The sequence below is a fragment of the Pelobates fuscus genome, chromosome 3 (assembly GCF_036172605.1).
Source record: "Pelobates fuscus isolate aPelFus1 chromosome 3, aPelFus1.pri, whole genome shotgun sequence".
NCBI classification, from domain to species: Eukaryota; Metazoa; Chordata; class Amphibia; order Anura; family Pelobatidae; genus Pelobates; species Pelobates fuscus.
The window spans coordinates 353,412,682-353,484,770 of record NC_086319.1 but is presented as its reverse complement, the minus strand read 5'-3'; the positions used below and the strand labels follow the sequence as shown (position 1 = coordinate 353,484,770).

General features: G+C 43.1%; 1 protein-coding gene and 1 non-coding gene across 2 annotated transcripts; one reads left to right on the top strand and one right to left on the bottom strand.

The window, feature by feature from the left end:
• Positions 1-13,774: 13,774 nt before the first annotated feature.
• On the bottom strand, positions 13,775-39,175 carry PIN1 (peptidylprolyl cis/trans isomerase, NIMA-interacting 1). Its single transcript, XM_063445733.1, has 4 exons — positions 39,067-39,175; positions 22,594-22,794; positions 20,189-20,299; positions 13,775-15,374 (listed from the first exon to the last, which is right to left on the bottom strand). The coding sequence occupies exons 1-4, from the start codon at positions 39,122-39,124 to the stop codon at positions 15,265-15,267; spliced, it is 480 nt and encodes a 159-aa protein (XP_063301803.1). The 5' UTR covers positions 39,125-39,175; the 3' UTR covers positions 13,775-15,264.
• A 302-nt stretch (positions 39,176-39,477) lies between these two features.
• On the top strand, positions 39,478-39,549 carry TRNAE-CUC (transfer RNA glutamic acid (anticodon CUC)). Its single transcript has one exon. It is a non-coding gene; the product is annotated as a tRNA-Glu (tRNA).
• The last annotated feature ends 32,540 nt before the right edge of the window (positions 39,550-72,089 follow it).

The following is a 72,089-nucleotide window of genomic DNA, read 5'->3' as shown; positions in this document are numbered from 1 at the left end:
CACACTGCATCCACTGCACAAACGGTATCTAATACACACAAACACTACATCCAATACACACATTCTAATTCACTTGCACTATACACACCACATTCAGTCCTGCATCATTGTCAGCGGACTAGGTAGGGCGTGGGCGGGCCCAGACCTTCTGCTTTGTCAGGGGCCCCAAAATTTCTGATGGCAGCCCTGCATACAAATATAAATTGAAAACAGATTTAAATATTTAAATATGGGGGATTAGCTTAGAACTTGAAGTAAGAAGTTGCACGTTGTATGAACTCTGGAGATATAACCAACACATAACTGTTTACTCACCGATCTACCGCCCAAACAGAGCTGCAGTTTTGGTTGACATGGGGTGAAAGACTAAAAAACAAAAGTCAGATAAACCCAGACTAGGACTGAATATAGGATAATTTATGAGGCTGGGCCCAAGATGGCCGACTACCCTGATAACTTTTCTGACTCCTCGGAGGAGTTGCTTCTAGTCCGGATGCACACTGAATGACCTGCTGCAGCACCAGTTCAACTAGCCCGATGGAGCACCGATGCCCAGTCAGTGAAGGCGGCAACCCTGAAGGAGCTACTGGCTGATCTTCAGAAGACCATCCAGTCTGATGAGGCCTTGCTCTACCCAGATCTCACTGGCCTTGTAAGCAGACTGAGCTCGCTTGAGGCCTCAGACGGCCAAGCACAGAAAATAGCTGCACTGGAGGGCCCAATACAAAACATCTGATAGCAGCAATCACAATTTGTACAACAGTTTGCTATTCTGGAAAATGGGAGGTGCTGCAACAATCTCAAGATATGGGGCATATCAGAGGATATACCGGTGGTTGATCGCCCACGTCCTAAGGCAAAGAATATCACCCTTGATGGATCCTTGTGCCTAAAACACAGACAGCACCTAGAAACAAGTCGTTATAAACATATTATGCACTGAAAGTAGGTAAGAGGTTATTTATTAAAAAAAACATGCTACAGTTTAAAGAAATACTATTGAGCAATGTCTATTATATCTGCAATTTCCCATCACAGTGGTGCATTTCGAGGGAAGCAAAGACAAGGCTGCTGTGCAGACTGCTCATAGGGGGACCTTCCCTTACATCTTTGTGAATATGGCACTTACCTTCTATGCCGATGTCTTGGGTGACACACTGTCATGGAGAAGAGTACTGCAGATTACGCTCATCCCAGACTCTAATAGTTAACCAGGATGAATGCTCCTACCCAGTACGACTTACAGGAGGCAACTGCTCTCTTCAAGATCCTTGGCATATCACGGGATGCTCTACAACCAACTCAGTGGACTACTACACCGGCCCACAGATGGGACCCAGTGACATCACTCCATTTACTTCACAGAGAGCCTTCTTGGATGCTTATGCCACGGCCACTACATTAGATATCATGGGCCACTTTCTCCATCACACATCCCAAATGTAGTGGATCACTGCTATACTACTGTTGTGCCACTTCCAGATATTCCCTTTCGCTCAGTGTTATAGATCTGCAGAGTAGCTGTAGTGTTTATAGCAGTGTTATAGCTTTTCCCCCTCCTCATACATTAGCTGAGACTTAATTCTGGGAGTAGCATGGTCATTTATACACGGATCCCCAGCATGGGGTCACTATTCAACAACAAATGATCCTGCAATGGTGTCTCTGAGAGATAATTGGGTAGTTGGGATAATTGGGTCTCCCGCTAAACAATTACCTCCCAGATACAGAGGGTACAATACAAAATATCCTCAAAAACAGGGCCGGCGCTACCTGTAAGGGGGACTAGGCAGCCAGGAGCGCCGGTCCTCCTCATGCTGCAGCCGCCCGAGCGCTCTGTAGAGAGCCTCAGGCGGCTGCAGCTTTGCCCGGGCTGGTGCGTCCATGAGGGCGCACCGCCCGGGGCGCAGCCAGAGGAGAGGGGCTGACAGGAGTGAAGCACTCAGCTTCTCTCTGGAGCTCTTTCCTTCCAGGCAGTTATTGCCCCCCTGCATATTCCTCTGGAGCTTTCCTTCCAGGCAGATATCGTCCCCTCTGCCAATTCCATGGCAGCTTTGCTAATAGTGACTATGCCTGTCTTTACAAAGACACTTGTGGCTTTCAGGCCTAATTATTTTAGGCTGGGCTAGAGGGATCCTGTAGCCAGCCAACAGGTCCAAAAACTCTGTTACATAGATCCCTAAAAATCCACACAGAACACTTTTTTTTTTTTTTACACTGGACTAGCCCATATGCTTATCACATTTAGATTGCTGTGCCAACTTCAATAAAATATAAAGAATATATAGCAAACAAGCAATAAAAATGAATGCATGAACTATATAATACAAATAACATTTGAAAACACAATAAAAAGCAACAATATATGCATTTAACCACGTTTTTCCTCCTCAGCAGCAGTTGGTGGAGACGGTCATTCTCCCTCCCCAGCGCCAGAGTGAATTACAGGAAGCAGAAACAGTCAGTTCCCCTCCCCAGCCACAGAGTGAATTACAGGGAGAGGAGATGGTTGTACTCCCTCCTCAGCAGCAGAGTAAGTTAACAGGAGTGAATACAGCCGTTCTTCCTCCTCAGCGTCAGTGTGTTATGCAGGGAGAGAAGTGTATCTGCCTCCCTCCTTAGCGGCAGCTGGCACTCTTGGGAGTGGACACTGTCAATTTCACCCTCAGCAGCAGTTGGTTCTTCAGAGAGAGGAGAGTATCGGCCTAGAGCTAAAAACACAAAAATAGGTCGCGCTAAACAGAAAAAGTAAATAGTAATCACATATATTAGAAGTATCAATATAGAATAAAAATAAACACAAATATGAACAATATAGTCCTGATATGTAATAGGCTTCTTGTGGGTTCCAATAGGCTAGTAGAGACTTGAGTATATAATGTATTCAGTGGGAAGCTGGGTCTTCTATGGCTTGGGAAATCTTGACTCAATGATGGATATGCAAATGGAAAAAACAGAGAAACTTCAATAGTGCAAACTGTGTTTGAGTAAACAAAATAGGATAAATATTAGGGAGATATTGCACTCACCTATTCGAGAGCATATACTCGCTCAAGTGTGATAAGCATTCAGTGGCGTTTTCCCCCCACTGGTGGGATATAGGTGTAGATAAATCCTCGGTATGAAAGAAAAATAAAAGCCAAATATAGTGCTCACTGTATAAGTAATAAAAATGAGTCTGTAAAGTAAATAAAGTACTCACATTTGTATGAGCAGGATATACTGCTCAATATGATGGCATGGGTGGTATAATCCCCACCTAGGATTCTTTGAACGGCTGTCAGCTCCAAAGTGACTTGTGACCAGGTTGAAAAATAGATTAAAATAGAGGTATAAAAATAAAAAGTATATGGCAAGTATATAGTGTAAGAGCCAATATTACTTTATTAATTTAGTAAAAATATATAAAAATAGCCAAAACGCGTTTCGCCACACAGGGCTTTATCAACTGGCAATATTTCCCAAGCCATAGAAGACCCAGCTTCCCACTGAATACATTATATACTCAAGTCTCTACTAGCCTATTGGAACCCACAAGAAGCCTATTACATATCAGGACTATATTGTTCATATTTGTGTTTATTTTTATTCTATATTGATACTTCTAATATATGTGATTACTATTTACTTTTTCTGTTTAGCGCGACCTATTTTTGTGTTTTTTGCTATTTCTTCTTTGGGGACATTGGAGGGAACCTCATACCCATAGGTTGCAGCTTTCAATTTGTTCCTTTCCCTTTAGATCACTCAGCGCTGATCCTCTACCCATTATCGGCCTAGAGCTACCTAGAGAAGTGATGGTCAATCTCATTCCCCAGCAACAGTATTAACCTCCCTTCCTAGCAGCAGCTGAAGGTACCAGGAGCGAAGAGTGACTGCCTCACTCCCCAGCGACAGCTTCTGTTACCTTCTGTGCAACTCCCTCCACAGAGAGAAAATGGGGTTTAGGAGGCTACCAAGTTAGCTGAATATTTTGGGGCAGGTTGCCAGACTAACTCAGGCACAGACTGATTGGAGGCCTGGTACAAGATTAGTCTTCCCTTGGGGGGTTGTAATGTGATGGTAATCACAATCACCTGGAGACACTTTATGTAACACCCTGGAATACTCCTATATCTAAGTCACCTGTGCCCATTATAGGTGCAGGGTGTGTATAAAGTGTTTGCTTCTTGTTAATTGTTTTGTTAGCCCTCCTGCTGATGCTTGTTACCAAGTAGGTGTATTTAGCAATGGAGCCTGTATAGCGCCATCTGTTGGTAGCAGCAGCTTTATCCATTACCTGAATAACAAGGCTTGTTAATTTGCAAGTAATTTGTTCAAGTAAATTTGCATATTGCTAATTCTGTAGGCTGGAGAGATATTTTGTGTTAATTGTTGTCTTCCCCACCCTTTTATAAATATGCCATTATATTATTTTACGCTCCTGTATGTTGTCTAATGTGATTTGATTGTTTGTATTTTTTCTTGAGTTGTCACCATAAGTTTTATGTAATGAGCCTATTCCGATAAAAAATAAAGATGAGTATGTTAATTTATTTTGGAACTGGGTGTGCTGTTTGGATCAGATCAGGGATCCCAGTAACAGAGTTGTTGTACCTACAGGGACAAATACGAGAGCTAAGCCTGAGAGCTACAAGTGTCTTTTCAAAGAGCAATCACAGTGCATGCAAAGGCGTAATTCCCTGTCTGGAAATAGACTTGCAGAGGCAAAAACAGAGGGGACAATACCTGCCTGGAAGAAGGGAGCTCCAGCCTAGTCCAGTGGAGGAGTTCCAGAGACACATCTAAAGAATTCCAGGGTCCCGGCAAGCGGCTAGGAAGCAGACTAGGTGGAGGTACTCATCACAGGTTACAGCATGTTATATCATACCAGTGAGTTGTCAAGAAATAAAGAAAAAAATACCTAAACCAGTGGTTCCCAAACCAGTCCTCGGTCCAGGATTTAGAGATTATCCAGTTGTGTCTAAGGTGTTTTTAGAAAAAGAAAAAACAAACACATTAGATACAACAGGGTAATCCTTAAATCCAGGACTGGTAGGTAGGGGAGCATTGAGAACTGGTTTGGAAACCCCTGACCTAAACCAATTGCCCATACTGGTCATGTGACAAAATGACAGTCACATGATCAAGCCAGTTGCTGGGGCCAGATAACCCTAGTGTATGATAAAATCTAGGCAGAAAGAATAAGCAGAATGCACAGTATCAAAATTAATAAGTAGAGCCAAAAGGAAATACATATGAAAAATAAATGAAGCATATGAAATTTCACGTTCATCACTGCATATAATAGAAGCTTTCTTGATATGCACATTTAAAAAGATACACAGAGATGCCATCAACTGGCAGCAACAGAGATTGCAGAAAGGTTAAACACTATATGAGCAAGCAGATAATTCCCAAGCTCCATTAAATTCAAGGCAAAAGCACCCTCTAGTGGAAAAAGAAAAATAAGGCTACAGCCTTTTGTAAGAGCAAGAACAATACAAGCATGGTTAATTATGTATTGGAGCAACAGTTAAAACAAATAAGTAAATCAAGCAGAGTTCAGTCTGCCGACAAAGTAGAACGAGGCCTCCAGCAACAAGTCATGTAAACCACACACCATTGATCTTTGTATAGATGAGCTTCCTGGGTTTATGTGGAAAAGTGGGCACGGGAACTGTAGTTATTCCCTGTTTTGTTTATTACCTGTTTTGTTACCCTGGTGCCAAGGTTTGTTAAGGCACAGACACCAAGGATGGTATTACAACATAAAAAGCAACAAAATAGTATATAAAATCAAAATATACTAAAAACAAAACAAAAACACACTTTACGCGTTTCACCTTGGGATTCTCTTCTTGCATAGTTACATAGTTAGCTGAAAAGAGACTCCCTCAGTTTTTAGCTGTGTGAGAATCATAGAAGATCAACAGCTGATGGTTGACCATTAATAATTTGTTTGACATAGCAATTCATGAGTTGACAATCCAATAAGTTATAAAAGCTAACCAAGAATACTACTTTGAAAAACTATACATTTAACCCCTTCAGGACAGAGTCAATAGTACACGTTCTGATCAAAACAAAATGTAAACAAAACCTGGAATTTGACTATGTCTGTTCAACCGTAATTCACCACTTTCATATTAAGTGCACCCACACTTATTATATATCATTTTGTTCAGGAGAAACAGGGCTTTAATTGTTCATGAACTATTCATGTATGAAACATAACTTATGAATAAAATAAAAATAAAAAAAACGGTGAGAAATTAAGATATGAAAAAAAAATTGTTGTTCCGCCTGACATTTTAGCTGTGAATATCATGATACTGTTTGCTTTTACTGCAATAAAATGCACATATTTGTATTCAACAATGTCTCACAAATAAAACAGTTCCCTCCCCCTCCCCCCCCCCCCCCCCCCCCCCATTGGCAGGTTTTATGGTGTTTTGGAAGGTTACAGGGTCAAATATAGCACATTCCCATTTTGCATTTTTTTTTCACATTAAAATTTGCCAGATTAGTAATGTTACCTTTGAGACCGTGTGGTAGCCCAGGAATGAGAATTACCCCCATGATGGCATACCATTTGCAAAAGTACACAACACAAGGTTTTGCAAGTAGGGTATGTCCAGTCTTTTTTAGTAGCCACTTAGTTACAAGCACTGGCAAGTTAGTGTTGATATTTACTTTTGTGTAAAAAAAAAAAAAAAAGCAAAAAACAAATATTTGGCCAGTGTTTGTGACTAAGTGGCTACTAAAAATGACTGGACATACCCCATTTGCAATACCTTGGGTTGTCTACTTTTCAAATGGTGTGCCATCATGGGGGTAATTCTCATTCCTGGGCTACCATACACTCTCAAAGGCAACATTACCAAGCTGACAAATTTAAATGTGAAAAAAATGAAATGCAAGCCTTATATTTGACTCTCTAACTTTCCGAAACACCATAAAACATGTACATAGGGGGTACTGTTATACTTGGGAGACTTCACTGAACACAAACATAAGTTTTTCAAAACAGTAAAACATATTACAACAATAATATTGTCAGTAAAAGTGCCATTTGTGTGTGAAAAATGCAAAAAAAACTTCACTTTTACTGAAAACATCATCGTTGTAATACAATGTAGCATTTTGAAACACTAATATTTGTGTTCAGCAAAGCCTCCCGAGTAAAACAGTACCCCCCATGTACAGGTTTTATGGTGTCTTGGAAAGTTACAGGGTTAAATATAGTGCTTGCGAATTACATTATCTGCACTTTCTGCGTGGGTTGTCAGGCACGTCAATCAAATTTTAATTAAATCACATAATTATGTTAAGATTTCTTAAATATACACGTAGAATTTTAATATGTGTATACTTATGTAATCATTTATGTAAATATATATATATATATATATATTCGGTTATTTGTATTTTATATATAGATAGCTATAGAATGTAATTCTAAGTGTATTTTGTTATATATATATATATATATATCACATATATGTAACTTAATTCTAAGTGTGTTTTAATACTAATATGTACTTATATGAACATTAAAATACACTACGTATGACGTTACATATATATATATATATATATATATATATATATATATATATATATATATATATATATATATATATATATATATATATATATATATATATATATATATATATATATATATATATACACACATACTTTTAATTTATTTTAATATGTTTCATTATTTTTTATTATTCTTCCCACCAACAGCTCAGACAGACCCCCTGCAGGCAGATCCACAGCCAGCTACAGGGGGTCATGTGACGTCTCTTTGAGAGCGATCACATGGCCCCCGGGGGCCTGATTTGCTGGGGAGGGCTGCCTGGGCTGTCAGGCAGTCCTCCCAAAGAGGATCGCGGCGGCGTTCTATGCCGCCGCAACGGCATTAAAGCCCATTTAAATGGGGACGGCATAGAATGCCGTAACAGCATTATGGGGTTAAACATTCCCTCCCCCCCCCACATTGAGATCATACACACAAAACCGAACACGGAAGAATTAGTAGCAAGAAACCACAATGCAGTTTTGTAAAAGAAATGGGAGGTTTGTCTGTCTACACTGGAAGTAGCCATATTCTAAGTAACCAATGGCATTTTAGTTAATCGATAAATCATGTTTACGTATGCGTTTAATTCATTATTTACACATAAAAAGAGCACACAAATTTCACTTGTACACAGACCACGATTTATTGTGATACAAGTTATTTCAACAAAACCAGTAATGAAATAAAATGAAGAACTTACCACAGTTCAACAATTATAGCCAAACCACTGAATTAGCTTAATAAATATTTTGTTGCGCACAAAAGTAATGTGGAAGAACTCGATAGGTGTTAGTAAGGACACCAGCAGTTAAGGTTACTGCAAGCTTTTTATTTATTTTTTTCAATGTAGCTACTATGCTGTGACATGCATTTGAACAATGCTAAAAATCAAAATCCTTAGCGAAGCACTGTAAAGATTTACCATGAGTGGAGCTATCCAAAAGGAGTGTTGTGTGTAAATGTGTGTGTGTGTGTATATATATATATATATACACACATACATACATATACACACACACACAGTTACACACTTATCTAAATTACTGCAAATTTGTGCTATTTCACCAATACATTGTATTAAATGCAAAAGACTGGGGAAAGTATTGGAAGAGTACATCTTAAGCAACTTTAACAGGCAATGCGATTTAACTTATTTCTGCAGTGTGGGAAAGTTACCCTAAATATTCCCTTAAGCCAACCAGACCCCTTTATTTCAATGAAGTGATCTGGATGCAGTGGCCCTGTAATTTGAACCCCTCAATGTAAACCATTGCCATTTTGTAGAATCTATAATGTTCACATTCAACGTTTAAACAGGCTTATTGTGGCTGTCTTACATACAGTCACAAGAAACATGTTTAACCCCTTAAGGACCAAACTTCTGGAATAAAAGGGAATCATGACATGTCACACATGTCATGTGTCCTTAAGGGGTTAAACCTTGAGGTGCTTCATAAAGAACCGAGTTAAACTTCGTCATGTAACATTCGAGGTCCATAAGGACGTCATATGCAGTTCATAGGAAAACACTGAATTAAGTACTTTCCTATGAGAAGCGTTTATAGGGAAATTCACGCCTTTTATCAAGTCCCTAATACTCGTCTATGAGGAGCATTTATTTAGACGAATGCCTGGGATGCAACACCTCCACAGTAATGCCATTGGAGGTAGTCTCTGTGCTGCAGTAAAGTTAAATTCAAAATGTTTTACTCATTTTATTACACGTTAGGAAGGTGATGTGCACTAATTTGAATATGGACATGGGCATTATAACATTAGGAATATGTTTGTATTCTTGATGCAATAGTAACAAAAGAAAAAAAAGAGAAAATAAGAGGATTTCTGAGTATCAAAAAAGTAATGAAACAACGGTATTAAAATAGTGATGCTTGTATATAAGTGGAACGATGTCTAATTCAGTCAGGATATGGCTGAACAAATAGTTAAAACTTAGCCTTTATTAAATACTAATTAAAAGGTGGTATATGCAAAGTGAAATAAACTTCCACCATAAATGAAAAACCACACAAACGAAAATGGATATATAAACCACAAATGAAGGGTCTACTAAATGTAGAAAAATAGCCTACCTATATTCCTAAAAAAATAAAGGAAATATAGAGTAGGTCTGCTACATGTGGTAAAGTAGCAGTACCTACAGACCTCCTAAATAGATGTAATCCAAAGAGGTTTTTGTATCTAAAACGTAAAAAAAAAAAAAAAAAAAATCTAGATCAGTGGTTCCCAAACTTTTTAGGTTTAAGGCGCCCTTAATATTTCAGTATTTTTCCAAGGCACCCCAAGTCAAAATTTCGAGGTTTCATGTCTGTACAGCGCTGTGGCATTTACTGCTATAGTGTAAAGTGCAGCGTTGGTGTTTGAAGGGGTGCTTGTATATATTTTGTGCTTTAATACAGGGGTGTATTTGTATGTAATGTTTGCGTTTTAATACAAGGGTGTGTCTGAATGTAATGTTCGCGTTTGATTGCAGGGGTGTGTCTGAATGTAATGTTCACTTTTAAATGCGTTTGTGTGAAGTATTTGTGTTTGAGTGAAGGGGTGTGTTTGTATATTTTTTTTAGTTTAAATGCAGGGGTGTGTATGTAATAGTTGAGTTAGGTTACAGGAGTGTGCTTGTATGTTGAGCTGGTGTTTGACTGCTTGGATGTATGCACATACATATATACTTACACAGATATTCATGCATGTTAACACAGATGCATATAAATACACAAAAAAATAATAGACACCGACACACACAAACATTGATACATGCCCACACCATGACACATACACAAACTGAAATACAGATGTGTGCGCAGACACAGAAGCGCACCAACATACATATATATAGATATATATATACACACACACACACACACACACAGTGATAAAGTGCAGGGTGAGATCCGTGAAGGAATCTATATTTCCCCTAGATTTATAGAGGCATAGGACATTTAACTCCAGGGGGGTACGTATTGTGTGCAAATAAAAAACAATGTTTAGTTATAGGCCCCTGGGGTGGAGCATTTGGAGAGCAGGTTGGGCCAGTGCTCCACTCTGCTGTTTATTGTTTTTTTGGGTAGACAAGTCCAGACCAGGTATTTGGCAATCAGATACAGCAGTGGGAATAAAACCCCTCCCTGCTAAGCAGGTAGGAGAGACGCTGTTCTATCCTGTGAGAAAGTTGGAAAGCAGCAGGCTGGCTTGGAGCACTGGGAGTGCAGAGAGTCAAGGTGACTGAGCACAGGGATGTAGGAAAAGTTTAGTCAATGTGACTGAGCACTGGAGTGCAGGAAAAGTGAACACGGAACAAGTTTGGTGAAACCTATATTTCTGTTAGTTAAGAACCCTTGGTAGATAGGGAATAATAACAATGTTAGTTAGTGCTCAGACAAGCTAGGATTTGATTTAATGTTATTTTGTGTTGCTGCCGCCTGAATGGACTTTTTAAAAAAAGGGCCTGAATTGAATTGCAACCAAAAGACTGCACATGTTGTTTTTACCCTTGAGGACTGTGCAACTGGCAAACAAGGATCACAATACACACATACAATTGATTATTTTTTTATATCTCCAGCCACCCTCCTGTCAGCTTACCTTATGTGCCAGGAGGGTGGCTTAGAGTCCTGCTGCTGGTGGGAGTGAGGGGTCTAGAGCTCTTCGTGCTCCTCTCCCTTCACGCTGAGGATGCCTCCTTGCAGGATGCTGGGAGGATGTGACAGGCTGTAATTTCCTTCCAACCAGCCGACATTACAGGGGACCAGTTGCGAACTTAAAGGACCGCGGCACCTGACCAGACCCCTGTTCAGCAGTAACGTTTATCCGGTGTTAGAAACATTCCATGGCACCCCTGTGTGCACGTTGTGGCGCCCCAGGGCACATCGTTTGGGAACCGCTGATCTAGATAAATGCTAGAATAAACTGATAAGCATTGGAAACCCACTGAAACTAAACTGCAGTGAGAAGTAGGACTAGAGAGTTTCAAATGCTACAATGTTTCAATAAGGAATAACATGATATAAGCCAAGAAATGTAGCAAGTGAGATGACTAATCAAATAGCTATACTGAAATAGGATAAAGCAGAAAAATTTTGCATAAATCTGCAGTAATGGCTGCTAAATATTCCCCAATGTGCCTTCGAGGGCACCCCTTAATAAAAGCCTGTCCCTAGTATGCAAGTGCTCAAAATAATATTATTTTGAGCACTTGCATACTAGGGACAGTCTTTTACTAAGGGCTGCCCTCTAATGCACATTGGGGAATATTTAGCAGACGTTTTAGGAGCAGATTTCTGCAAGATTTTTTCAGCTTTATCCTATTTCAGTATAGCCATTTGATTCAATTTTAGTTTTTTTTTATTTTATTTATGGTGGAAGTTTATTTCACTTTGCCTATCCCACCTTTTATCTAGTATTTAATAAAGGCCAAGTTTTAACTATTTGTTCAGTCATATCCTGACTGAATTGGGTATCGTTCCACTTATATACCAGCATCACTATTTTAATACCATTACTTTTTTGATACTCAGAAATGGTCTTATTTCTTTTTTTATTTATTCCATAGGGGTTACCCCCCATTTAGGAGGTTGTCTCTGTATCAGCTGCTGAGTTTCTCTTTTTTTCTTTCCTTTTCAGTCTTTTTTGCTTAATGCAATAGTGTTCATTTAATTTGTACTGCAGCTGTCAGCACTTGTGAGTTTGTCACTAAAGGAAGCACAATGTGCCAGATACCCCGGGTATGGACCTTACGAGAAAGGGATATACATTTGCACACATATGACCTATGCCTTACACAGGAAAACTCCGGACAGCCTTTAATGGTTTTAGGCTTAAAGCAACCGTAATTCACCTTTGACCCCGATGACATACATTTTCTATTAAATCAGCATCTACATGTTTATGTACACAAACATTTGTATACCAATATTTGGGTACCTCCATGTGCATCTGCCCACTCGTTGTGCTGTGAGACAGAATCCTATTAATTTGAGAGTATGGTACTTTTTATAGCAATATGCATTTACATAAATGGCCATCCTGGCTGCTGCATTATTTTACTTTGAAAACACAAGTGACCAAAGGTGGCTGCCAACAAAATAAAAACTTGATACAATCTGTTTCTGTATAGCTCTGTGTCTGAATCTATTTATTCATGAATGCTCAAGTTTTTATAAAAAACATAAAAGAAAACTAGGGACTACTTTTCCTCCTGTATAGCAGTTCTATAGGCAAAACTGGACAAATAGAGCTTAAAGCAAGATTCTGTTTCAGTTCCCAATCTATGAAGAAATTTACTCATAACATGGCCACTTGACTGGATATTCCTGCCACTGTGAAGCAATATTAGAAGAAAGGAAAAATGAAATAATGCTTAATAGACAGGCACATTGTTACACTAGCTATTTGCATTAGAGATTGCTTTACTGAGACAAAAGCCAGCAAAGGGATTCATAAATTAGAAAACCACTGATATCTAAATATAACTGGGTGACTCCTTAATTTTAAAATATTTCCGATCTAAAGTACTCGGTAGAAAGGGACCCTTACAATGTGCTGTCATCGAACGCATGCCACATCCCCATATTTAAGGTTGCCTTGTTATGTTCTGATATTCATGCATTCCATTTTTAGTCACAGATTTTACACATTAAAGCGGCTAGAATAAAATACTGTTCCCAACAACCATATTTAAAATAAATAAATAAAAATGTGCATTTACAAAAAATATATATATAAATAAATAAAATTCGGTCAATTTGTCCCCACCCCCCCTCCTTTTTTTTTTTAAATTTTTACCACGCAGGAACATCTAACGATTTTCTATAAAAAGGTAAGTCACTTAATATTATGTGATATTTCAATATTCCACATGTGTATGTATATATTACATTATTTAATATGTATACACAGGATAACCTTTTTGCTCACCACTTTACTATGGTGAATGATGAATCAATAAAAGGTTAAGAAGACAAAAAGAAGCACAGGGTAAAACCACAACTTAAAAATTGAATGAGGAGTAATACGCAACTGTGGTCTGTTCATCAGCACACAAGACTCATCTCTGAGCTCTGTTGTGTGACGTCAACTGGGGAACATGTAACTTTATTCCCACACCCCTGCTTTAATACATAATGATTCTGGAAAACAAAACGCACGTGTTTTACTCTACAAATTAAGCATATGATTGTAAATTGATTGATTGAAATGGAAGAAACTTTTTTTTTCTGCTGCCTTAATTAGCACAATGTGACATGAAAACTGTATCAGACTATTTTTCTAACTGAAAGCTTTGAAAACAAGCTACAGGTTCATGTCACCAGGAGGTCATAAAAAATAATTAAAAACTTTCCAATAGCACAAAGAAAAATGTGAGATGAATAATACCTAGAAGGAGAGGAAAATAGATACCATTTCCGGTCAGTTATTAGAGTTCTTCTAATTTAAGAGTATAAAATTGCTTATGGCAACTCGGTTTTGTGCCAACATTGTTTTGCAAATTTGCTATGTTGACCGAAAATGTTGATGTGAGCACAATGCAGTACTTAGTAAATGGCTACCTTTTTTCCGTCAAAGAGCAGTGTATGAATTGCTTCTGTTTTACCTGTGTATATGTTCACCTTAGTCTGTGGAAGAGTAGATCTGGAATATCTCACTTGACAAAATGCAAAGGAAGGGAGCCAATTAATGGATCCTTGGTCATTAAAATAGTTAGATCTGTGTTTCATAATCACAAAAAAAAAAAACCAACAGGACAGCTCCGTGAAACAGGGCCAAATTACATACACGTGTTTAGCTAGCCTCAGAGGTTAATTTATTTATGGAGAGTGAAGTTCCATTAAAAATAAAATGAAACATTGTATTAATCTAGAAAATACTCTTTCAAGCCTGCCACTTGCCCAAAAACAGGAAGGATTAAGATTTCAAAATGATAATTTTATAAAAAACAACCACAATATAAAAAAAAAAAAACTTTTCTAGGATATAAGACTAACATAATTAGTTTGAGAGGCCAGAGTCAGTTCAGACCTCATAGAAATCCCCATGTATTGGTAAATTAATTGTATATGTATACAAAACAGCAATATTTTATTTAGTTTCACAAAGAATCTGTGAAAGGCAGTGAACTCAGAGCCCTGCATTGTCCATCTGCTTTAATTACAGTTTTCCTTAGCATGCAAAATAAAAGATGCAGTTCCTCTTGGGAACACCATTTTTTATTGCAATGACTGCTTATAACGAGTTCAATCACTATCACTGGTGCTTATTATCATGTATTTAAAAGCCATGCCAGAGGACCTGGAATATGGCATCTCGTGCTATACCAGGTAAACTAAAAAGATTAACAATAGTAAACTGGTGGTGTAGGCGGAAGTGAACTCTAGTCAACTTTCAGACAATGAGGGAGTTTGACAAAATCCTAATAATTAAAACAAACTTGTCCATTTCACTCACATCCCTGCTGCAGTCAGAAGTGGTTTGTGTTGATTATGTGTGGTATGTCAATGAATGATTTAACTCATTGTACATAACACTGCAAAACTCCGTAATGTGGACCAAAATCATTACCAAGTGTATTTTACTGCTTAATCTACCCCAACCCAGCTCTCCTCCTTCCTAAACTCTACTCCATTCCCTTTGCCACCTCCTTTAAAAGAGGTGTTGGGGAAAACACTAGGAAAAATAATTCACTCTGTACGAAGTATAATGTGGATGCCAGAATCTGTGAATACGGGGCCACTCATTTCTCCAGGACGCAGGGCAAAAGATGCATCCTCAAAGGGTTTTTGCATGTCACCTGTAGAAGAGAAAAAATAATTAGTTGAAAAGGAAGTGGAGGAAAAGAGTGTCAAAGAAACAAACAAACAAAAAAAAAAAAAAAAGACAGGCTTTTAAATTGCTAGACTATTCAAATTGCAAATAAAAGAAAAAACATTCTAGAATTAAAATAGAATATAAAACATGGCCCACAGGTATAATATTAGTATTTAGTTTATTAGCAGGGCTTTTGACTTTAGTTAATCTGGAAATCATTGAGAATTAAAAAAAAAAGAAAAAAAAAAAAGTTTTTCAAATTTAAATCCAAAGTAGCTAGACTGGAAACACAGTTGTATTGGAGATTTTCCCAGTTTGACTAGTTTGGCTTTAAAATTTGAAATTCACTTTAGTGTATAACCCTGAAAGTCTGACTATCATCCATTTGCTAGACCAGGGGTAGGTATCGTTTGGCACAGATGTTGTGGACTACAATTCCCTTGATGCTTTGCCAGTATTATGGCTGTAAGAGCATTATGGGAGATGCAGTGCACAAGGTTGCCTACTCCTGGCCTAAACAATTACCGTATTTATCGGCGTATAACACGCACTTTTTCCCCCTGAAAATAGGGGAAAAATCGTGGGTGCGTGTTATACGCCGATATCCCATAATTACTTACCTGTCCTGAAGCGTGGGCCGGCTTCACAGCGCGCACCGCGGTACAGGAACTTTAATTTCAGGTTCCGGTTTCCGGCGGGACTGAAAGGAAGTGTGCACAATAGTGTGCACACTTCCTTTCAGTCCTGCCGGAAACCGGAACCTGAAATTAAAGTTCCTGTACCGCGGTGCGCGCTGTGAAGCCGGCCCACGCTTCAGGACAGGTAAGTAATTATGGGAGGGGAGGGGAGGGGGAGGAAAGTACACTATGGGAGGGGAGGGGGAGGAAAGTACACTATGGGAGGGGAGGGGGAGGAAAGTACACTATGGGAGGGGAGGGGGAGGAAAGTACACTATGGGAGGGGAGGGGGAGGAAAGTACACTATGGGAGGGGAGGGGGAGGAAAGTACACTATGGGAGGGGAGGGGGAGGAAAGTACACTATGGGAGGGGAGGGGGAGGAAAGTACACTATGGGAGGGGAGGGGGAGGAAAGTACACTATGGGAGGGGAGGGGAGGGGGAGGAAAGTACACTATGGGAGGGGAGGGGAGGGGGAGGAAAGTACACTATGGGAGGGGAGGGGGAGGGGGAGGAAAGTACACTAGGGGAGGGGAGGGGGAGGGGGAGGGGGAGGAAAGTACACTATGGGAGGGGAGGGGGAGGGGGAGGGGGGAGGAAAGTACACTATGGGAGGGGAGGGGGGGAAGTACACTATGGGAGGGGAGGGGGGGAAGTACACTATGGGAGGGGAGGGGGGAGTACACTATGGGAGGGGAGGGGGAGGAAAGTACACTATGGGAGGGGAGGGGGAGGAAAGTACACTATGGGAGGGGAGGGGGGGGAAGTACACTATGGGAGGGGGGAAAGTACACTATGGGAGGGGAGGGGGGGAAATACTATGGGAGGGGAGGGGGAGGAAATACTAGGGGGGAATACTATGGGAGGGAATACTATGGGAGGGGAGGGGGGGAATACTATGGGAGGGGAGGGGGGGGAATACTATGGGAGGGGAGGGGGGAGAATGCTATGGGAGGGGAGGGGGGGGAGAATGCTATGGGAGGGGAGGGGGGGGAGAATGCTATGGGAGGGGAGGGGAGGGGGGGAGAATGCTATGGGAGGGGAGGGGGGGGGATACTATGGGAGGGGAGGGGGGGAATACTATGGGAGGGGAGGGGGGAGAATACTATGGGGGGGAGAATACTATGGGAGGGGAGGGGGGAGAATACTATGGGAGGGGAGGGGGGGAGAATACTATGGGAGGGGAGGGGGGAGAATACTATGGGAGGGGAGGGGGGGAGAATACTATGGGAGGGGAGGGGGGGAGAATACTATGGGAGGGGAGGGGGGGAGAATACTATGGGAGGGGAGGGGGGAGAATACTATGGGAGGGGAGGGGGGAGAATACTATGGGAGGGGAGGGGGGAGAATACTATGGGAGGGGAGGGGGGAGAATACTATGGGAGGGGAGGGGGGAGAATACTATGGGAGTGGAGGGGGAGAATACTATGGGAGTGGAGGGGGGAGAATACTATGGGAGTGGAGGGGGGAGAATACTATGGGAGTGGAGGGGGGAGAATACTATGGGAGGGGGGAATACTATGGGAGGGGGGAATACTATGGGAGGGGGGAGAATACTATGGGAGGGGGGAATACTATGGGAGGGGGGGAATACTATGGGAGGGGGGAGAATACTATGGGAGGGGGGAGAATACTATGGAAAGGGGGGGAGAATACTATGGGAGGGAAGGGGGGGAGAATACTATGGGAGGGGAGGGGGGGAGAATACTATGGGAGGGGAGGGGGCGAGAATACTATGGGAGGGGAGGGGGCGAGAATACTATGGGAGGGGAGGGGGCGAGAATACTATGGGAGGGGAGGGGGGGAGAATACTATGGGAGGGGAGGGGGGAGAATACTATAGGAGGGAAGGGGGAGATTACTATGGGAGGGGGGAGAATACTATGGGAGTGGAGGGGGGAGAATACTATGGGAGTGGAGGGGGGAGAATACTATGGGAGTGGAGGGGGGAGAATACTATGGGAGTGGAGGGGGGAGAATACTATGGGAGGGGGGAATACTATGGGAGGGGGGAGAATACTATAGAAAGGGGGGGAGAATACTATGGAAAGGGGGGGAGAATACTATGGGATGAGGGGGGAATACTATGGGATGAGGGGGGGGAATACCATGGGATGAGGGGGGGGAATACTATGGGATGAGGGGGGGGAATACCATGGGATGAGGGGGGGGAATACTATGGGATGAGGGGGGGGAATACTATGGGAGGGGGGGAAATTTCCTGGAATTTCTTTCTAAAAATGAGGTGCGTGTTATACGCCGATAAATACGGTACATGCAGTGAAATAATTTTCTAAATTAGAACACTATGTTATTGTTATTTTTTTATTGGGTCGTTAACCCCTTAAGGACACATGACATGTGTGACATGTCATGATTCCCTTTTATTCGAGAAATGTGGTCCTTAAGGTGTTAAAGGCTGCGTTTACATGAAAACGCCTGTAGAGACACAAACTCTATACACACCAGAACTACAACATTAAGCTGTCCCTTTAAATTTTGTCATGGCATTTTCAGGCATTTGCCAGAGACCACTAGAAAGCAACTGAACAAAAATGAACGCATTCACTGCCTCAGAGCACAATAACCACTGCAATAATCTAAAGGTTATGGTGCCTAGAGTGTATTTCTATATAATATTATTAATAAAAGAGGAAATAGCTGCTCTTTAGCAAAAACAAATTGTAAAAATAAACCAAATTTTCTTTTATAGACAAAAGTAAAAAAAATGCTGGGTGTAATTTCTCCTCACACTAAAACATCAGAAACACGGGTTGGTTGCAAATGCAAATTACTTTCCCCCACTGAAACTTGCTAGTCTGCTGGACACTGTATATAATTTGCTTCACCTTTATAAAAAACAAACAAACAAACAAAAAAAAAAACACAACCATGGTATGCCAAGGTAAATATGTACTGGTTACTGGTTCCAGAATTTAGTGTTACGGTGGCTTTGTTTGCTGGCTGATAGATACACAGGTATTTGGAAGCATCCACAGTGGATGCGTACTGCATGAGTTAGCAAAAACTTAATACATACATTTATAAATCGACTTATGTGCTACCAATTTTACCAGCATAAAGATAGCTTGCATACCTATCTAGAGGAACATACCTTTCATAGAAATATAGAATAGGACGGCAGATAAGAACCATTCAGCCCATCTAGTCTGCCCAATTTTCTAAATACTTTCATTAGGCCTTATCTTACAGATAGGATTGCCTTATATCTATCCACACAAGTTTAAAACCTCACTGTGTTAACCTCTACAACTTCAGCTGGAAGGCTATTCCATGCATCCACTACCCTCAGTAAAGTAATACTTCCTGATATTATTTTAAACCTTTGTCCCTCTAATTTAAGACTATGTCCTCTGGTTGTGGTAGTTTTTCTTCTTTTAAATATAGTGTCCTCCTTTACTGTGTTGATTCCCTTTATGTATTTAAATGTTTCTATCATATACCTATCCCCCATATCCTGTCTCGTCTTTCCTCCAAGCTATACATGTTAAGATCCTTTAACATTTTCTTGTAAGTTTTATTCTGTAATCTACAAAAGCAATTTTGTAGCCCTTCTCTGAACTCTCTCCAAAGGATCAATATCCTTCTGAAGATATGGTCTCCAGTACTGCGTACAATACTCCAAGTGAGGTCTCACCAGTGTTCTGTACAATGGCATGAGCATTCCCTCTTTCTACTGCTAATACCTCTCCCTATACAACTAAGCATTCTGCTAGCATTTCCTGCTGCTCTATTATATTGTCTAACTTTAAGTCATCTGAAATAATTACTCCTAAATCCCTTTCCTCAGACGTTGAGGTTAGTATGGTATCAAATATTCTATACTCTTCCCTTGAGTTTTTACGTCCAAGATGCAATATCTTGCACTTATCCACATTAAATGTCAGTTGCCACATCTCTGACCACTTTTCTAGTTTTCCATTCACATGCTTTATTAATGAAAAATAAAAACAGTATAGACATTTGGACTTACAGTTCCTCACTAACAATGTTCATTAGTAAACAAGTGATTTTGTTAAATTCAGGAGGTAAATGCTCTAAGGAAATCACAACTTGTTTCATTGACTTTCTAACTAAAGAGGAGACAGCTTGTAAATATACCTTTTCCAAAGCTGCCCAGATCACCTCCAGCCTTTGCAGAACTGCAATCACTGAACTGAGAGGCTAATGCTTCAAAATCTTCATCCCCAGATTTGATCTTTTGAATGTAACCTACAAGAAAAGACATGTTGAAATAGCTAAATGTACGCCTCAAGGTACTTTTTTTTCTAAGCTATTTCAGCGGCACTGATAAGAATAAAAACAAACTTCATAAATTGTAAGACTTTGAGCGTAGTATCCTTTTTTCAAAAGGAATGTTCAGGTGCCATCTTACCATGGGTTAAACTGTTTTCCACTGGTTTTACCTCGAAGGAGGCCCTTTGACACCAGACACTGTTGTCCTCTGCTTTTTGTCAGGAAGCCAGAGGTAGTTCTTTAACATCAGTTGAAGGTGTAATGAGGTGGGAGTGTTTTTAATCATGCTGAGCACTGCATGCCTTAGCCTTTTAAAGTGGACTTGTTATTGTTTGGCTTTGGAACAACAGTATTTTAGTTAAATGATCACAGATTTAATTCAATAGACAGTCTACTGAGGCCAAGGATTTGCAATTATATCAGCTAATGTCTGGGCAGGTAGTTTTTTTTTTTTTTTTTTTATGGCTTCAAATTTACCAAAGGCACTGGCTGTGCCAAGACAGAATAGGTCGCTGGCTACAAGTATGGCAGGTGCCTACTCTGATCAAATGTACATTGTTTGTTTTGGTGGGTGGCAAGGAAGTCCAGACCTACATTTGCTGTGACTGCATCAATCTGGCCCAGGCATTATTAGAGGGCGAGCAAGGGAGCTATGCAGGCACTTCATAAAGATCAAAGCAGCTCCAATGGACCCCAGGAAGATCCACTCCATCTCTCCCAAACATAGGGAAAATAAATAAATGAATGTGTATGTTAGATTGTATATCTGATAGTGGGTATGTATGTGCCTGACCGTGTGTATTGTGGGAAAGATTTTTATCTACATATGTGTAGATTATGCACCTACAGTCTTCACTGCTCAATTATCTTCCAGATATGAGTTAAAAGGACACTATACTTACCAGAACAACTACAGCTAATCGTATTTGCTCCGGTGAGTATAATTACCTTCAGGCTTTTTGCAGTAAATACGGTCTTTTTAGAGTAAAGCAATGTTTACATTATAGCCTACGAATACCTCCACTGGTCACTCCTCAGATGGCTACTTGAGGTGCTTCCTGAAGCAGTGCCATTGGGTGTCTCCACCCTCTACATCTAGCACGTCAAACGTAAATGTTAACATGGGCCAAATAAATAAGGTTAAAGTTTTCAGACACGTAGGCTTATTGCAGTATAAAAAAAAGTTGCCTAACTGACACTGGACATCCTCACGCTCGCAGGGCTAAAGTAAACAAAAGAGCAAATTTATTTTAAGGAAATATGTATTTGCATATAAAAACCCAATGTTTCTGTACAACTATATATTAAGAAAAGTTTGGTAATGGGACTGAAATTGTGAATGCATGTTGTTGCACAGCTGTAAAATACAAATTACGTTATCTTGTTGATTTTGAAGTCCTATGAGTGCAGGGGCGGACTGACCACTCAGTCAGATTGGTCATGGACCGAGGCAGTCAGGGGCCCGGCTGACTGAACAGCTATGCACTCTCTCTGGCTGGGGAGATCAGAGATCTCCCCAGTCAGGGAAGAAAAATTGCACATCAAGCCCCTGAAGAGACCTGGCAGCAATTTTGCTGTGTACCAGGTCTCCTCTATCCTTTTCCTGTGCGGAGCTCCGATGTGAGGGGAGGAGGCGGGGCCCAGGGGAAGGGAAGTTACATCACTTCCTGCCCCCTCCTCTCCTGCTGAGTGGCTCCTTTCCTCCCTCAGCCCCAGGCCCCCCTCCACCCACAGCACCAGCCCCATTATTCGATGCTTTCCTATGGGGAATTCAGCGACGCTGGAGGTCCTCACATAGTGTGAAGATGTCCAGCGTCGTATAACACACTTTAGTGTTCTAAGAACACGGAAGTCCCTCTAGTGGCTGTCTCATAGACTCATAGACAGCCACTAGAGGAGGACTTAACCCTGCAAGGCAATTATTGCAGTTTATGAAAACTGCAATAACTACACTTGCAGGGTTAAGGGTAGTGAGCTTTGCACCCAGACCACTCCAATGGGCAGAAGTGGTCTGGGTGCCTGGAGTGTCCCTTTAGGCAGAATCTCCACGACACATTGAAAATAAGATACAGACTGTTCAATTATTCACCTTGCATGTAATTAAGGGAAAATATTTGTAAATTCCCTAGCACAATAAAAACAAAACAAATTTAATGTAGAGGAAAAGTTGCTAAAGAGGAGCACAGATTCCAGCGTTGCATACAACTGTAAATGAAGAGTACATGCATAAGGGAATATTCAACCACTAAGTTGTATGTTCTTTTACCCACCATTAATGAGTTCTAGTGCCTCATCCTTGCTGCGTGTTATTTTCTCCTGTCTCCAGGATGAGGGGCGCCTCGATTGACTATGCTTCACAAGCAGATGAGAACACCGAACTTTTGATGTCTCTCCTTGTCCATTTTTCCCACCACAGCTAGGCCGTTCCCATTGGCTAGCATTAGTCATGTGGTTGAAATAATAAACACGCCCTAAGGAAAAATTAATAGTTTCATGATTTAAAGTCCTTTAACCAACTTTTCCACAATTTTGATAAACCCACCTCGAGGACATTACAAATTTAAACTGTAAAAAGAACACTACTTGCAAGCTTACCCTTTATAGTTGTGGTTACAGGTGATAGAAAGTCAATGCAACAAGATAGAACAACAATAAACTACAATAGCTATAACAATGTTTCTCAAACAAGACCTCAAGACTCAAAGAATTTCTAAATTGAGGGAATTTCTACTTTTTTTATTCTGCAAGAGATCTGGACCCTAAAACACTAGCGGGACTTGTGTGAGAAGCAATGAGCTAAACAGTATTCACTTTGACATGAATCTACCTTATATACTGAATATACCATTTATTAATTAAAAATATATAGCTATAAACTCACCTTCAGTCCAGCGCTGCAATGTCTTCTTAAAGGACCACTATAGGCACCCAGACCACTTCAGCTTAATGAAGTGGTCTGGGTGCCAGGTCCATCTAGGATTAACCCTGCCTGCTGTAAACATAGCAGTTTCAGAAAAACTGCTATGTTTACATTTGGGTTAATCCAGCCTCTAGTGGCTGTCTCATTGACAGCTGCTAGAGGCACTTCTGCGCTTCTCACTGTGATTTTCACAGTGAGAAGATGCCAGCGTCCATAGGAAAGCATTAAGAATGCTTTCCTATGGACTGGCTGAATGCGCACGCGGCTCTTGCCGTGCAAGCGCATTCAGCAGATGACGGCCAAAGGAGGAGGAGGAGATTCCCCAGCGCTGGAGAAAGGTGAGTGTTTAACCCCCTTCCTCTCCATTCAGCCCGGCAGGAGTGGGACCACCCTCAGGGCACTATAGTGTCAGGAAAACGAGTTTGTTTTCCTGGCACTATAGTGGTCCTTTAATAGGTAATACTCTACTATAACACTTATCTCCGGTACACCAATGTTTCACCTGCTTGCTCATGTGATTTCCCCAAGCAAGTAAACATCCTCCATAATACCAGAGCCTAAATAGAGTGCAAGTATAATCCCTAACCAGCGACAGCTGGGAAGTACCAATAGTAACCACAAAGCATGTACAATAATGGCTATAGTTGGAGCAGAAAGACTTCCTGCTACAAACCAGAGGTCTATGTCAAAAGTGATTTGCAGGTGAAAATAAAATAGGGTGGTTAGGTTGTGCTATGCTGTCCTGCAAAAGGAGGGCTTTAGTGCCGTTAAAGGACCACTCTAGGCACCCAGACCACTTCAGCTTAATGAAGTGGTCTGGGTGCCAGGTCCAGCTAGGGTTAACTAATTGTTTTATAAACATAGCAGTTTCAGAGAAACTGCTATGTTTATCAATTAGTTAAGCCTTCCCCTATTTCCTCTAGTGGCTGTCTCACTGACAGCCGCTAGAGGCGCTTGCGTGATTCTCACTGTGAAAATCACAGTGAGAGCACGCAAGCGTCCATAGGAAAGCATTATGAATGCTTTCCTATGTGACCGGCTGAATGCGCGCGCAGCTCTTGCCGCGCGTGCGCATTCAGCCGACGGGGAGGAACGGAGGCGGAGAGGAGGAGGAGAGCTCCCCGCCCAGCGCTGGAAAAAGGTAAGTTTTACCCCTTTTCCCCTTTCCAGAGCCAGGCGGGAGGGGGTCCCTGAGGGTGGGGGCACCCTCAGGGCACTCTAGTGCCAGGAAAACGAGTATGCTTTCCTGGCACTAGAGTGGTCCTTTAATAGCATGTCGTAACAATTGTGCTCTCCTGGGAGCCCGGATACCTGCCTCAGGCAGATCCCCAAACATGAAAATAATAATAATAATAATGAAAATTAATTACTGCACAATAGTAATTATATATTATACACACACACACACACACATATTTTTCACGTTTATACATCAATACATTAATATCAAAATACACACAGAATGAATATACAATATATATATATATATTCAATTATATGTGTATACTATGTATTATTTTTACACAATGCTATTTACCAATTATATAGTGAGGGAACAGCCTGACAACTAAAGCAGAAAGTCAAGAGATTTAATTTGCAAGCTCTATATTTAACCCTGTAACTTTACAAAACACCACGAAACCTGTACATGGACGGCAACTTTATACTCGCGGGACATCACTGCATACAAATGTGTGTTTTATTATAGTAGAATCTAACAGTATGATGACATTCATAGTTAAAATGCCATGAAGAACTAATTCCTAATTTTATTCAAATTTAACAAATTATATTCAATATATAAATATCTGATGTGAAATTTAAAAAGCCCCATTTTTCTCCATAACAAATGATATGTAATAAGTGTGGGAGCAAATTATGTTTGAACAGACCTATAGCTAAAATTCTAGGTTTTGTTTTGCTGCGTACAATTACCTCGCTCATTAAGGGGTTAAATGATCACTATAGAGTCAGGAAAACAAAGTGGTTTTCCTGACACTATAGTGATCTGCGGGTGCCCCCACCCTCAGGGTCCCCAACCCCTTCAGCAGCTTACCTTTATCCAGCGCCGGGCTCCCTTGGCACTGGTGACCTCTCCTACACGTCCGACATCAACTCCCTAGTGGAGCGGAATGCATATGCGTGGCAAGTGCCACGCGCATATTCAAAGAGTCTATAGGAAAGCATTTCTCAATGCTTTCTTATGGACGCTCTGCTCAATGGATGCAAAATCCGCATCCAGCGTCGCAGATGCGCCTCTAGTGGCTGTCAGGAAGACAGCCCCTATAGGCTGGATTAACCCCAAATGTTAACTGCTATGTTTGCATCTGATGGGTTAAAACTTGAGGGACCTGGCACCCAGACCACATCTTTGAGCTAAAGTGGTCTGGGTGACTATATAGTGTCCCTTTAAATATTTTTTCTACCAATTTACACATTTGTAAGCAATTCCACTAGCACATTTTATATTCGACAAAAAGAGCATAACTTATGTATACCATGAGAGTTACAAGTTAAAGAGATTTTAAACATTAAACCCACTTCATCTTAATTAAATGGTTCTGGTGTATAAGTACTGTAACATTTGTGTGGCAAAGTAAGACATTGCCATTACTGATGAAGTGGTCTGGGTGCCAGATTCATCTAGGATTAACCCTGCCTGCTGTAAACATAGCAGTTTCAGAGAAACTGCTAAGTTTACAAATGGGTTAATCCAGCCTCTAGTGGCAGTCTCATTGACAGCCACTAGAGGCACTTCAGCGCTTGTCACTGTGATTTTCACAGTGAGTAGACGCCACCGTCCATAGAAAAGCATTGAGAATGCTTTCCTATGAGACTGGCTGAATGCGTGGGTGGCTCTTGCCGCGCATGCGCATTCAGCCGATGACTACCGAAGGCGGAGGAGAGTCCCCAGCGCCGAGGGAGCCCGGCGCTGGAGAAAGGTAAGAGTTTAACCCCATTCCTCCTCCTTCAGCCCGGCGGGAGTGGGACCCCGAGGGTGGGGGCACCCTCAGGGCACTATAGTGCCAGGAAAACGAGTTTGTTTTCCTGGCACTATAGTGGTCCTTTAACTTTTAGACCGACTGCTGTTAAAGGGACACTATAGTCACCAGAACAACTACTGTTTATTGAATTTGTTCTGGCGAGTAGAATCCTTACCTTCAGGCTTTTTGCTGTAAACACTACCTTTTCAGAGAAAATACAGTGTTTACATTACAGCCTACTGATAACTTCACTGGCCACTCTATAGATGGCTGTTAGAGATCCTTCCTGGGTCTCCTCCGTCTGCATGCAGACAATGAACTTTCCTCATAGAGATTCATTGATTCAATTAATCTCTATGAGGTGATGCTTTTGGCCAGGGCTGTGTTTGAATCATGCTGGCTCTGTCCCTGATCTGCTTCCTTGTCAGTCTCAGCCAACCTTATGGGGAAGCACTGTGATTGGATCAGGCTACCACTTCTGATGATGTCAGCAGACAGCTTGTTTTCCTGAGGCAGACAGGGCAGAGCCAGCAGCTTCAGGCTTGAATACACTAAGATTTGTACTATATTTATGGAGGCAGGAGAAGCCAAGGGGGGCTAGATGGTGGTTTTAATACTATAGGGTCAGGAATACATGTTTGTGTTCCTGACCCAATAGTGATCCTTTAAAGTTCTTCCCGAAAATAGTTCCAGGCGGTTAGGGCTAAATCACAGTCTTTTACTAGAGGTTCTATTAGGCTGGAAAAGGGGGGCACCCTCCATTTCACAGGGAGTGATTGTTCAGGAGGATGGGGGTAACAACCTCCAAAGAGCGCCTTTCTAGCTCTTTGAGGAAGGTGTTAAAACAAGGCTGAAAAGTGGCTAAAGTGTGAGTTCCAGAGAGATTGTCCGTATCTCCCGCTGGTCGTGTAAAACGTTCCGATTGGTTTAACAGGCTGAGATGGGCTGAAACAACAGGTTTGCTGGGATGGCAGTTCGATGGCAGGAGAGAGTGAGAGTGAATATATTATTTTGGCCAGTTTGTTACAGCATTCATAGCATTAAATAATTTAAATGGATGTATGACCCCGAGGGACTCCAGACACTTGGGTTATTTCAATGAAATAAAGCAGTTACAGTGCCCTTTAAATTGTTGGGTTATGTCCTACAATTTTAAAAATAGGTGGTTGTGGGGGAGAGAGTAATGAAACAATAACCAAGACCACTTCATCTCATTGATGAAACCGGACTAAAACTGTCTCTATTGCAATCCTCTCCCAGACACAGAGTTGCCAGGGTGGGCTTACTGAGCTTTCAAAAGAGATGATGGGGGTCTGGGGGTGTGTGTGTGTAATATATATATATATATATATATATATATCAAAATAGTAGAAAATAGCACTCCAAGGACTTCAAAAAATATATGGTGAAAAATTAACTTGGCTTTTATTCAGCAACTGCCACAAAGTATCAACGTTTCAGTTCTTGTGCAGAACTTTCGTCAGGAATGTCCCTTTATCTCCTTGCACACATACTTCAATGCAATATTGCCTGGTGCACTTCAGCCAATGCCATGATATACAAATATTGAAACAAAGGCTTGCACTCACGGTCTTTGTTTCTTTAAAACTATTTCCTTTTTATTTCATGCCTTTTAAAATATGATCGACGTTTCAGCCAACATCCGTGGCTTTCATCAGGATCTTTACAGCTCAAATACACATTACAAATGACATGCTTATATAGCTAGTCAAACTAAACATTTCATTAATAAAACACTCACCACCTGTAAGGCTGTCTCTCCTCCTCGGCGTCCATCCGCCACTACTGCGGATGCGCCAGTATGCAGCTACCCGGAAGTAGCGGACTGACATATCCGTTGCTATGGTCACCCGGTATGCATAACCGGCTCCATAGCAACCTAGCGAGACAACTACTCTCTCTATATGCCGATTGTTCAGCCTTACAGATCTAACTTGCATATTTATACACAACATTAAAGGACCACTATAGTGCCAGGAAAACTCGTTTACCTGGCACTATAGTGCCCTGAGGGTGCCCACACCCGCCGGGCTCTGGGATGAGGAAAGGGTTAAAACTTACCTTTATTCCAGCGCCGGGAGCTCTCCTCCTCCTCTCCTCCCTTTCGCCTGAATGCGCTGCGCGGCAAGAGCTGCACGCGCATTCAGCCGGTCTCATAGGAAATCGGCTACTCAGCGGCACGAATACCGCTGGACTTCCAAACCGTTCAGGAGCCCGGTCTTTCGGTAATGTGGTTCCCTAAGTTCATTCGGTAGTTTGAAGGGAACTTAAATGTAAAGTGTATTTGGTACGGCATTCGGTTATTTCAGCTGGGATCTGACCGGTACTCCCACGAAAGGTGCGCTCAGACCCCAGCTATCTGCCGAGCGTCCATTCGTTTAAATATACCAAATAATGTAAAAGTTATGGATTTTAATGTGAATTGCCAGTTTTGCTGCATGGAGGGATAATCCACTTAACTGTATATTCTAGTGGGAGTATCTCTCTCGTGCAGCAGTGCCTGATGGGAGAAATGCCCAGGTTATTCAGTTCCCCATGTAGTCCCCTACTGTACAACCCCTGGAATGTCTGTAGGGAAACCCCTTGCATGGGGAATCCCATGAATACTGGAAGCCTGTGAATAAAGCGTGAGTTGAATTCCAGCCTATGTGTCGTCTAGTTCTTGGGAGGGAAGGATTGCATAACGCTACCTGAATTGTTGCATGCTGTACCTGCCTACTTGGATTACTACCTGTTTTTCCTGTCTACCAGCGGAGACCCTGTGGATTAAACTACCTCTCCACTACAATAATAAACCTATTATTTCTTTTAAAGTGATACATTTACTATTATGTACATAAATTGCTTTCTAATGAGTAGTCTATATCTTTATATATAGTGATATTTAATTTAACGTACTACCTAATCATAATGAACTTACCACTAGTGTTTAAAGTGAATCCATTTCTTATTAATTAAAGTGCTAGGTAGTGATAAATACATATCCGAATGTATGGAATGGTGCATCTCATAATTCCTTCATATCTTGCTTTAATACAGCTATTATTACTCTCTGCTATGTTTTACCATAGGCCCATTTATGCTTCCTGATCATCATTCTCTACCTCCAATATCATATCCTGATACTAAAACACATTTGATTCCAAGTGTTATCTTCCTCTAATTCTAATAACAGTATTTCTGATAAAAATTATTCATAACTCAACGAGGCCAGTCCATTCATTTAAAGTTGCTCATATAAATGGATGATATGATATCATTTCATTCAGATCTCTGGGTGCAACTGTGTCCAATTCTTGTATCCAAAATGTCTCTCTTGTCAATAGTGCATTGCCTCTATCTCCTCCTCTTCTGGAACATGGAATCCAATCTATTGCTACAAATTTTAACATAGTCAGGGGGTGTTCATGTTAATGTTAACAGGAGTATTGAATTTTAATGTTTAATGTTGTGTATAAATATGCAAGTTAGATCTGTAAGGCTGAACGATCGGCATACAGAGAGAGTAGTTGTCTCGTTAGGTTGCTATGGAGCCGGTTATGCATACCGGGTAACCATAGCAACGGATACGTCAGTACGTTACTTCCGGGTAGCGGCATACTGGCGCATGCGCAGTAGTGGCGGATGGACGCCGAGAAGGAGAGACAGCCTTACAGGTGGTGAGTGTTTTATTGATTAAATGTTTAGTTTGACTAGCTATATAAGCATGTCATTTGTAATGTGTATTTGAGCTGTAAAGATCCTGATGAAAGCCACGGATGTTGGCTGAAACGTCGATCATATTTTAAAAGGAATGAAATAAAAAGGAAATCGTTTTAAAGAAACAAAGACCGTGAGTGCAAGCCTCTTTTTCTATATATATATATATATATATATATATATATATATATATATATATATATATATATATATATATATATATATATATATATATATATATATATATATATATACATACATATACATATACACACACACACACATATACAAAATACAAAAAAAAAGTCTTGCACTCCTACCAAGAAAGATTTTAACCTGGTGCTTGGTTGCACAATAGATATCAAGCCAAAAAAGACCAGCACTCTCAGGATTTGCAAATAAATAGAAAAATATTACTTTACTCCGTAGTCAACGTTTCAGCACCTCTTGTGTGCTTTCATCAGGACAGCATACAAAACATAAATGAAAATACATTGCTTAAATAAGAACATCAATTAGATTGGGACTCACCATTCAGGTCTGACGCCAGCTAATTAGTGATGGATTTCAGCCTCTAGGCGCAAAAACGCCGGGAAACATCTCCTTCCAGCTATTGCTTGCACTGTCACGTGATCCAAGTGACCACGTGACGTAACCGATCACTATGGAGATCGAGACGCTATTTGCGTCTAATGATCCGCCCTCCAGTTACTTCCTGGTAGATCGTGTGTCCCATCACTATGGGAACGTGCTGCGCATGCGCACTAGGTCTGCTATTCCGAAATCCGGATACATTCTCGTAATGAATACGAGTAGCTATCTGTCAAAGTGTTAGGCTTCAAACATAGACAAAGCTAGAGAAATATATACAGAGAGGTGCAAATGGACTTCTAGCTACCCCAATAGTACCAAGAGTTGGACCTATTCTCCCGTGACAAAAAAATTATTTAAAGATATAGTGGACTCAAAGACACTTCATACATGTCTTCCATACAACAGTGCTCAATGCTTTTACTATGTAGTAAGCCATCCCAATAGGGATGGACCGAGCTATTAAAGGGCAATATTACCCACCATATTGAGGATTATTGCCAAAGTGTCATAATCAGCAAGATAAAGTCATGCCTGCTTTTTAAACATGTGTAACACCATATGTGGTAAACATCTTGATGGATGTAATCTCTATATGTACTAATATCAGTTACAAATATGCAACTTTACTAATATGTGTGTGAGTGCTAATTTACACATAAAGTGCACAGTGCTGCAATGTAGATAAGAATGCAAACGTGAACTAAAAACCAAATCAAACGTGAACAAAAAAAATGCCCAAAAAAATACATACACTGCAGTGAGCAGCTGAAAAAGTTAACCTTCCATCCTTAAATAAGGGTAGTCCCAGACTCCCAAGCGAGAGGGCTGACCCCTCCCATGCGAATACCTATACTGAGACCAAAGTAAAGAAAGTTATAATATGGCGACCAGATACCCACATGGGGCTTCCCAATCCAAGAGATAGAGTGAGCATAATATTAAACATTAAATCATAATTAATGTGAATTAAGAATAGAGGAAAATTTAAACTCATCACAAGGAGGGGTTGGCACCCTTACACAGCTGGATACCAAGACCCATTCCATAGATTACCGTGACATGGTTTCTAAAGCCCCTACTTTTGTAAATTTTATCACAAGAAGGCTATAAACAACAATTTTTCATTTAGTCCATGTGGGGCTAATGTTCCCAACTTTTTGATCCATCATGTTTCTCTTTGTAATAAACGTTCCTGTCTGTTACCGCCCCTTCTTGAGACGGGGACATGATCTATGGCCACACACTTCAATGTTGTGAGAGGATGCCCTTTTTCCAAAAAGTGACGTGCGACTGGTTTGTCAGACTTATTGTCCCTATAGGCCAGTCTGATGCTGGACCTATGTCCCCTGATCCTTTCACAGAGGGCCGTCTCAGTTTTCCCAACGTAGTTGAGTCCGCATGGGCATGAGAGTTTATAAATTACAAAGTCCGTCCGGCAGGTAATTCTGTGTTGTATTTTGCATCAGAAATATTTAGACAGTTGGAAGACGGGAATACCTACCAAGTCCTTAAGGAGGACCCAACTGCAAGTATAGCACAAAAAATACAAGAAACTCTCACATTTGGGCTCACGGCCGGGTTCATTGATGTACAAATGTTCCAATTTCTAAATAAAAGTAATCCACGCACCCCCATCCTATACACACTCCCAAAAATCCACAAGGATGCCTTAAATCCACCCGGACGACCGATTGTTTCGGCGGTGGATGGAATCCTAGAGCCGATCGCGAAATTTTTGGATTTCATATTTAAATCACCGGTGAATGCAATTCCAACCTGCTTGAAAGACACGGCTCACTTAATAGAGGAGCTCAGGAAATTGGAAGATATTGGAACATCTATTATTTTTATCACCTTAGATGTTTCAAGCTTATACACAGTAATTCCACACGAAGGGGGCATAGAAGCAATGCGGGAACTACTCTCGGAAACAGAAAACTATCAAGGACCCCCAATTGAGTACACACTTGAGTTGTTAGCCTTGGCCCTCAAAAACAATTACTTTAGGTTCGAAACCAAGTGGTATCTACAAAAAGCAGGGACATCCATGGGGGCGGCAATGGCCCCCATGTATGCCAATTCATATATGTACCAGTTTGAGTAGGAACATATCTTTGAAAGATACTCACAACTCATACTAAAGTACGTTCGGTACATAGATGATATACTGATACTATGGAGAGGCACCATAGAAGAAGCACAAGGACTAGTGAACGAGATCAATGAGTCGGATACTCCCATCCAAGTAACATCACATATCCATGACCAAAAGATACAATTCTTGGACTTGGAGATATCATTGGAACAAGGGAAAATAGAATTCCAGTTATACACTAAACCCACCGACCGCAATACCCTGCTCCACTATGAAAGTGCCCAACCTAAACACGTGAAGGACTCACTGCCTTATTCTCAGTTTCTGAGGGTTATAAGAAACAACTCAAAGAGGAGCCGTTGTGAGGAACAAATGCAACAAATGTATAACAAATTTGCACAGAGAGGCTACACACGAGTTGTATTGGATTCAGCACTCAGGAAGGCCAGGGAATACATGACCGAGGGTGAGACAATGTCCCGGGACAAAAAAACCCGAACCCCTTTTCCAATGACATACAACTCATCCACAACCAACATCTGCCGAGAGATTAACAAGAATTGGCACATCATGGAGAATGATAAAAGTCTTCCAGAAAGCATACGGAACAAACCAATGTTTTCATATAAAAACAACAAAAGCTTGAGGGACCTTCTAGTTCAGACTGATCCCATTAAGAGTTATCTGCCGACAAATAGGAACACGAGCAACAATGGATGCATAAGATGCTTGGGATGTGTAACCTGCGGTCACTTGATCCCCTGTAAAACCTTCAATCACCCACATACGGGACAGACTTTTAAAATACAACACAGAATTACCTGCCGGACGGACTTTGTAATTTATAAACTCTCATGCCCATGCGGACTCAACTACGTTGGGAAAACTGAGACGGCCCTCTGTGAAAGGATCAGGGGACATAGGTCCAGCATCAGACTGGCCTATAGGGACAATAAGTCTGACAAACCAGTCGCACGTCACTTTTTGGAAAAAGGGCATCCTCTCACAACATTGAAGTGTGTGGCCATAGATCATGTCCCCGTCTCAAGAAGGGGCGGTAACAGACAGGAACGTTTATTACAAAGAGAAACATGGTGGATCAAAAAGTTGGGAACATTAGCCCCACATGGACTAAATGAAAAATTGTTGTTTATAGCCTTCTTGTGATAAAATTTACAAAAGTAGGGGCTTTAGAAACCATGTCACGGTAATCTATGGAATGGGTCTTGGTATCCAGCTGTGTAAGGGTGCCAACCCCTCCTTGTGATGAGTTTAAATTTTCCTCTATTCTTAATTCACATTAATTATGATTTAATGTTTAATATTATGCTCACTATCTCTTGGATTGGGAAGCCCCATGTGGGTATCTGGTCGCCATATTATAACTTTCTTTACTTTGGTCTCAGTATAGGTATTCGCATGGGAGGGGTCAGCCCTCTCGCTTGGGAGTCTGGGACTACCCTTATTTAACTTCTTAGGAAGGATGGAAGGTTAACTTTTTCAGCTGCTCACTGCAGTGTATGTATTTTTTTGGGCATTTTTTTGTTCACGTTTGAATTGGTTTTTAGTTCACGTTTGCATTCTTATCTACATTGCAGCACTGTGCACTTTATGTGTAAATTAGCACTCACACACATATTAGTAAAGTTGCATATTTGTAACTGATATTAGTACATATAGAGATTACATCCATCAAGATGTTTACCACATATGGTGTTACACATGTTTAAAAAGCAGGCATGACTTTATCTTGCTGATTATGACACTTTGGCAATAATCCTCAATATGGTGGGTAATATTGCCCTTTAATAGCTCGGTCCATCCCTATTGGGATGGCTTACTACATAGTAAAAGCATTGAGCACTGTTGTATGGAAGACATGTATGAAGTGTCTTTGAGTCCACTATACCTTTAAATAATTTGAGAACTGCTTTATGGAAGACCTGTATGAAGTGTCTTTGAGTCCACTATATCTTTAAATAATTTTTTTGTCACGGGAGAATAGGTCCAACTCTTGGTACTATTGGGGTAGCTAGAAGTCCATTTGCACCTCTCTGTATATATTTCTCTAGCTTTGTCTATGTTTGAAGCCTAACACTTTGACAGATAGCTACTCGTATTCATTACGAGAATGTATCCGGATTTCGGAATAGCAGACCTAGTGCGCATGCGCAGCACGTTCCCATAGTGATGGGACACACGATCTACCAGGAAGTAACTGGAGGGCGGATCATTAGACGCAAATAGCGTCTCGATCTCCATAGTGATCGGTTACGTCACGTGGTCACTTGGATCACGTGACAGTGCAAGCAATAGCCGGAAGGAGATGTTTCCCGGCGTTTTTGCGCCTAGAGGCTGAAATCCATCACTAATTAGCTGGCGTCAGACCTGAATGGTGAGTCCCAATCTAATTGATGTTCTTATTTAAGCAATGTATTTTCATTTATGTTTTGTATGCTGTCCTGATGAAAGCACACAAGAGGTGCTGAAACGTTGACTACGGAGTAAAGTAATATTTTTCTATTTATTTGCAAATCCTGAGAGTGCTGGTCTTTTTTGGCTTGATAGAGATATATATATATATATATATATATATATATATATATATATATATATATATATATATATATATATATATATATATATATATATACACACACACACACACACACACACACACACACACACACACACACACACTTTGAGCGGAGAATCTAGAGTAGATGAGCTCTGTTACAGGTCTCTCCCATCAGGAGACTGAGCGCAACCCAGCGCCGAGGGACATTAGCGCTAGAATTGGGTAAGAAACTAAAGGCTTTTTTTTTAACCCTTTATCTGCTATGAGGAGTGGGGATATGAGGAAGGGGGACACCAGAGGGCACTATATTGTTAGGAATACAGATTTGTATTCCCAACACTATAGAATCCATTTAAAGCGGATACGTCACTATACATCACTAAGTATTTTCACATGGAAAATCGTTCTGAAATATTTAACCCCTTAAGGACCAAACTTCTGGAATAAAAAGGAATCATGACATGTCAGACATGTCGTGTGTCCTTAAGGGGTTAAAGGGACACTATAGCTTAATGTAGCTCAGGTGAGTATAATCATTCCCTTCAGATATTTTCATGCAAACACTGCCTTTTCAAGGAAAAGGCAGTGTTTAGATTGCCCCCTAGGGACATCTGAGGAGTGGCCATTTCTGGTAGACAGCCACTAGAGGCTGTCTTAGCACTGCAATGTACACATTGCAGTTTCTCAAAAACTGCAATGTATTACATTTCAGGACTAAGAGGGACAGGGACACTGCATCCAGACCACTTCAATGAGCTTATCATAATCATGACCATCATAGTTATTATAAAGAGCCAACAAATTTCATAGTACTGTACAATTGCCTCTGTCCCTCCATCAGAGCAAATACAGCACATGCAATCTACTTATTTTAAGTTTGTAATGGAATTATTCCAACATAGTCCTGAGTCTTGTGGCAGGACCTGCCTTGTATGCCTAAATATTTCTCTAAAGCAGGGCTCGAAAAATCAGCCTGGTATTAGTTGGTCAATTCAGCCCCTGAGGGGGTTGGCTTCCTATGAGTCAATAACTTACCAATATTCTGTACATTTACCATTTAAAAAAAAAAAAAAAAAAAAGCAATTTCTACACAAATCTACTGTTAACTGAACATGTTTATTATTTATGTATTTTTTTTTTAAAGGTAAATACACAAAATATACATGCCAGTCAGATATTTTTATGCTTTCAAGAATGTGTGTGTGTGTTTGTGTATACAATGAAGAGCGAGCGTGTGTGTGTGTGTGTATAAAATGAATGAAGAGTGTGTTTGTGTAGTGTGTATTTAAAGGACCATTATAGGCACCCAGACCACTTCAGCTTAATGAAGTGGTCTGAGCGCCAGATCCAGCTAGCATTAACCCTTTTTTCTATAAACATAGCAGTTTCAGAGAAACTGCTATGTTTATAAATGGGTTAATCCAGCCTCTAGTGGCTGTCTCATTGACAGCCGCTAGAGGGCTTCCGCGCTTCTCACTGTGACTTTCACAGTGAGAAGACGCCAGCGTCCATAGGAAAGCATTGTGAATGCTTTCCTAGGACTGGCTGAATGCGCGTGCATGCGCATTCAGCCGAAGAGGAGGCGGAGAGCTCCCCGCCAAGCGCTGGAAAAAGAGGTAAGTTTAACCCCTTCCTCACCCCAGAGCCCGGCAGGAGGGGTTCCCTAAGGGGTGGGGGCACCCTCAGGGCACTATAGTGGTCCTTTAATGAATGCAGAGTGTGTGTTTGTGTAGTGTGTGTATATAATGAATGCAGCGTGTGTGTGTGTGTTTGTGTAGGCAGGGGGGGTGGAAGAGAATATTTAATTATTTTTACATTTAGTTTTAGTCCTCCCTACCTGCGTCTTACCTGGCCAAGGGGGGGGGGGGGGGGGGGATGGATACCAATAATGCAGACCAGGGCCGCCATCAGGGCCCAGCATACTTTTACTTCCCTTACCAGTAGCTCCCCTGCCCAACTCACGTGGCCTGCGTGACGCGCGGAGCGTTGCCATGGTAACTCGTGGCAACGCTCTGATGGCCGCAGGACTTGCAAGAGTTAGACAGGGGAGCGGCTGGGAAGGTAAGTAAAAGTGTGCTGGCCCCCCAGGACCCTGATGGCGGCCCTGGTCTGCATTATTGGTATCTTTATTGTGCGATACAGATATTGCTGAAAATACAGAATATCGGGCGATAATATGGGCCAGACTGATAATCGGTCGATCCCTAGTTGACATCATCAAGTTTGAGGAATTCAGATAAGGGAACAGAGCCAACCACGATGAACTTGCCCAGCAAAAAGGTGAGGGAAATAACCTTTCACCAGGGGTAAGGGAGAGGACACCCAAGTAGTTTTTTATTCTTGACACTAGTGTTGCTTTAAAGGGACACTGTAGGCACCCAGACCACTTCAGCTCATTGAAGTGGTCTGGGTGCCAACTCCCATCACCCTTAACCCTGCTAGTTTTTTTTTTATAAACTACAATATTTACCTTACAGGGTCAAGTCCTCCTCTAGTGGCTGTCTATGAGAGAATCACTATAGGAACTTACAACTTCTTAGACGACTTTTGGCCTTCTAGATGACGCTGGACGTCCTCACGTTATTCATGAGGATCTCCAGAGTCTCCAGAATCCCCATAGGAAAGCACTGAATAATGCTTTCCAATGGGGAGGTGTAATGCGTGCGCGCGGCCATTGCTGCACATGCACATTAGGTCTCCCCTGCCGGCAGGCCTGACCCAGCGCTGAAGGATTTCAGGGCTGGATTCAAGTAGGTGTCTGAAGGAGTTTTAACCCCTTCAGCGACATGGGATGGGAGGCAGGAGGGCACTCCAGGATCCTCTATTGCCAGAAAAACGGGTTTGTTTTCCTGGCACTGGAGAATCCCTTCAAGTTAATTTGTTTTGATGCCTATAGTATCCCTTTAAAGGATCACTATAGGCACCCAGACCACTTCAGCTTAATTAAGTGGTCTGGGTGCCTGGTCCAGCTACGTTTAACCCTTTTTTCTATAAACATAGTAGTTTCAGAGAAACTGCTATGTTTATATTAGGGTTAATTCACTCTCTAGTGGCTGTCTCATTGACAGCCGCTAGAGGCGTTTGCATGCTTCTCACAGTGAAAATCCCAGTGAGAAGACGCCAGCGTCCATAGGAAAGCATTGTGAATGCTTTCCTATCAGACTGGCTCAATGCGAGCGCGGCTCTTGCTGCGTATGCGCATTCAGCCGAGGAGGAGAGTTCCCCACCCGGCGCTGGAAAAAGAGGTAAGTTGAACCCCTTCCACCCCCTAAAGCCCAGCAGGAGGGGGACCCTGAGGGTGGGGAGGACCCAAAGACCCTATAGTACCAGGAAAACGAGTGTGTTTTCTTGGCACTATAGTGGTCCTTTAAGATAATCAATCATTGAATGTGGAATGTAAACCAAGTTAAATACAAGATTTATCATCATATAAAACACATACATGTATACTTAATACATTAAGAACTATTTTATTACACGTAACACATTTTCTCTGGGTTAAACTAACCTATACTGTACTATAAAAAATAAAATAAAAAAGACCTTGTGAAGACAATGAAATCTAACATAAATAATACTGTACCTAGTGATATCTTACATTGAACTATCCAGTAATGGGTTTATGTTTATTCACTGAAGATCCTTTTAGCTTTAACAATATACTGTATACAGATATATATATAGATATTTGTGGGCCTGAATGGGTTAATGGCTGGATATGAATCGAATTAACATCCTCTCATGCTGCCATGAGGTTATAAGCCACACAGACACAGCTCTCTTGATCACCATCCAGCTACACTCGGCCAAATAACAGCTCAGTGTCTCATCAGGACCACCGTGCCCTGTTACCTGAGCTGCGACTCATTCGTTTTTCCCACCCTGGTGGGAGCTTCTCCTCATCCGCCATCTTGCCTCCTGCGTCAGGACGGGTACCGCCTCTCAATGGGAACGTTTTAGATCGGCGCTTTCTATTGGCTGAAGTCTGCCTAACTCGCAGCGGCAGCAATACAACGCAGCGCGCGACATATTCAACTGGCAACGTCACTCGGCGACGCTCTGGGCAGCTAGTGGAAAGAGAAGTAAACGGATTGGTTGATGTCACGTTAAGGGCGGGGACTTTTTTTTTTTTTTTAATCAATGAGGAGGGCGTGTGGATATGCGCATTGTCAACCAGAGTGCGCATGCGCGACAATTTTCCCCATGCTTATATGTGATACGACCAAGGATGTTGAAGGGTTTAAAGATAGTATTGCTTATGGTTCCCTGGTGGTCTAGTGGTTAGGATTCGGCGCTCTCACCGCCGCGGCCCGGGTTCGATTCCCGGTCAGGGAATATATCTTTTCTTATTTTTCACACCTAACCTGTAAAATAATCCCCTATAATCAACAGTGAATATCAAGTGTTTACTCGCTAAATGGAGATTGAATAGTGAATTGAAAATTAAAGTATAAATTGTATGGGGATATTTACTAAAACTGTAGTAAAGCTACACATACTTTTTACTTCTACGCTTTGGCTGAGAGTTAGTTTATACAGCTAACCACAATCTGGATCCCACGTTCACAAGGCTTTGACCCTCCTGGAGCCTGATAGTCTGGAGTGGTGGTACTTCAACCACTCCACAATTGTGAGTTTGGAATTTTCCCCAGTTACCTTTATAGTTTTTGTTAACATTATTGCACTAGGTCTGTGTCTTATGCAAGTATATGTTTACTGGTTATATTTTCTATCTAACTACATGGTACCTTGGTACACCTGCTGGTAATTCACTGGCTACTTTTGGATTGTTACACACTCCTGCATCTACTTGGGTGGTATTGTGCATGTTTTATACACTTTGTTTATAATTACAAGCAGGGAATACTGCTGTACCTGGTGCTGTATTAACATACCCCATGTTCCCTACACAGTAGAATTAAAAAGTTACTCCAATCACCATGACCACATAAGTGATTTGAAGTGGTCATGGTGGTAGGAGTTTGTACGTGCAGTGTTTCATCTTGAAACAATGCACATCTATAGATATTTGTAATTGTGTGCTGGGGGGCTAGTTGCAACCTCAGCACATGCGATAATGGCATCCCACGACTTTGTTCTGTTCTCTAATGCTGTTTTCAGCATAGAATAGACTGATTGCTTCCTCCTTCCCTATGGGTGATCCCTCCCACCTTCCTTTATTGCAGACTTTCAAAAAAAAAACAACCAAAAAACCGTACCTCCACCTCCTCACTCCGCCTCCCTCCCTTCTCCAGCCCAGGGCGCACGCTTACACTCTGAGACTACAATTGGTCCAATCACAGACTTCTCTATAAAGGGGGGCATAGCGGTCAGTCCGCCCCAGGTGGCATTGCAGGAGTCTCTACATCCAGCAGCATATCCTTTTTGCAATAATAGACAGTAGATGTGGGTAAATAAAATAGTCCAAAACAATCTTAAAATAGTCCAAAATAGTCTATAAATAATTATGAGTTCCCCTTTAAAATGAATGTGCTGGTATATATTGTTGGTTGTCTTTTTTGTTGTGTTGTTTGTATGGGAACATAGTGGTAAGATAGATGTGTTTTTTGTAATCTTGACTTTGTGAGGATATGTATGGGGTGTAGTGATGTCGCGAACATAAAATTGTCGTTTCATGAACCGCAAACGCGAACTTCCGCAAATGTTCGCGAACCGGATGAACCGGGCGAACCGCCATAGACTTCAATAGGCAGGTGAATTTTAAAACCCACAGGGACTCTTTCTGGCCACAAAAGTGGTTGAAGGGGGGGGGGAAGGAGACCTACTCTCCTTCCCCCCCTCCCCCCCCCCCGGCCCCCTCCCCCTCTCCGGCCCCCACCTCTGGGCGGCGGGTGGGGGCCATAAAGATAATGAGGGGGGGGGGGGGACCTACTGTCCTCTCCCTCTCCAGCCCCCAAAAAATAACAATAAAGGGGAACCTATTGTCCCCCCCGGCCCCCACCCCTGAGCGGTGGGTGGGGGACCTAAAAATAACAATAAAGGGGATCCTATTGTCGCCCCCACCCCTGAGCGGTGGGTGGAGGCCCTAAAATTAACAATTAGGGGGGGACCTACTGTACCCCCCCGGCCCCCACCCCTGAGCGGTGGGTGGGGGCCCTAAAATTAACAATAAGGGGGGACCTACTGTCCCCCCAGCCCCCACCCCTGAGCGGTGGGTGGGGGCCCTAAAATTAACAATAAGGGGGGCACCTACTGTCCCCCCTGGCCCCCACCCCTGAGCGGTGGCTGGGGGCCCTAAAATTAACAATAAGGGGGGACCTACTTTACCCCCCCCCGGCCCCCACCCCTGAGCGGTGGGTGTTAACAATAAGGGGGGTACCTATTGTCCCCCCCGGCCCCCACCCCTGAGCGGGTGAAAATTTAACTTTCCCACGCTGTGTCAAATGACACAGAGCACTGTGATTGGATGGATTTCACACCATCCAATCACAGTGCTCTGTGTCATTTTACACAGCGTGGGAAAGTTCTTTGGAATTTTCCCACGCTGTGTAAAATGACACAGAGCACTGTGATTGGATGGATTTCAAGTCATCCAATCACAGTGCTCTGTGTCATTTTACACAGCGTGGGAAAATTCCAAAGAACTTTCCCACGCTGTGTAAAATGACACAGAGCACTGTGATTGGATGGATTTCAAGCCATCCAATCACAGTACTCTGTGTAATTTTAAACAGCGTGGGAAAGTTCTTTGGAATTTTCCCACGCTGTGTAAAATGACAAAGAGCACTCTGATTGGCTTAAACCAGCCAATCAGAGTGTTCTTAGCCTAATTGCAGGGTGTGGCAAGGCCCTGCAGAGCTCAGTCTTCGAGGAGCCCTCCATGGGTGAACATGGATTTTTTTTTTTTTTTTTTTTTAAATGGCGTCGGTTATTATGGTTTTTTATTTGGCCTTTATTGGGGCTGAAAAAAGAAGATTATAGAAGAAAGAAAACATCGAATGGTAAGTTGTTTTTATCTATTTTTTTTTTTTTACAGGTTTTTAGTTAAAGGTCCCCCCCTCATTATTTTTAGGGTGAGGAGATATTTTTTTTTTTTTGGGGGGGTGACTACGGTCCCCCCTTTGTATTTAGGGCCCCCACCCACCGCTCAGGAGTGGGGGCTGGGGGGGGAGGGACACTAGGTCCCCCCCTTAGTTATTTTTAGGGCCCCCACCCACCGCTCAGGGGTGGGGGCTGGGGGGGACAATAGGTCCCCCCCTTATTGTTATTTTTAAGGCCCCCAGGGGTGGGGGCCAGGGGGGACAATAGGTCCCCCCTTATTGTTAATTTTAGGGCTCCCACCCACCGCTCAGGGGTGGGGGCCGGGGGGGAGGACAATAGGTCCCCCCTATTGGTATTTAGGGCTCAGGCTGCTCACTGTTTAATAGACATGCCCCTACTCTCGGTATTGCTCACACTTCCTGTCATTCAGCCGGCGGCCGGGTACAGGAAACAGAGGTTCCTGTCCCGCGTTCCGCGCGCCCGGCCACGCTACATGGAGAGACTGGCAGGAGGGAGCGCTCTGCACTTCCCTCCTGCCGGTCACTCAAACCCGGCCGCCCTCCATGCAGCAGTGCTGCGCCGCCTGAGGCTTGTAAAAGCGCTCAGGCGGCACAGCATGAGGAGGCGCAGCGTGGACAGGGATCCGGCGCCCCCTGCTAAGTTGCGCCCTAGGCGGCCGCCTAGGTCGCCTTACAGGTGGCGCCGGCCCTGATATGTAACCTGCTACTGACATGATGTCAGCCATTTTACTGTTTATCCATCATCTTAAAGTATAATCAAAAGAAGAATATTTCTACAGATTCATTTCTAGATGTCTGGACAGTTTTTTGGGATTGGAAAAGGAAAGGTTATTTTGAAAACGTGTCCTGTCAGATGTTGCCAGGGGGGGGAAAGGTGAAATGTGTGCTCAAGGTGTGAAAGAGGAAGTCATATGTGTTAACTCTTTTTAAACAAAGACAAGCGATATTTTAGGAAAGTAAGACGCATGACTGTGGTCAAGTCATCTGTTAGAAAGATCATGTGATACTTAAACTTTTAGACCTTAACCCCTTAACGCCGTTACAGCGTTCTATGCCGTCGCGGCTTTAAAAGGCTTTACAGCCGTTGCGGCGGCATAGAACGCCGTAACGGCTTAAGCCCCCAGAAGATCGCAGCTACTTACCTCCGCCGCGATCCTCTTCTGGGGGGCTGCCTGACAGCCCAGGCAGCCCCCCCATGGCAAATGAGGCCCCCGGGGGCCATGTGATCGCTCTCAAAGAGCGATCACATGGCCCCCTATAGCTGGCTATGTATCTGCCAGCAGGGGGACTGTCTAAAATATTAGACAGTCCCCTTGCTGGTAGGAAGAGTAAAAAAAAAATTTTATTAAAGACACGGAGGCTCCTATTATGCATATCTCTTTCTTTATTTCCTCAGCAGCAAAGATAGAGGAATATAAATATTATCAAAATGAAAGAAAAAACTGTACAGGCATAACGAGTAGCCAATCACATAACAGAGGAAGTAGCTATATAAGTCCTGTGTCTCCCACAATCCCCCTCTTTCTTTGCTGCTTCCTCAGACAGCTAAGTATTTTACTTGAGCTCTCCTACTCATTGCATTTTGTTTACTTGTGATTCATGTTTTGCTTATGCTTGTTTCATTATTGTCGTTTTTATTTATTGTTGATTACTATCTAGTACCTACATCGTTGGTGTATTTGGGGGTTTCCCCTAGGGGCCTTGCCCGCCGCCGCGGGCTGTTTTCCCTCATACCGCCCCTGTTGCCGCTTCTCGGCGCTATCTCAGCCGCGTGCCCCCTTTCTCTGTGGACGCGACTGAGTGTGCTCGTTTTCCCTCTCGCGGGCTGCCCACGCGGGTAGGTGCACGCGCCCCTTCCCCCGCCTGGAGCCGGTCCACGGGCACACCCTGACACGTGCGGCGGCCATTTTGGGCGATCATTCGTTTCACCCTGCTGTGCCGTGCGGTCGGTCCCTTTACTACGGGCCTCCTTACTACACCAACGATCAGGTTTAGCTTTTTTCTCTGTTCTGCTGGGTTAATCAACCCATTTCTAGTATTCAGTTTGCTTCTCTCATACCTCATTATGCAGGATAGCAAGGATGGACCTACCGTCCCCTCTGGGGATTTTCCAGTAGATAATCCTGGGGGCGCTATGGCCTCTCAGGAGCTCCAGGCCCTGTTAGAAGCTACTATGGCTTCCTCCCTTGAAAAGGCCATTGCCTCCGCTATGGGGACTGTCTCATCCTCTTTTGCCCAGTCCCTTCAGTCTGTGCTCTTGCCTTCTATGGCTGCCCCTAACCCTCTGAGTGTGGGGTCCCCCTCCCCTGCCCTAACTGTGCCGGGTGCCCGTAAGGCAAAGGCAAAGGCTAGACATATCGGGTCCCACTCCTCGATGCAGGCTTTGCCTGTCATGATTGACACGCCTCTGGCGGTCGCAGATAGCGCGCATCCCACGCGCACAAGAGCCCCTGGCCGGGCTAAAAAGGCTAGATTGTGGAAACGGGCTAGAGCCCTGGATGATGGGTCGGATACCGACCGGAGTGTGGACAATGATTCCGATGTTATGGAATATGACTCCTATGGGGAGGACGAGTCTGGCGAGGATCAACCCCTTGCGGGTGTAACCCCTTCTGGGTCCTCTGCCGTCCCCCGTAGAAAAGTGCCAGACCCCGCTGGGGATAATGAAAAAGGGCTTTTAGACCCACAGGGGAACCCCCTGTTCGACCCGGACGACCTGCGTCACCCGCGGTCTGCCGAATGGGTCCCTCCGGACCATATCGCCCAGTATGTGGCTAAGAGGATTCGCACACCTCTGTCAAAGGAAGGCCGCAATAAATTGCGTGCCGAATGCCCACGACCTTCCCTCCCTGGCGCTGCCTGTAAGACCCCTGAAGTGGACCCTCAGATTGCCCAATTTCTTAATAAGTCTGGGTGGAAGCCTAAAAAGGGTCTTGATCACTCCCTAAAAGGGTGCCAGGATAAAATTCTGGATACGCTGGGCCCCCTGTCTAAGCTGTACGAGCTCCTTGAGGCAGCCCGTAATGGCGACTCAGTTCTAGATATGGATGTGGCCATCGGGTGGGTCCAGCGAGCTATATGCCTTGTGGGGAATGCCAACACGGCTATGTCTTCCGAGAGACGCAAGGCTATTCTCTTGAAAATAGACCCTAAACTGGCTGCTATGACCGTAGCTGAACCTGACTCAGCCGATGAGGGGATGTTGTTCGGCACATCCTTTGTGAAGGACATGGGGTCCTATGTAAAAACCTTTACGGCTATTGACAAGGCGCAGGCTAATATGAAGCGCGTCTTCGCGCCCAAGGTTTTCGGTGGGGCCGGGCGTAGCAGGAACCGTCCTCCCGGCCGTGGTTTCCGAGGCTCATTCAGGGCCAACAGAGGTTCCTTTTTCCCCTCTCGAGGGCTCCAGGACCCGAAAACGCCTCCTTTCTTCCCGGCTAGAGGGAGATCGTGGGGCTCTAGATACCCCCGTGGTGGGTCGTCGGGCAGACGCCCTTATGGTGAGTACCCCTTCTTCCCTTCTCGATCAGGTTCGGGTGGCGGGGAGGCTAGCCTTATTTTACCCAAGGTGGGCAGTTATTACCTCAGATGCTTGGGTTCTGCAATGCGTAAAGGGTTACCAACTAGATTTTGTTTCCCTGCCGGTCCAAACGTATACCCCCAGGGAATTGTCCCTCCCACGGGAGCAGGACGCGATGATCTCCGCGGAAGTCGCGGAGATGTTCTCAAAGGGCGCCATCGAAGAATTGCCGTTCGCCACTCCAGGCTTCACGAGCAATCTCTTCCTTGTACCCAAGAAAGGGGGCGGTGTCCGCCCAGTGATAAACCTTCGCCCTCTCAACGCCTTCCTACGCTACCAACATTTCCAGATGGAAGGCATCCATTGTCTCAGAGACCTTCTGAGACAGTCGGATTGGATGGCCAAATTGGACCTGAAGGATGCGTACTTCACGGTTCCAATAGCGATAGAATCCAGGGACTACTTGCACTTCACCTGGCACGGACGGCGTTGGCGTTTTACATGCCTTCCGTTCGGCCTCTCCTCGGCTCCTTGGTGTTTCACCAAGGTTATGAAGCCGGTGGTGTCGTTCCTCCGTACACGAGGGGTTCGACTAATTATTTACCTGGACGACATCCTGATCATGTCACAGTCGTTGGAATGCCTGAAGTTGCATTTAGACTGGACGATCAACCTCTTACAGAACCTAGGTTTTCTGGTAAACTGGGACAAGTCGGTCCTGACACCCGCCCAGTCTATGGAGTTCCTGGGGTTCCAGGTGGATTCCGTACGGCAGTTCCTGTACTTACCAGAATCCAAGATAAAAGCCATCCAGAAGGAGCTCCGTCGAGCTCTTCGCGCTTCGGACTTGTCAGTCCGGCAGTTGGCGAGGATCATCGGCCTACTGGCCTCCTCCATTCAGGCGATATTCCCAGGCCCATTACATTACCGGGCTCTCCAACGGCTCAAGGGGTCACACCTACGTTCGGGTCGATCGTACGAATCCCGACTTTGTCTGGACGAGGAGTCCAGAGACGAGCTGGTATGGTGGTTGGCACACATGGAAGCCTGGAACGGAAAAGCAATTTTCGGTTCCGTTCCGGACGTGGTCATAGAATCAGATGCCAGCTTGCACGGCTGGGGGGCTCGTTGTGGCGACATCTCCACGGGGGGCAGATGGTCCGACGCAGAGAAATCGTTGCACATCAACTGCCTGGAACTCCTGGCGGGGGCCTTTGCGATTCGCAGCCTTACCCCTGGAAAGGCGAACTGTTGTGTTCTCCTCAAATTGGACAACGTATCGGCAGTCCGATACATAAATCACTTGGGCGGAACCAAGTCCAAAATGTTGGCTCTGCTGGCGAAGGACTTTTGGCAGTTCTGCCTCCTAAACAACGTCTCGGTGACGGCGGAACACATTCCGGGTCTGGACAATTCAGGTGCGGATTGGAACTCCAGACATTTGAGAGACTCGGGAGACTGGCATTTGCACGCCTCGGTCTTCCAAAGCTTAAACAGGTTGTGGGGTCGGTTCGAGATGGACCTGTTCGCATCTCGACTGAACACTCAGTTACCGAGGTTCTTCAGTTGGAGACCGGACCCGGCGGCAGTGGCGACGGATGCCTTTCTTCAAGAATGGCCTCCAGGCCACCTGTATGCCTTTCCCCCATTCAACATGATCGCTCGTACGATCTCGAAGCTGGTTCGTCACGACTGTTGTCTGACCCTGATCACCCCTCTGTGGAGATCACGGCCGTGGTTCCCTCGTCTGATGGAGTTGTCCATAGACTTCCCTCGCCTGTTGCCGAACTTCCAGGACCTCCTTCTGGATCCGGATGGGAACTCGCACGAATTGGTGCTCCAGCACCAGTTGCCCCTGGTAGCATGGTTCCTTTCAGGGGACGCTGGCTTGTCCCTGACGTTCCACAGTCGACTCTCTTGCTCCTCGATAACGCCTAGGCTCCGGGCACACGATCAGCTTACCGAGCTGCATGGAAGTCTTGGTCTGATTGGTGCATGGAACGGGCAGTGGATCCCATATCTGCCCCTCTCCATTTGATACTGGGGTTTCTTACAGCCCTGTTCGACTCAGGCAAGGCGTACAGGACTATCAATGTTTTTCGATCGGCCATATCGGCCGGTCATGGTGGTTTGGAAGGTGTACCCATCGGCAAACATCCTTTTGTATGCCGTCTTCTCAAGGGTATTCGCTTCGTCCGTCCGCCTAGGTCGCGGTTTTCGACATTTTGGGACGTCAACATTGTGTTGCGTTTTCTGTCGGATTGGTACCCTAACCAGGACTTGACTCTTAAACAACTATCCTCCAAGATGGTTATGCTGTTTTGCCTGGTCTCTTGTAAGAGAGTCTCCGATGTTAGGGCTCTTGACTGGGGTGCCTTTGTGTTTACACCGGATGGCGTTACTTTCACCATATCTAGGAGAACCAAGTCGGCGTCCAAATCCTTCGTATATCCTAGATTCCCGTTGTGTCCGGCGCTCTGCCCGGTGGATTGTTTGAAGGCCTATCTAGAGGCTACAAGTGCGGTGCGCTCATCTGAACGCCATCCCCTATTCATTTCGTTTAAGGCTCCTCATCGCCCAGTATCGACTCCGACGCTGGCGCGTTGGATTCGTTGGCTTTTATCCCTAGCGGGTATAGACACATCTGTCTTTACGCCTCATTCTGTAAGGGGTGCTATGGCCTCGAAGGCATCCACAGTTGGTTGCCGCCTAGAGGACATCATGCGCGCAGCGGACTGGTCCCGAGAGTCGACCTTCAGAGACTTCTATTTCAGACCAATTGAACACGTCGCATCTCAGGTGATAGCACAGCTTTAAACTTGCATAATAGGAGCCTCCGTGTCTTTAATAAAATTCCTAGATTTTACTAGTAACATGACGTAAAGTCATGATTTTATTAAAGACACGGAGGCGAGTATTATTCCCTCCCACCCTCCCGGTGTGGATTTGGGATTGGAGATGCTTCGATGCAATACAAGTACGTGGGCAATTGGGTCTGTATTGAGTTCATGTTTTTGTACTGTGCAGTTTTTATCATGCTTAGATGATTTGACAGTTTTATATTGATTTCTAATCATGTATATATTCTATTTCAGAATCATGTTTCATGTAGATCCCTCACGTTTATGTTTGGTAAGTCTACAGTTTGAGTTTGGAAATTACCATATTTTTCTATCTTTTTTAGCTTGAAGTTCTCGTTTTGTTTCCCGTTTCCTGTTTGGATCAAGTGGGACATCGTTTATCTTACCTGGTCTTCGGTTGCGCAAGAAAGAGGGGGATTGTGGGAGACACAGGACTTATATAGCTACTTCCTCTGTTATGTGATTGGCTACTCGTTATGCCTGTACAGTTTTTTCTTTCATTTTGATAATATTTATATTCCTCTATCTTTGCTGCTGAGGAAATAAAGAAAGAGATATGCATAATACTCGCCTCCGTGTCTTTAATAAAATCATGACTTTACGTCATGTTACTAGTAAAATCTAGGAATTATTAAACATGTGTAAAATTAAATTAAAAGTATTTATATATATATATATATATATATATAATATGTATATATATAATATATATATAATATATATATATATATATATACATATTATATATATGTAACGTCATACAAAGTGTATTTTAATATTAATATTGGTATATATTAATATTAAAATACACTTAGAATGACGTTACATATGTATAATGTAACGGACCGTTTCAGCATAAAAGTGGAAAAATCTGTTTAGGCGATAATCCCCTTTTTGAGAGACAGGCACAGCTACTGCAGAACACCAAACTCCCGAACTGGATACAAGATAACACTCCGAACTGGAACAGCTGAACAAGAAAAGCATACAATCCGCTTACACTCCTGGCAGTCAGCTTACAATCCAATTCCCCCCAAGAACGAGACGACACTTCATTTTGAGGGTTAAACAGGAACTCTCGACTGGCTCATCCAGCCTGGCTTTTATTTCCAACTCACACATACAGGCCACACCCAGGGGGAGGCATAAAATAACCAATCACATAGATGTTACCTCCCACACATCCCCTCCCCTTAGTGTGACACATAATCCCATTATGCATACAGTGTAAAATATACTTTTACACAACTTTCATAACTTTAAAACCATACATCACATTCACATACAAATACATATCCACAATCAATCAATTCAGGGGAACAACATATTAAAAAATGGCATGAATCCGACCAGGGGTTCAAAAGTTACTATAAGTATCTTTTGTTCCTTTCTGGCTGGCAGAAAAACATCCCCACAATGCACCCTGGTTTCCTCCCTTCTGCCCTGGAGTTAATTGGAGAAGTAATCCAATTATCCAGGACTAGAGGCAGACTCCATTAACCACATGGTTGCAAAACGACATAAAACACTTAAAAATACATTAAGTCACATTTACACATAACACACAGACATTTCACCTATCCCCAGATAGCTGGGATCTGCACGCACAAAACTACCGAATAGCGCGCAGATCCTACTCACACAGTGAGTATGGAGCTAAAGTCTTTCCCATAGTCTTTCATTATATGAATAGGCTCCATGGTATAGCTATCTGGGGTATCACATTCCCCTAAAGTCTGGTCCATAGTCCAAAGGCAAGAGGCAGGCAGGCAGCCCCCTCCAAGGACACGTGGCGAGGTCGCTTTCGCCACACTTCTCCCCTTTTCCAAATAGACTAACAGGGTATCTGACCTCCTGCCGGTCAGTGCCCTGGTTAGTCCAGCAGCCCACCCACAAAACAGAAACAGCAGTACAGCCCACCCACAATAAACGGTTACTACACCTGGGTAAGGGAGAATCTGGTCCATGTCCAGGTGCCTTACCACGGCTGTGTGGGGGACTGGTAGGCTGCCTTGGTGGGTTGCTGAGGGGGCAGAGACCAGCGGTACTCTGTCCTGGTGCCCGCACTACCACGGGAGTAGTCTGGTTGGAGCCTGGTTGCTGGAGACTGACTGTCTCCCCTTTAGGTGCATAGCTCGGCTGCCGGAGGGAGAGACCAACTGTCTCCCCTTTGGATACACCGCTCTGTGGCTGGGGGACAGGACCGACCGTCCCTACCCCTTGTGCTGTAAGTGCAGAGACTACGGTCCCATCAGCACAGTAATGGGGCTTAACATCTCCCCTTGGTGGGTTAGGCTGCCGTTGGAGAGAGGGTGTAACAAGCTCCTCTCTCTGGACGGTGAACTGCCGCTGGGGAGAGGGGTTAGCAGGCTCCTCTCCCTGCCACTCTCTCTGCTGGTGGAAAGGGAGACAAGCTGTCTCCCCTTTCATTCTCTTGTCCTGCTGCTGGGGTGCGAGACTGACTGTCTCTGCTCCCTGCAGGACACACTGCCGCTGGGGAGGATGGACGACACCATCAGCTCCCTGGGGTACACACTGCCGCTTGGGAGGAAGGACGGCACCTTCTGCTCCCTGGGTTACACACTGCCGCTGGGGAGGAAGGACTGCACCTTCTGCTCCCTGGGACACACACTGCCGCTGGGGAGGAAGGACGACACCTTCGGCTCCCTGGGTTACACACTGCCGCTGGGGAGGACGGATGACACCATCAGCTCCCTGGGTTACACACTGCCGCTGGGGAGGAAGGACTGCACCTTCTGCTCCCTGGGACACACACTGCCGCTGGGGAGGACGGACGACACCATCAGCTCCCTGGGGTACACACTGCCACTGGGGAGGAAGGACTACACCTTCTGCTCCCTGGGGTACACACTGCCGCTGGGGAGGAAGGACTACACCTTCTGCTCCCTGGGGTACACACTGCCGCTGGGGAGGAAGGACTACACCTTCTGCTCCCTGGGGTACACACTGCTGCTGGGGAGGAAGGACTACACCTTCTGCTCCCTGGGGTACACACTGTCGCTGGGGAGGAAGGACTGCACCTTCTGCTCCCTGGGACACACACTGCCGCTGGGGAGGACGGACGACACCATCAGCTCCCTGGGGTACACACTGCCACTGGGGAGGAAGGACTGTACCTTCTGCTCCCTGGGACACACACTGCTGCTGGGGAGGACGGACGACACCATCAGTTCCCTGGGGTACACACTGCCGCTGGGGAGGAAGGACTGTACCTTCTGCTCCCTGGGACACACACTGCCGCTGGGGAGGAAGGACGGTACCTTCTGCTCCCTGGGGTACACACTGCCGCTGGGGAGGAAGGACGGCACCTTCTGCTCCCTGGGTTACACACTGCCGCTGGGGAGGACGGACGACACCATCAGCTCCCTGGGGTACACACTGCCGCTGGGGAGGAAGGACGATACCTTCTGCTCCCTGGGACACACACTGCCGCTGGGGAGGACGGACGACACCATCAGCTCCCTGGGGTACACACTGCCGCTGGGGAGGAAGGGCTGCGCCTTCAGCTCCCTGGGACTTACTCTGCCGCTGGGGAGGAAGGACGACACCTTCAGCTCCCTGGGATTCCTTTTTGGCCAAATCTACTAGGGATTGCAGGTACTCTCCTACTAGTTTCCTGGCGAGCTGCACGGCTCTCTCCGGGGGGCTGGGTCCATAGCCAGACAGGAGCTCATTGACCTCTCTGTCCAACTCCTCCTGAGTGTAGTCATATGCCATGCTTGCTCTGCTGAAGTTGATTCTTTTGTAGATAGGGTCGCTGTACGGGTACTAGCGTTGCCCTCAATTTGTAATCCACGGAAATGGTGTTTCCAGTAGCTGTCCTTCTGGCTGTAGGAACGATCCCGCCGCTTGCCACCAATTGTAACGGACCGTTTCAGCATAAAAGGGGAAAAATCCGTTTAGGCGATAATCCCCTTTTTGAGAGACAGGCACAGCTACTGCAGAACACCAAACTCCCGAACTGGATACAAGATAACACTCCGAACTGGAACAGCTGAACAAGAAAAGCATACAATCCGCTTACACTCCTGGCAGTCAGCTTACAATCCAATTCCCCCCAAGAACGAGACGACACTTCATTTTGAGGGTTAAACAGGAACTCCCGACTGGCTCATCCAGCCTGGCTTTTATTTCCAACTCACACATACAGGCCACACCCAGGGGGAGGCATAAAATAACCAATCACATAGATGTTACCTCCCACACATCCCCTCCCCTTAGTGTGACACATAATCCCATTATGCATACAGTGTAAAATATACTTTTACACAACTTTCATAACTTTAAAACCATACATCACATTCACATACAAATACATATCCACAATCAATCCATTCAGGGGAACAACATATTAAAAAATGGCATGAATCCGACCAGGGGTTCAAAAGTTACTAAAAGTATCTTTTGTTCCTTTCTGGCTGGCAGAAAAACATCCCCACAATGCACCCTGGTTTCCTCCCTTCTGCCCTGGAGTTAATTGGAGAAGTAATCCAATTATCCAGGACTAGAGGCAGACTCCATTAACCACATGGTTGCAAAACGACATAAAACACTTTAAAATACATAAAGTCACATTTACACATAACACACAGACATTTCACCTATCCCCAGATAGCTGGGATCTGCACGCACAAAACTACCGAATAGCGCGCAGATCCTACTCACACAGTACAATTGCCATGGAGCTAAAGTCTTTCCCATAGTCTTTCATTATATGAATAGGCTCCATGGTATAGCTATCTGGGGTATCACATTCCCATAAAGTCTGGTCCATAGTCCAAAGGCAAGAGGCAGGCAAGCAGCCCCCTCCAAGGACACGTGGCGAGGTCGGTTTCGCCACATATAATATGTAAGAGCAGACATTAGACTGTGAGAGTAGGACCTGCCAAAGATGGGGTACATTGACGTTGTGGCAGGCTTATGCAATGTATGATCATATAATGTAACTAAATCCCCATTTTTTTGCCTAGATTAGGTGTTTTTAAAAAAAACTTTTACAGACTAATAAAGTCTGTCGACATTGAAGTTGCTGTTTAGTAGATAGGAGAGTGCGCTGGATCTTGTGTATTTATTGTATAATATGGCCCCCAGCAGCACCCCATTTAAGCATGTTTAGGTGAGTGCAACCATCCCCCCATGTTTCCTATATATATTTGGGAGTCTAGCCAACTCCTTGGTTCTGCACCCCTCCCTGTTACAGGTGCCTCATCTCAGGTCCCTATTTAGCCTTGTACTGCAGAGAGCCTCAGATGGAATTTTTTCCCAAGTAAGTGGTTAATCTCATAAGAGCAGACATTAGACTGTGAGAGTAGGACCTGCCAAAGATGGGGTACATTGACGTTGTGGCAGGCTTATGCAATGTATGATCATATAATGTAACTAAATCCCCATTTTTTTGCCTAGATTAGGTGTTTTTAAAAAAAACTTTTACAGACTAATAAAGTCTGTCGACATTGAAGTTGCTGTTTAGTAGATAGGAGAGTGCGCTGGATCTTGTGTATTTAATGTATATATATTATATATATAATAGATATATACACATATATTATATATAAATACGTCTAATTACAATAATAAATAAATAAAATAATAAAATAAATAAATAAAATATTGAAACAAAATGTAAAATAAATTATATATGCATATGTAATTTCATTCTAACTGTATTTTGCTATTAATATATATATATTGGTAACATAATACACTTAGAATGACATTCTATATATAGCTATCTATATATAAAATGCAAATAACCGCAAATATATATATATATAGAGATAAATACATATAATTACATAAAAGATTACATTAGTATGCACGTAGAATTTAAATACCTAAAAATGCATATATATTAAAATTCTACGTATATATTTAAGTCATTTTTTAACATAATTATGTCATTTGATTAATAAAAATTTGATTGACATGCCTGACAACACAGGGAGAAAGTGCAGCGAATTTAATTTCGCAAGCACTATATTTGACCCTGTAACTCTCCAAGACACCATAAAACCTGTACATAGGGGGTACTGTTTTACTCGGGAGACTTCGCCGAACTCAAATATTAGTGTTTAAAACTGGTAAATTTTATTAAAACAATGATATTTTAAGTAAAAGTGAAGTTTTTTGCATTTTTTTCAAACAAACGGCACTTTTATGGACTATATTATTGTTGTAATATGTTTTACTGTTTTAAAACACTAATATTTGTGTTTAGTGAAGTCTCCCGAGAATAACAGTACCCCTCATGTACAGGTTTTATGGTGTTTTGGAAAGTTAGAGAGTCACATATAAGGCTTGCATTTTTATTTTTTTGACATTGAAATTTGCCAGATTAGTTATGTTGCCTTTGAGATCGTATGGTAGCCCAGGAATAAGAATTACCCCCATGATGGCATACCATTTGCAAAAGTAGACAACCCAAGGTATTGCAAATGGGGTATGCCCAGTCATTTTTAGTAGCCACTTAGTCACAAACACTGGCCAAATATTAGTTTTTTGCTTTTTTCACACAAAAACAAATATGAACGCTAACTTTGGCCAGTGTTTGTGACTAAGTGGCTACTAAAAAAAGACTAAACATACCCCACGTTCAATACCTTGGGTTTTCTACTTTTTCAAATGGTATGCCATTATGGGGGTAATTCTCATTCCTGGGCTACCACACCATCTCAAAGGTAACATTACTAATCTGGAAAATGTCAATTTAAAAATGGAACGTTCTATATTTGACCCTGTAACTTTCCAAAACACCATAAAACCTGTTAATAGGGGATACTGTTGTACTCGTGAGACATCGCTGATTACAAATATGTGATTTTTGTTGCAGTAAAACCTAACAGTATTATGACATGTACAGCTAAAATGTGAGGCGGAACTACAAATTTAAAAAAAAAAATTAATTTCTCACAGTTTTTTAAATATTATTCATAATAAATTATGTTTCATATATAAATATTTGATATAAATGAAAGCCCTGTTTCTCCTGAACAAAATGATATATAATAAGTGTGGGTGCATATAATATGAAAGAGGGGAACTACGGGTGAACAAACATATAGCGCAAATTCCAGTATTTGTTTACGTTTTGTTTTGATCAGAACGTGCACTATTGACTCCGTCCTGAAGGGGTTAAATTTGTCAGTTATGCTAGAATTTAGCCAATAGGAAATGTGAATACAAAAGACGAATTGGATGAAGCTGTGAATAGGATAACTGGACAGTTATGGTAGGGGTTAACCCATAGAAATTAATAGCAAACAAAAAACTGGACTGTCCAGTGGCCAAGATGTATGATACAAATTAACTTTTAATGAGTACTAGTATCAGTGAAGCAAAAAAAGGGGGGGGGGGGGGGGGGGGAGAACAAGGAGGGTGCAAAAAGAAATAAGTAAAAAAAATAACACTAAATATTGTCCCTACTATACTGTTAAATAAAGGAAGAACGAGTATCTATATTTCCTAAGTGCAGAGAAGCACTATACTGTTAACACACCTAATCATTTGTCTAGAAGATAATATTATGTCTTTTCCAGACAAATGCTTGAGGTGTGTTAATTTATTATATAGCTATTCCCAAGGCAGCCTGTCTGCACGGAGTATAGTCAGACCCAGCATTTGCCCTGGTATTAGTATTGCCTCTACATTATATTCTATTTAAACTATATTTTAGAACGGACACCCTTTTTTCCCTTTCCTTCTGATACACTGTTTAGATGATCTTATGTTACAGTTACATTGCAATTCTGTATCATCTTGCAGTCTAACAGTATAGTGCTTCTCTGCACTTAGGAAATATAGATACTCGTTCTTCCTTTATTTAACAGTATCGTAGGGACAATATTTAGTGTTATTTTTTTTACTTATTTCTTTTTGCACCCTCCTTGTTCTCCCTCCCCCCCCCCCCCCCCCCTTTTTGCTTCACTGATTGATTTTACAGGGTGTTCGTTTAGAGCTAGGTATCTCTCCAGCTCTTCTTATATTTAGTACTCATCAAAAGTGAATTTTTATCATACATCTTGGTCACTGGACAGTCCAGTTTTTTGTTTGCAATAGGAAATGTGACCATATTTAGAGTTCTAGACGAAAAGCCATTTCCGTGTTCAAAGTATAAGACGTGGGGAATTCTAATATGATGTTAGATTGCTTCTTGCCAATCTCCATGAGAAATCTCTGTGTATTTTAATGGTCAATTAAAACGCTTTTATTGAACCTGGTAATGTTTTTTTTCTACTTCAACAGTCTTAACCACTGCACAGATATCTGATCTTAACAAAGGTTTAAAATGTGCCCCTACCCACTCTTCTAAATCCTGTTAAGCATTCTTAGATGTAAATAAATTTGTGTGAAAGGCCACTCTTAAAAGATTTTTTATCGAAAAAAACCTCATCCACCACCATTCCCACTGCACCTATATCCCAACAAGATCCGCAAATTATTAATACTAGTCTAAAATAAAAATCTACATTTTATCCATCTTATTTTAAATCTGCCTCTTTAGAAATGTAAAATTAATTTTAAAGGGGAACTCATAATTATTTATAGACTATTTTGGACTAATTTTAAGATTGCTTTGGACTATTTTATTTACCCACACCTACTGTATATTATTGCAAATAGCACTTATTGTCATTCACATTTGTTGTTCTTGGTCTCCTGAAGGGTTTAGAGCAGGGGTTCTCAACCTTGTCCTCAAAGACCCCCTACCAGTCCAGGGTTTAGGGATTACCTGGGATTACCTAGAGTCTAAGGTGTTTTTTTTCCCCTTTTTCTAAACACCTTAGACACACCCAGGTAATCCCCAAATCCTGGACTGGTAGGGGGTCCTGAGGACTGGGTTGAGAACCCCTGGTTTAGAGGGATCCCTTTCTTTTTTCAAAAACAGGATCGCAACCACCGGTAGGGGATCAGTGGGGACCCGGTAAGTAGTAAGGACGGCGAGGACATTCTATGCCGCCCTCCGGCATTTAGGACCGCCCAAAAAAGGACTTTAAAGGGTTTAAGCTTCGGCGACACAAACATAGGCCTAATTATGGATAATCTATTATGGCAGTGGAAAAATTGGAAAAAGAGACTTAAGATACTTGATAAAATTATTACGGATATACCTTTCAACATTTTGACAGTCAATATAGAAGATTTAAATATAAAAACCTGGACGTCTAATGGTATTAATAATATAGATCAAATAATGCAACAGAATCAAATTATGTCCTTTGAGGACATTAGGCAGCTATTTTCTCTTCCCTATAGAGAGAATTTTACATATTTAAGGATAAAGCATTTTCTACACAAACATAGGGTCATAGAGTCATCTGAAGGATTACATATATTCATGAATGTAATTAATTCTAAAAGTAATAAAAAATTAGTATCACATTGTGCTAAACTATATAAATTATATAAATCAAGCCCAATATTTCCAGCCCTTGTATCTTGGGAAAAAGACTTACAGGTTACTATTACAAGAAATGAGTGGATAAATGCAAATAATGCCGTAACTAAGTCTATTCATTGTTTAAATTCATCTGAAAGTCATTATAAGATCATTAATAGATGGCATTATGTCCCCACTAAATTGGCAAAAATGTACCCATCCTCTCAATATGAGTGTTGGAGATGTGGCTCATCTAGAGCAGACTATGTCCACATTTGGTGGTCTTGCCCAAACCTAAGTCAACTATGGAATAAAGTAGCAAAATTTTGTCAAGATGTGATAAAAGTAGATCTTGACTTTACCTGTAGGTCTTTTGTATTACATCTAGATTGGCCTAGAATCTTAAGAAGCAAAAAAGATAGTGATTCATATCTTAACGGATACTGGAAATTATCTGATTCCCCCTCTTGGGATATGATAAAATATCAGGTCCTGAACCATTGCAAAATGGAGATTGGAATCCTGAGACAAGATAACTACCGTATATACTCGAGTATAAGCCAAGTTTTTCAGCACATTTTTTGTGCTGAAAAACCCCAACTCGACTTATACTCGAGTCACTGTCTGTATTATGGCAATTTACATTGCCATAATACAGACTGGGGGCTGTGGGGGCTGCAGAGCGCTTACTTACCTCTCCTGCAGCTCCTGTCAGCTCCCTTGTTCTCCGCGGCGGTCCGTTCAGCACCTCTGTCAGCTCCCAGTCTAAGTCTCGCGAGAGCCGCGGGGTCAAAGTGCGGCTCTCGCGGGACTTACACTGTGAGCTAACAGAGATGCTGACCGGACCGCCACGGAGGAGAAGGGAGCTGACAGGAGCTGCAGGAGAGGTAAGTGCTTCCTGCCAGCCCCCTCCTCCCCCCACTGAACTACCAATGCCACTGGACCAGCAGGGAAGGAGAGCCCCCCTCCCTGCCATGTATCAAGCAGGGAGGGTGGACGATTTTTTTTAAAATAAAATAAAAAATAATAATTAATTCAATTAAAAATAATCATAATAAAAAAATAATCATAATAAAATAATATTAAAATAATTAAAAAAAATAATAATAAAATTGCCCACCCCCCACCAAGGCTCAGCTACACACACACACACTGCACTCATACACACACACACACACACACACACACACTGCACTCATACACACACACACTGCACTCATACACACACACACTGCACTCATATACACACACGCTGCACTCATATACACACGCTGCACTCATACATACACGCTGCACTCATACACACACGCTGCACTCATACACACACGCTGCACTCATACACACACGCTGCACTCATACACACACGCTGCACTCATACACACACGCTGCACTCATACACACACGCTGCACTCATACACACACGCTGCACTCATACACACACGCTGCACTCATACACACACGCTGCACTCATACACACACGCTGCACTCATACACACACGCTGCACTCATACACACACACTGCACTCATACACACACGCTGCACTCATACACACACGCTGCACTCATACACACACACTGCATTCATACACACACACTGCATTCATACACACACACTGCATTAATTATATACACACACTGTAAATAAATATTCAATTAATATAAATTTTTTAGGATCTAATTTTATTTAGAAATTTACCAATAGCTACTGCATTTCCCACCCTAGTCTTATACTCAAGTCAATACGTTTTCCCAGTGTTTTGGGGTAAAATTAGGGGCCTCGGCTTATATTCCGGTCGGCTTATACTCGAGTATATACGGTATACTAATTCTAGAATAGAACAATGGGAGGAATGGATAAAAAAGTTAAGCCCTACATAAGGAAAATAGTAGTATCTATTATTCGATTTTAGCACAGTATGTATATTGGACATTACTGTTAAAAACAATGTAGTGAATAATAATAAAAAAAAATTTTTGAGAAGAATCAAAGATGATAAACTTAGTATGACAAATAAAGAGACAGATTAGAAAAATGTCTTAATAATTTTACATCTTAGAGAGCTAACACTGTTGATATGTTCAAGGGGTTGTAATGTTTCTATATTTTGCATCTCTATATAAAGCCGTCTTTTGGCTATTTATAGCGTAAATTTTCTTTAAAAAAAAAAAGGAGAAGAAAAGAGAGAAAGTAGCAGAAAAGGGAAAAGTAAAGGGGAGAATATCAAGCCCCATAGTAAGGCACTATCTATCAGGATATATAGATCTCGGCACAGTATGACTTTATGTTTGTTTACATGGTTTGTTATAGACAGTCAATAGCTATTTAAGGTTCTTTCAAGTTGAAGTGAAGTCAATAAATTTGATATGTCGTCTAATTTATAATTAAGGTGATAATTAAGGGTAAGAAATAAAAAAATTAGTATCTTAGAGGGCTAGAGCTGTCTGAACGTATTTATTGTTTTATTGTCTTTTGTTTATATTTTTAAATGTAAGTCTTTTATTGTCTATTGTGATAAATTTTTGAAAAATAAAAAAATTTACATAAAAAAAAAGCTTCGGCGACTGGGGCTGAAGCATTCCAGGGTCCCTGCAAGCAGCTAGGAAGTGGACTGGACAGAGGTACTCAGTCGAAGTACATGAGCTCCGTGATATTTGCTGGCAGCCGTGGGATACCTCTGTAACACCTATGGAAACTAGTGATGTACCGAACTGTTCGCTGACGAATAGTTCCTGGCAAACATAGTGTGTTTGCGTTCGCCACGGCGGCCGAACACGTGCGCGGTTCGATCCGCCCCCTATTCGTCATCATTGAGTAAACTTTGACCCAGTGCCTCACGGTCAGCAGACACATTCCAGCAAATCAGCAGCAGACCCTCCCTTCCAGACCCTCCCACCTCCTGTACAGCATCCATTTTAGATTCATTCTGAAGCTGCATTCTTAGATAGAGGAGGGAAAGTATAGCTGCTGCTCATTTGATAGGGAAATTGATAGCTAGGCTAGGGTATTCAGTGTCCACTACAGTCCTGAAGGACTCATCTGATCTCTGCTGTAAGGACAGCACCCCAAAAAGCCCTTTTTAGGGCTAGAACATCAGTCTGCTTTTTTTTTCTTCTGTGTAATGTAATTGCAGTTGCCTGCCTGCCAGCTTCTGTGTCAGGCTCACAGTGGATACTGTGCCCACTTGCCCAGTGCCACCACTCATATCTGGTGTCACAATAGCTTAAGCTTGCATTTAAAAACAAAAAAATTGTTTTCACTGTAATAGATTGAATAGCAGTTAGTTGTCTGCAAGCGCCTTCAGCGTGTACTCTGCCAACCTCTGCAAGTGCACTTTGCCACTCATATCTGGTGTCACTATAGCGTGCCTTTAAAAAGAAAAAAATTGAATGGCGTGGCCTAGCGACGGATGAGAGAGGTCGCCTGAGCTCGGAGCTCTCCCGCCAGCAAGTGCACACAGCGTGATTAACAGCGAGATTTTTACCGGCAAGCACGGATACAGCGACACACCGACGCAGAGCAGCGATGTCCACAAAACCCGTCAAGAAATACAAGCAGAAAACGCTCCAAATGCAGATAACATCGACGCCGAACACCGGAGCAGAAATCCAAGATGGCGCCGACAGGCCTGAGTCCCCAGCCTCATGTGCAGACGCAGGTGAGCTTACCCTCACCACAGGCAGTATGCAAACGCCTGTCACTAATGACACTTTATACAATCTGCTCCTAGACCTTAAAAGCACATTTAAATCTGAACTAAAGCAGATTGCCAGTGATATCAGATCAGACATCCAATCCCTGGGAGAAAGAGCATCTCGCCTAGAGGAAAAGACAGACGAAAGTACAGAAGCACACAATAGTGTAACAGAGGCACACTCAGCCCTACTCACAAGATTGCAATCTCTGGAAGCAAAAGTGGCAGACCACGAAGATCGTGACCGACGCAACAATATCAGACTCCAGGGGATCCCGGAATCGGTTGGTCCACAGGGTCTGACCCGCTACGTCCAAGATATCCTTAAGGCATACATCCCTACCCTGACAGAAACTGAACTGCTTCTGGACCGCACTCACCGCCTCCCGAAGCCCAAACATCTACCAGCATCTGTACCGAGGGACGTGATTACTCGGGTACATTTTTTTACAATAAAAGACCGCGTAATGCAGGCCTCCAGAAGGACAACGTAATGCAGGCCTCAGGGTCAGCTCCCAGGACAATTCTCACAGGTCAAATTATTTATAGACCTATCCTCCACCACGATGCTTAAACGGCGCACGTTTGCCCACATCACAGCGGCACTGAGAGCAGCCGAAGTCCAACACAAGTGGGGCTTCCCGACCAAACTATTGGTCAAGCACAACGGAGTGGACAACCAGATCTCTGACCCCGAAACTGGCAAGAGACTTTTGACGGAATGGAACATTCCATTACAGGAGGAACCATCGCGCAATACTAGCAGCAGACCTCCAAGACCCCTCCAGAAAGAATGGGAAAAACAACCTCGCTCCGCCAACATGCAGGGGCGCACCTGAAAAGAACAAGAACCTGACAACCCAAGGTCTACAACACAGTTCCCTAAAATGACAGGTCGTATACCTTACATGTGACCAACTTTTCCTAATTTTTCTATGTTCCCACTTTCCATCTTACACAATGAACAAACCGGACTCACAACCTATTTGCACTGTGCAAAGGCGATACTATGACCCTCTTTCACTACACTTGGTAGTAATATTGTTATAACTTGCTCTTGGTATTTATACCTATCCCCAGAGTGGCTAATACATCAGAGCCACGAATGAAACCGTTGTGCTTAATACTGCACCACGAAGACGCGGTGAACGGAATGTTGTACATAGTTACTTACTGCTTTAGTTATTTTATTATTTCTTTATCTTTTGACAGGCAGACCCTACAGACCCTAAGTCCCGTGCTCCTCTTGTCTCACAATCCTACTACGACAGTCATGCACTTATCTCCCATTGGGAGTGAGTGCAGTAGGGTGGCTTCAGTGGCCCCTGGCGGCCATTTCCATGTACCTAAACTAGTCCACAATCCCACCCAATCCCGAGATGGTACTTAAAATTTGCTCATTGAACGCCAAGGGACTAAACTCCCCACACAAACGCCGCTTAGCCTTACGTGAAGCGAAATCCCTAAGTGCCCACGTAATGTTTTTTCAAGAGACACACTTTCAATGGGGCAATAAACCTAAATTTAATTCTCCGGCTTTCCCCATAGACTATCACTCCTGCTACTCAACTAAGAAAAGAGGAGTATCCACCCTAATAAGTAAGGACGTAGCGTTTTCCTTAATACGAAAAATAGGGGATAAAAAAGGAAGGTACCTCATCTTGCAATGCTATTTGAATAACAATGCGTATACTCTGATCAATATATATGGACCTAACACTAATCAATGTGAATTCGTAGATGTACTATTGGGATTGATGTCTGCACACACATTGGGGGAGGTAATTATTGGAAGCGATACAAATTTCCTATTAGACAGCGACCTCGATTCCTCTGGAGGTCCAAGATTGATGAACCAAACATTGAAGAACAGGTCCAAATTGACCTCACGCATATGCAACAAACTAGCGACACACAACCTTGCAGATCCCTGGCGCGTTACACAACCCACAGAGATAGACTGCACATACCACACAGCAGTACATAACAGCTACTCTAGGATAGATAGATTTTTACTTCACACCTCCTCTCTCATGAAAGTAGACCACACTGACATTGGTCTGATCTCGTGGTCAGACCATGCACCTATCTCAATTTCAATTAGAGAACAATTCCCCAACAAAGGGAGAGGTAGCTGGAAACTCAATGAGCAACTCTTATCTGACCCGGAGGTGGCCGAACAGATAGAACAGGAACTACACCACTACTTTAGGGAGAACAAGACTCCAGACTCACCCCTAATCCAAATATGGCTAGCACACAAAGCCTTCATACGGGGTTGCTTCATAAAACACGCTAGTTACGCAAAAAAACGGCGCCTTGAGAAACACACCTCTATACTTTCTGAGCTAGCCTCATTAACCCATACCAACAAGCACGCACCAACAGCGTCCTCACATGCCAGATTGCTACTCTTACAATCACAACTAAGAGACATAGAACTAGCCAAAACTACATTCCTCACGCGCAGGCTCAAACACAAGTACTTCGCTGCCGGCAATAGAGCGGGAGCACAACTAGCTGCACAATTGAAACAGAGAAGAGCATCCTCCAGAATTGCCTCCCTCAGGGGAAATGGGGGTAACAAGATACTAGACCCACAAGGGATTGTAGATGAGTTTGCTCAATACTATGAAAAGCTATATAATCTTAAAAATGACCCACAGACAATGTGCCCCACGAAGTCCGATCTTGATGCCTTCCTGTCGGAAATCAATCTCCCGACCTTATCGCTAACTGACATAGACTACCTGCGCAGCCCCATCACGACAGAAGAGATCATCTCGGTGATCTCATCACTCCCACCGCATAAATCACCAGGCCCGGATGGCCTACCCAATAAATACTACCGCCCATACCCTAACCTCTTGTCACAGCCCCTTACAGAAGTATTTAACCATTGCATGAGAGAGGGCTCCTTGCCAGCGGAGATGCTTCTGGCTCATGTCTCCACCCTACCCAAGCCAGGCAAATCTAAGGACCAGTGTAAGAACTTCAGGCCCAAGGCAGATGATATCTTTGTGGCTCCCTGCTCCCATTGTTAACACTGTTGACAGACTACGGTAAAGTCTCATACTATCGCCTGAATCAAGAAAAAACGCAGGCCCTACCCATAAACCTATCGAAGCTAACTGTGGCGACCCTAAAGACTACATTTGAGCTCGACTGGCAGATGACATCTTTAACATATCTAGGAGTAAAAATTGCCACTTCCATTGACAACATAGTAAAGCTTAATTATAAGCCTCTCATTCACACATGCAAAACCGAGACACTTAAATGGAAGTCCGCAAACCTTTCCTGGTTAGGACGAGTAAATGCGTACAAGATGTTGCTACTGCCGAGACTGTTGTACAAGTTCAGAATGCTTACTATAGCTGTCCCGGCAGCAATCCATAGATCATTGCAAACAATATGCAGCACATATATTTGGGGAGGCAAAAGACCTAGGCTACCTCTACACCTCCTACAAAAGACATACCACACGGGTGGCATCGGTTTACCCAACATAGGCCTCTACTACAAAGCCTCTTTACTGGCCACATGTATACAATTGCATGCCCCAAGGGGCACAACACAGTGGGTAGATATGGAACAAAATCAACTTACATGCCCCACACTGCTCAACCACATATGGACACCGAGGGTATTGAGAGGACCTAACGTACAGCTATATCCCACTACAACAGCGACGATCAAAGTGTGGGACGAATTTATGGCATCCCTAGGCTGGAAGAAGCACTTCCACCCCGAAGCCCCCCTAAAAGCACTTCACATAGTGAACCCCGCAATGCCCCTCTCCAGGTGGACTCAGTTGGGTATATCCCAGATTCGACAGCTATGCAAAGACCAAACTATAATAGATTTCCCAGACATGAAACGCAGATGCAGTACCGGAGAGAGACATCTTCCCATATTTGCAACTAAAAAACACAATCAACTCACATGTAAAAACCTCTCCAACCCCATTAGCAACACATACCCTAGCTGCGAGACTAATACCCAGCCGATGCTGGACAGCTCCGCAGAAACCCAAAGCCCTTTCCCTCTGTTATAAAGCCTGTCTAGAATTAGCTCCCCACAAGCCAACGCCATGCAGACATCACTGGGAGGCAGAGGCGGAGACTGAACTAGCTCATGAGGACTGGCTATCAGCCCTAAATGGTCTCAAACGATGGACCAAATGCCACTCCCATATAGAGGCACACCGTAAGCTGCTTTATAGGTGGTATATGACCCCCGATAGGCTGCATAGGATATACCCTGCGGTGCCGGCCGAATGCTGGAGGTGTGCTACCGACAGCAACGCCACCAGAAATTTTGGGGCCCCTAACTGAGCTCAGGGTCTGGGCCCCGCCTCCAAAACCGCCCACAGAGACCGCCTCCAAATCCCGCCCACAGGAATACACACACAGACACAAACACATTCACTGATACAAAAGGACACATATACACACACACACACACACTGATACATACTAACAGACACACATACAGGCATACATACTGACACACAAATACTGAGACATACACACATATACAGACACATACTAACATAGATACAGACACACATGCATAAGGACATACAGACACATTCATAATGACATACAGACAGACATTCATACTGACATACACACATTCATACTGACATGCAGACATACATACACTGACATTCATACACACATAATGACATGCATACAGATAGACATACATTCATACTGGCATACATACATTCATACAGACACTGACATCCATACATACACACATTCATAATGACATACATTCATACTGGCATACATGCATTCATACAGACACACATTCATAATGACATGCAGACATACATACACTGACATGCATTCACATAGACATACATGCATACAGACAGACATACACATATTCATAATGACATGCATACATACATACACTGACATTCATACACATAATGACATGCATACAGATAGACATACATTCACACACAGACACACACACAGACACACATACACACAAACAGACATACACAGACATAGACACAAACAGACAGACATACATACATACACAGACAGACATACACACACACAGACAGACATACATACATACACAGACAGACATACACACACACAGACAGACATACACACAGACAGACATACACACAGACAGACAGACATATACACAGACATACATACACACACACAAACAGACATACACATACATACATACATACATACACACAAACAGACAGACATACACACAAACAGACAGACATACACACAAACAGACAGACAGACATACACACAGACAGACATACCCACAGACATACACACACACACACACAGACATACCCACAGACATACACACACACAAACAGACAGACAGACACAGACACAGACATACATACACACAGACATACACACATACATACACACAGACATACATACACACAGACATACATACACACAGACATACATACACACAGACAGACAGACATACACACAGACAGACAGACAGACATACACACAGACAGACAGACATACCCACAGACATTCACACACACACACACACAGAGCTCATTTTCCAGCCACCCTCCTGTTTCTTACCTTGTCTTTGCAGGAGGGTGGCTGGCTGGGGCTGATGGGACTGTCAGTCAGCTGGCTCTCCCTCTTCATTGTCGGGCGGGCGGGGCTCTCCCTCTTCATTGTCGGGCGGGCGGGGCTCTCCCTCTTCATTGTCTGTCGGGCGGGCGCTCCCTCCATCCGCGCGGAGTGAGCTGGGAGGAAGTGACTACTTCCTCCCAGCAGCACTTGCGCTGCGGCGGCAATTTATTTTTTAAAGGGGCCCGGTCGCGCTATACCACGGCCACAGCGCTGACCGGGCCCCTGAAGATATGGAGCCCATCGGGTGGCCCTAAGCGTGCGGGCGCCGCAGTTCCGCTGCTACACGTGGGGCCCGGGCGGCCGGGCCCCCCAGGGCCGCCGGGCCCGTGACAACCGTTATGGTTGTCACCCCCTGATGGCGGCCCTGGCTACCGATATAGGCACGCTACCACACATCTGGTGGCACTGCAGTGGCATACAGCCGTTGTGGAGAGACATTAAAGACATACTAGTCGCCCTGGGAAACAGAGACTTCCCCTTAAACATTAAGACCTGTCTCCTCCTATTGTTCCCCAAAGAGACACACGAGAGCCAAAAACAACTGCTCCTGCTAATCTTTATGGCAGCACGCAACCTAATAGCGCTCAACTGGAAAAAAACATAGCTGCCCATCCACACAACAACTGAAAGACAAAATACAGCAGTTTTACATATATGAGAAAATGTCCGTAGACACTACTAAAGCCACCGCAAAATTCAGGGAAACATGGGAGGGTTGGGAGAAATGGCATGAAAGGGGTATTGTTATGGATAACAAAACAACATAAAGAGACTTCTACACAGTCCAGAGCCATGTAAGGGGTGGTATGCCACTTCGACTGTGGAAGGGAGTAAAGGGAACTGTCAACTACTTAATTTTTGATCTCGCCTGTACACCTGTTTTTGTATATACCTTTATGTTCTACACTACTAAGGTTCATGAAATACAGGGTGATGGTGAAGCGCTATATTTAACTCAAGATGTGGAAACAGGAGATAATCCTGAAGAAGTGTGATTGTACCTGAATAAAATCGTTTCCTTGAAACCTTAACCTTGATATAATTTCCTTAAAAGTATAAACACAAAAAACCATATAGAATAGGCTCTGGGGTTTGTGAGTACCTCATCTAATATTTTATCTATTTTAATAATCTATTAAAGGTACTGCACTATATATGCTCTGTATCCTAGATCGAAAATAAGAAGGATAAAGGTTCCCAAGAAGGGAGAGGGTCGCCTTTACGGACCCCGCATGCGCAAGAACTGAGCTAAAATCTTTTGGCTCTTTAGAGTGTGAGTGGGAATATTCTCATATACATATTGCATTGTGTATTTTACAGTTTTACGCTATGATATGTTTTTTTGTGTTTATACTTTTAAGGAAATTATATCAAGGTTAAGGTTTCAAGGAAACGATTTTATTCAGGTACATTCACACTTCTTCAGGATTATCTCCTGTTTCCACATCTTGAGTTAAATATAGCGCTTCACCATCACCCTGTATTTCATTCCTTAGTTTTTACGATAAGATTTTGGTGCTTTAGCAGCTTCTCGTGTTAAATTTTAACCATTTGGTATATAATAATTTTGGCTCTTCATATTAGCGCTGGTACACCCACCCGTTTTTTGATTACTACTAAGGTTCATGCATAGTGACTACCCCCGAATGTTATTGAGGGGCTACATTAGGAATTCATTGTAACACAGAATGTATATTTCATGAGTTGTGACTATGTACTGAATTCATAATTGTAAAAACTTCAATAAAATACAATTGATTAAAAAAAAAAAGGTTTTCACTGTAAGCTAATAGCAGTCAGTGTCCTTAAAGCGGGTGTCAGGCCTTCAGCGTGTACTCTGCCAACCTCTGCAAGTGCACTTTGCCACTCATATCTCGTCATAGGCGTGCGCAGCCTGTTGCATTGGGGTGTGCACCTTAAAGCACAAACACACGCCGCGTGTATATGTATTTTTATATACACATACACATACATATACATTCATTCACAAACACACATATATATATATATATATATATATAATATATATATGAAACATGGGGGGATGGTTGCACTCACCTGAACATGCTTAAATGGGGTGCTGCTGGGGGCCATATTATACAATAATACAAGATCCAGCGCACTCTCCTATCTACTAAACAGCAACTTCAATGTTGACAGATTTTATTAGTTTTTAAAAGTTTTTTTAAAAACACCTAATCTAGGCAAAAAAATTATGGGGATTTAGTTACATTATATGATCATACATTGCATAAGCCTGCCACAACGTCAATGTACCCCATCATTGGCAGGTCCTACTCTCACAGTCTAATGTCTGCTCTTATGAGATTAACCCACTTACTTGGGAAAAAATTCCATCTGAGGCTCTCTGCAGTACAAGGCTAAATAGAGACCTGAGATGAGGCACCTGTAACACCTGCCTAGATTAGGTGTTTTTAAAAAAACTTTTAAAAACTAATAAAATTTGTCAACATTGAAGTTGCTGTTTAGTAGATAGGAGAGTGCGCTGGATCTTGTATTATTGTATAATATGGCCCCCAGCAGCACCCCATTTAAGCATGTTCAGGTGAGTGCAACCATCCCCCCATGTTTCATATATATATATATATTTGGGAGTCTAGCCAACTCCTTGGTTTTGCACCCCTCCCTGTTACAGGTGCCTCATCTCAGGTTCCTATTTATCCTTGTACTGCAGAGAGCCTCAGATGGAATTTTTTCCCAAGCAAGTGGGTTAATCTCATAAGAGCAGACATTAGACTGTGAGAGTAGGACCTGCCAATGATGGGGTACATTGACGTTGTGGCAGGCTTATGCAATGTATGATCATATAATGTAACTAAATCCCCATTATTCTTTTGCCTAGATTAGGTGTTTTTAAAAAAACTTTTAAAAACTAATAAAATCTGTCAACATTGAAGTTGCTGTTTAGTAGATAGGAGAGTGTGCTGGATCTTGTATTATTGTATAATATGGCCCCCAGCAGCACCCCATTTAAGCATGTTCAGGTGTGTATATATATATATATATATATATATATATATATATATATATACAAATATAAATAGGTGCAGTGTGTGTGATTGTGAGCGGTGCAGCGTGTAAGGGGTGCAGTATGTGTGATTGCGAGGGGTACAGTGTGTGTGTGTAATTGTGATGTAATTCCAGTAAAATACAAGTTTAGCAGGCTAAGATTGCCACAAGGCATATGTATGTATATGTGTTTGTAGTATCAGTTAGTTAATAACACGTAGCTAAGATACTGTCATCACTGTACTGACCAGGTGCAGGAATGTAAGAACTGGAATTACGCGTCCCTCTCCTTTGTATCAGATGAGCCACGTGGTTAGACCGGATGGATGAGTTTAGACTCTATTTATTAAATAGGTTAAGGGTATGTGTGGGTGTAGTTAATTGTGGGAGGAGCTACAGTGCTATATAAGGAATGTACTCTATGTATTCAGTACTCAGACTTTGCTGTATTTTGGTGACGCTAGTCCCTCTGAGTCCCGATCGGTGATCCAATAAAGAATCTCTTCCTTCCTGAAGAAACCTGTGTCCATCTCTCTGTGCTTGGCTTCCGTCAGTTTCTCCGGTATCATTTGGTGCATTGGCCGGGAAGCTCATCGTTCAACGGTAGCTGAGAGGCAGAGGCGTGAGACGGTCTATCTTTGCCCACGTTCTCTACGGCTGCACCCCTGAACTTCTGCGTGGACCTCCCTTCGTCTCGGCGCCACTGGTCTGTTGTCCAGGAGATCATCGGCCTCTACGTGAGAAGTGCTGGGGTGTCCCCGTCGATGAGTGTGAACTCAGGTTCAGGAACGAGGAGGTAAGATAACTGCTGTTTTAGACGGCAGGACCCGCTAGGGGTATACCGATTGTGCGGTAGGCCCAAAGGGGTTTTTGAATCTGTATCTGCCCCCTCTGTCGGAGGGAAGGAGCGAAGGCGCACCGCTCGATCGAACGCTCTTTAGTCAGACCGTTTGATTTGGTTAGTCAGGCGGGGTCCTGGTGTAAATAGCCCTAGCCGGACACCGGTGTCTTGTCTAGACTAGCGTTCTAGGGTGTATATTACGTTCGCTAGGTCGGAGGGACCGGGAGACTAAGCGGCGCCTGTGTAAATTCGGTTCGCTAGTTCTCATCCTATCTGGGCTAAGTGGGAAGGCGTGTAAATTTGGAACCCACTAGACTTTTGATAGTGCGACTAAGAGGCGCCTGTGTAAATTCGGTTCTCTAGCTCGCTATATATGTGGTGATTGGGCAGTGTGGCTAACCAAAACGGGTGTATATAGTTTTAGGTAGTCCATTCAAGGTACTGGCCAATAGTTTAGTTGGGAATTGTAAATGTGTTAACGATTGTTTTAGTAAAGTGTATATCTTGTTAGATAGCGCGAGCTCAGCCGTCTAGCGAGAGTGTTAATAGTGTGTTGCTGTATTATAGTGCACGGTACCATAACCCTGTATATTTACTGACATTATATAATAAGTACTAATCATTGTCGTCCATTGCATGTTTAACACCATAACCACTAATAATTGTATTGTGACCTTAACTTGTGCTTTGACCTATGCTAACCGTACTGTAACCGCTATTTGTAAAAGACGATGTTACTGGGGTGTGTTATAGACGGGTAATTCGTATATAGAGAATTATAGCGTGGGTGACTGTATAGTTACGCCAAAGGGCATAATATTGATTATATAGTGACTGGTGTAACAGCTGTGTGTGTACGGG

Excerpts from the sequence above, each read along its gene's own strand:
- PIN1 (XM_063445733.1), bottom strand. The coding sequence starts at position 39,124 with ATGGCGGATGAGGAGAAGCTCCCACCAGGGTGGGAAAAACGAATGAGT. Across the intron at positions 20,300-22,593 it reads GGCACTAGAACTCATTAATG|GTTACATTCAAAAGATCAAA; the intron begins GTGGGTAAAAGA and ends CTTTTCTTGTAG. Across the intron at positions 15,375-20,188 it reads TCTGGGCAGCTTTGGAAAAG|GTGACATGCAAAAACCCTTT; the intron begins GTATATTTACAA and ends TCTCTTCTACAG.